The sequence below is a fragment of the Syngnathus scovelli genome, chromosome 18, assembly GCF_024217435.2.
Source record: "Syngnathus scovelli strain Florida chromosome 18, RoL_Ssco_1.2, whole genome shotgun sequence".
NCBI classification, from domain to species: domain Eukaryota; kingdom Metazoa; phylum Chordata; class Actinopteri; order Syngnathiformes; family Syngnathidae; genus Syngnathus; species Syngnathus scovelli.
In genome coordinates this window covers 1,049,572-1,121,660 of record NC_090864.1, presented here as the reverse complement: position 1 = coordinate 1,121,660, position 72,089 = coordinate 1,049,572, and the positions used below count along the sequence as shown (strand labels likewise).

Below are 72,089 nucleotides of genomic sequence, written 5' to 3'. Positions count from 1 at the left end.
GCGCTCCTCCAGGTCGCGTTCCAACATGTCCATAACGGCACTGAACTCTGGGCAGGCACGCATCCTGATGTTACGGCGGGGGTTGAGGCGCACGTACGCCTGAAACTGCTCCGTGGTCCGCACAGTGCCCGTCTCAGTATCCATATAATCCAGCATGGTCTCCAACGTAAAGAAGTAACTGTCGTACACTTTGAGATCCAACGGCCGCTGGAACACGCGGCCGTTGGAGTCCAGTTTGAGAAACAACTCGTTAAAGTCTCTGATGGTGAACCGGCGCAAGTAATCCTTGACCGAGATACCCGCTGGCACATCATAGCCCAGCGCCGTTAGCAGGGCATGAGCCGTGTGTGCCTTTTGCCCGTCGGCCAGCCACTCGGTGTGGACATCGTAGTCCCGTTCAGTCCAGTTAAAGAAGTCCGCAACGGTGACGTCGATGTCCGGCTCCCGCAGGGGCGACAGCAAGGGCGGTAGCGGCGTCAGATCGTCGATCGATGGCGAGTGGGCGACGTCTATGAGCCCGTCGATCGGCAGCGAGTAGTTGGGAGAATGGCCCGGGGTCATGGGCACCGTGGATATAGGAGGGGACATTGGCACAGGGGATAATGGCGAGGACTCGAGAGACATTGGTCTGGGAGAGCCGCGTGGCGTCAGGGGTGGGGGCACGGGGGATGCGGGCACACAGTCCTGATTTTGCCCCACACTGCCGTGGGCCAGTAGCACTCGCCAGTCTGCACCACAACGCTTATCGTAAGTGTACAGCACGTCGTTTATGTATTTCTTGTAGTGTTCGACATGCATGATGCAGGGCACCTGCACATCGTTCTGCGTGTATGGGGCGTAGTACCTATCAGAGAGCTTGAGCTTGGGTGTCACACTTCTGTAATAGTCCAGCTGCTCGGGGCTCATGGGCTCGTACACAGACAAGAGCTGTTCCTCTTGAGTCGTGGGGGGCCTGATCACATCGTGGACTGCGTCCAAGGCATACTGCTTAACACAGGCACACACGGGCACATAGGGTGTGTATGTCTTCTGAACGTTATCCTCGTTAACACACTGCAGGGGCATATCCTAGATGCTGGTGTAAGCGATGACATTGTCAAAGCCGCCCGGCAAGATGTCCACTGGTAGATTCAGCGGTCTCACCAGGGCCCCGTACAACGGGCGCGCTGTCGTATTCTCGGGCTGCGGGCGGATCTCCTGGCACAGCTCTGGGTACGGGATGGCGCAACTCACTACCGTGTTGTAAGGTCCCACTACGGGTGTGTTGTCACGTAGTGTAGAAAAGATGGGAGATGTGTTGATCATGGGCTGGGGCACTGGTCGTTCCCAAGGGGGAGTCGCGCAGGGCTCCCCCCGGCGCACAGAGTGTTCGTTGAAGCTATGGATGTTGCACCGGCTCCGCTGCTCGTCGCAAGAGTCGTATAGGGCGCGCCGCTCGGCGCTCTTTTGCTCGTACAGCACATCACGGGCAATCTCCTGGAGGGGCCGGGATCCACCATCATAGTTGTAGACGAGCGGCAGCTTGTAAACACGCGCCCGCATCTTAATGGTCACGGGGCTCTCGGAGGACATCAACCGTTCTATCTCATCCATGCTGGGCCAAAGCCACGCATCACCCTGGTGTTTAACGTACAAGTCGTTGAGCTTGTCGGCAGAACGATACTCCATGTTACAGTCCCGCAAGGAAATATGTGCGGCTGCGCGCATTCTCTTCAGGTCCTCCAGAGTCTCGGTGCCGTACAGGGGTTCCTCAAATGACCTCTGTGAGACGCGTAGCTCCTCGGCTACCTGTTCGAGCAGCTCGTCACGCAGTTGTGTGACGCTATGGCGCTGCCCCGTCCTGGGATCATTGACCGGCACACCGCCTTCCAAACAACGGTTCAGCAACTCGCGCTCCGACATGATGGCGACCATATCGGTCCACTCCCGGAGGCTGCGTAGAGGAACAGGCGTGTGCGTGGGTTCGAACCGCACACGCTTCGCCAGAGGTGAAGCTTCGTTATCAAGGGGTCGCTTGGTAGACACCGGACTAGTAACGATGGAACATGACGGACCGGTGCCTATGGAGTAGGGACTGCTAGACGGGCTGTTATCGTAGTCCACCAATGGCCTAACGGGCCTCGTTGGACTTTCAGTCAGGGGCCGCTGCACCGGAGAGCCCGCAACGGGGCTGTTAGACCGGGGCCGTGTACTGTAGCTGTAGTGCGCCAGCGGACTGTCAGATGTCATCAGAGTCTCGGTCAGGGGCCTCGTCGGGCTTTGCCTGGCTCGCACCAGAGGGCTGTCTGGGCCGTCGGGTATCATCAGAGTCCTGGTCGGGGATCTCGACGGGCTTTGCCTGGCTCGCACCATAGGACTGTCTGGGCTGACGGGCGTCATTGGACCTTCGGTCAGTGGCCGTCGCACCGGGGAGCTGTCGTCCGTGTTGGGGCTTGCCATTAGAGGGCTGTCTTCATCCAGTGGCCCTCTCGAGCTGCCGTCCATGCTGGGGCTCGCCACCGGAGGGCTGTCGTCATTTAGTGGTCTTCTCGGACTTTCACACAGGGGCTGTTGCACCGGGGCGCTGTTGTCCGTGTTGGATCGTCTTTGGATCTCCATCTCAGCGCTCTCCTCAATCGCCAAGAGACTTTCCTCCAAGGGCCGCTGAGGCGACGGGCTACGCTGTGTGGGACTATGTACAGCCCTCACCAACAGCTGACACAATCTGTTCTTGTTACGCTTCATGCCCGTGGTAGGCGACATGGGGGATATTTCCAATTCATCACACTTGTTGCGAATGTCCTCTATGGGGATCTTCATGCACTTTGTAACGGTTTCGGGTACCGTGATGGTGGGAGAACTGCCCGTTAGCTTCTTGCACAGCTCTGCGTGGGTGTACGGGCGCCCGGTATCTTCATTTCTCACATCGATGTTACGTTCTTTGCACATGGCGACCACTTGTCTCATAGACACTCACGCATACTTGGAATACTTTGGACGCTGCTGCTGCTGCTGCTGCTGCTGCTGCTGCTGCTGCTGCTGCTGCTGCTGCTGCTGCTGCTGCTGCTGCTGCTGCTGCTGCTGCTGCTGCTGCTGCTGCTGCTGCTGCTGCTGCTGCTGCTGCTGCTGCTGCTGCTGCTGCTGCTGCTGCTGGCCACCGCGGGCCGATGCGAGGCTGATGTAACGGTACTGGTCTGCGGTGAGCCCGACCCAACCGGTTTGACACCGGACTGTACAAATGCACAATCACACTGATGAACAACCAGACGTACTCAGCCCAGCTGGCTATCCGTATCATAGACAGGAACATTAAGTACATGCTCACTAACGAGTAACGTCTATGTGCACCTCAACAGTACCCAGCTTGTACGTTGCCACGAACTTGATTAGGTCACCTACGTACATTCGCACACCCTCTTTGCTGTCTGCAAATGCTGCCATCTTGGCCAATTTTAGGATGCGATCGGAGGATACCTCAGCGTGGTACTCGGGGCGCTTGTGGCCGTACCAAAGCGTCTTTGTCTTGAAGCCCTCAATACACATGGACATGCTAACCTGCTTCTCCAGCACAGCGTCAATAGTCATAGTGCCCGGCTTGAAACCCCGGCACATGGCGGAAAAGTCGGCAGTGGGTAGAATGAAGCAGCCGTGGTACCGAACGTCACGAGGGCGCTCAAACTCCGGGGCATACGTCTCCACGGCCGTGATAAAGGTGACACTGCTACCACCCTGCGCGCCCACCTGCACCTCAAATTGCATGGGCTCCGCTCCATGAAGCTTGAAACAAACGCGTGAACCCTTACGCACTGTCTTAAAGTCACGTGCTGTGTGCTGCCCCAGGCCCACGTAGAGCGCGTCAGTGGGCGCGTCGTACTTGTACGTATCGAAGCCCTCGGCGTGTAGATTGGCCGAGATGTCAAAGTCAAAGTCAAAGTCAGCTTTATTGTCAATTTCTCCACATGCCAAAGACACACAAAGAAACCGAAATTTCGTTCCCCCCTATCCCACGGTGACAAGACATGGCTCACAACAGACAAACAAGTAAACAAGTATAACAAAAGTGTGCTGAATAAATAATGAATAAATAACACAACAATAAATAAATAAATAAGAGGAGCAGAAAAAAAGGAGCAAGTGCGCGTACAGCAGACATTCCCGAAAATAGCGCAACAGTGCCGCATGCTACGCAGAAGGGGGTAGCGAGTGGGGGGGGAGTGGACTTCAGCGGGCAAGTGCTGTTCTGGGCGTCGAAGCGAGCAAAGAAGCGGTTCAGATCGTTCAGCAGACGGACGTCGCCCTCACAGCTCCTCGGCGCGGGCTTGTATTCCGTGATGGTCTGAATGCCCCGCCAAAGGCTACGTGTGTCCTTGCTGTCCTTGAAGTGGGTGGAGACCTTGCACGAGAACGCCTTCTTCGCTTCTTTGATGCCTCGGGACAGGTCGGCCCTCGCTGTCCTCAAGCCAGCCTCATCCCCCGCTCTGAAAGCCTTGTCCCTGGCCCTCAACAGTCTGAGGACAGCCCCCGTCAGCCACGGCTTCCAGTTCGCACGAGTGACGACGGATTTCGAGCAAGTCACATCATCGATGCAATTCGTGATGTAAGAGGTAACAGAGTCAGTATACTCCTCTATGTCCGTCCAATCGTTGTAGGTGGCTGCCTGCTTAAACAAGTCCCAGTCAGTGGTGTCGAAGCAGTCACGAAGTGCATCGGAGGCACCCTCTGGCCAGACTCGAACCTGCCTCCGAATCGGCCTGGATGCCTTTACCAATTGTCTGTATGCGGGCAAAAGCAAAACGGTGAGATATTCAGAAAGCCCCAGATGGGGAAGGGGGGTGGCTTTGAAAGCTCCCTTTTGCGCCGAGTAGACTAGGTCCAGGAAGCTGTCTCCACGTGTCGGAAAGGGAACATGCTGGTGAAGCCTCGGGAAAACAGACTTCAGGTTGGCATGATTGAAGTCTCCAGCGAAGATGGTGAAACCGTCAGGGTGCGCTGTTTGCTGTTCACTGACAGCCTGGTACAGTTCACCAAGCACCGCGATCCTGTCTCCTTCGATGTTGGAAGGCGGGATGTATACCGCGACTAGCAGAATCGCGGTAAATTCCCTCGGCAGATAAAAAGGACGGCACTTAATGATCACAAACTCCACAAGCGGCGAGCAGTGCTTACATACCACCACAGAGCCCCGGCACCATTCTTCTCGGATGTAGACGCATATTCCGCCTCCACGCGACTTTCCCCCTCGTACAATGGCATGGTCCGCCCGATAGCACGCTAGCCGCTCCAGATGCACTGCAGAGTCCGGAATGTTGTCACTCAACCAGGTCTCGGTGAACACGAGCACACAGCAGTTCCGCACCGTCCGGTTCGTAGACCTCAGCAGGCGAATGTAATCCATTTTGTTGTCCAGCGATCGAACATTCGCCAGAAGAATGGAGGGCACCGCCGGTCGCGCTGGGTTGGCCGCCAGCCTGGCCCGGACGTCGTTCATGACGTGCACAAACCGCATACCCGTTTCCGAGATACGAAAGTACACTGTCGGCGTTGGCGTACAACAGTTCGATCAGGGATTTGATTCTGTTGGGGTGAGTGCTCTCTGCATAAAACAGCATTTTTTAAAGGCATGGAGTTGTGCGTTATACCCAAGGCAAGGCACATGTGTGCCAAGTGCCGCAACGTACTCCAGCGGCCCATACAACTGGGGTGCGGACGTCGCGTGTGTGAAGAGTGCATGGACGAGGCCATGTGTCCTACGTGCGGTTGTGCAGTGGAGGAGCAGTTTCCCAACATAGCTATGGGCATGGAGGTCACAGCCATGCCGGCTAAATGCAAGCACAGCGGGTGTGACTGGGTCGGCACAGTGGACGACTACCACCGGGACCATGAGAACCGGTGCAATCACGAACTCATATCGTGCTCGCACTGCAACGCCGCCGCGGTCAAGAGAGCGCACTGGTGCGTTAACCGGGAGTCTATGGTGGAGGCTCAGAGGCTGACAGGCCTGTTGTTGCCCTTCCTGTCCGAAGAAGTGCAGAAGCTAAAGGGCCTGCTCGAAGACCAGATGGCCGTTAACAGATCCCTGGCCACACACCTGTGCGAACTTCAGGCCACTGTGTACTCAGGCACCATGGTGTGGATCGTGGAAGACCTTGACACGCGCAGGAGGCTGGGGCCTGAGCACATAACGTTGCACCCGTTCTACTCCAGTCGCATGGGCTACAAGATGTGCCTGCGCTTGTACCCGAACGGCGAAGGGCCTGGCAACGGCACGCACATATCCCTCTTTCTCGTCATGCTCCAGGGGCCCTATGACACGCTGCTGATATGGCCATGCCAATTGAGGGTCTGGTTTGAAGTACTGGGCAACGGAGGGGTGCTTCTCGGAGCGACCTCATTTACACCCAGCCCCAATTACCAGGCGGTCCAGAGGCCCACGGGCCACTCCAACACACCCATCGGATGCGCACGTATGTGCCCCCTTAATTCCCGGTACCTCGTCGGAGGCCGCCTGTACATCAGGGTGACCACCGAATAACGTTTGATTCCTAATAAAAGGCACCTGTTTGGTTGGTTATGTGTCATAAAACAATGTCTTTGAGTGTGTTTCTGGCTCCCGATAGACAGCAGTTTGGTGACTCCGGGGGCAGTACCCATGTACTCCTCACCGGTGGGGCATACATAATAGATGACCACAAGGTGTCGGAGCTGTGGCACTTTCTAGAGCGCACTAGCGAACCCATACACTGGGCAGAATGCAGGCCCCACGATGCAATGCTCACTATAGATGTGGACCTCAGAGCGTCCGAAACAGAAGAACACCTATACACGCTAGACTCCCATGTTATGCCTGTGCATAGAGAGGTTGTGCACTTGCTCGGGCAATGCGTGATGGGGGGCATCAGGTCCGAGGACTGCTCGTTTGTGCTGCTGGAGAAACTGGACCACGCCGGGGAGGTGGCCCGACCGATCCGGTGTGACTCACAGGGCAACGTGAAACAGGGGTTCCACATGCAGTACACAAAGATATTTGCCGACACACACGCTCTAACCGAATACATAATAAAGCCCCTGGCTACAAAGTTTCCTGACGTAGACACCCTCAGCTGTAGCAATGCTTGGTTGCTGTACGGTGCGTGCAAGCCCAACGGCACGGCGTACACCGTTACGGGCCAGTATGAGGCCAACGGGTGACCCGTCGAGGGAGGGCCATGGGATGGCTACCGCTTCCCGAGCTCGGGCAACCTGGCCGTCGGCCCTGACGAGGCGCCCGTTACGCTGTTGGGCAAGATGCTGTCGGTCGTGCCGTACGGTCGCTTCAGGTACAAGCATAGGCTCGTGTGCACCGTGTCCCAAGCCCCGCAGCAGCAACAGCGGCTCTTGCAGCAGCCCATGGAAATAGAGACGCCCGCCCCTCAGGACAGAACGAGGTTTACGGACATCGAGCGTTTGGTGAATATGCTGCCCGAGCGCGCGGCTGAAGACCGTAACGTGTGGCTCAAGGTAGGCTTCTGCCTCCACCAGCTCACTGAGGGCAGCCAGGACGGCCTGCGGCTGTGGATGTCCTTCAGCGCTAGATGTGCTCGAAAGTTTGATGCGGGTACGTGCCATGACATGTGGGAGCGTCAGATGAGGCCCAATATGTACACAATAGGCACACTGCGGTACCTGGCCAAGCAGTACAGTTCCCAGGAGTACGACGAGTGGACGCACCAGAGATGGATGGCCACCGACAGGCTCAAGCTGACACACGTGGGGCTGGCAAATATCATGTACAGTGCTCTGGCCACACACTATGTGTGTGCCAACATCAAAACCGAAGTGTGGTACAAGTTCCAGGGCTCTGTGTGGAACGAAAAGGGTATGAACGTGGTGCGTAGCCTAATATCGTCTGAGCCAGGCCCCATACACACGGTGCTTAACAAGTACCTGTCCATGGTGGCGGCCGAGTTGGTGCCGCAGCCCGACGAGGGGTACCTCAAAGCGCTTCACCGCACCACTGCACAGCTGGGTTCGTCACCGTTCAAGTCGAGCGTGATGCGCGAGTGCGCTGAACTGTTTTATGTCGAAGCGCCTCGACACAAATCCCAACATCTTAGCCTTCTGTAACGGCGTGTTTGACTTCAAGAACAGGGTGTTCAGGCAGGGTGAACCCGATGACATGCTGTTGCACACCCTGCCCGTGCCTTACACTCAAGTGGGATACGGTCGGTACGTGGACGAGATCCTGGCCGCGGCCACCCTGGACCCCACCACCAACACGTACAACGTGTGCGAGCTACTGGATGCTATAGTCGATGTGGCCAATACCATGACAGTTAATGTTAGGTTCAAAATCAGCAAAAGGATCAGCAGACAAAACCAGTGAGGCAGAATATTGAGTCTTTTCTCGCGGGGAGTGCATTCAGACTTACAGCAATCCGACTACACTAAAAATCTGTTTTACACTCCTCGCTCTTTTTATTTGGAATGCCCTACCCACAGTGTGAGACGATTAGCCCTTAAGGGGGGGCTTCGTCTCGTAAGAAAAGAAACAAAAAGTAACGCACAAATTGTTGCGTGCAGATATGGCTATATCAGCAAAACAGTTTAAGCGATATTCCGAGAGATAAAAAGAGAAAATAACGTTCTTTAAGGAAGATCAGAAGGTTCATGACGCATTGTTTGACGTGTTGTTTTCACGATCTGTTCTGGTGGACGCTGAGCTGTCAGCAGCATCTTGTTTGACACAACCGTCATCTCGCCCCTAACCCAGCCGTAATCCTTCTGTTCTGTTGTACAAGATAAGAATAAGCAAGGCAAAGCAGCAAGCATACTGAACAGTAATATTGTGAATAAGTACTCATTAGAGAACGCATGATAACATATATATATACAATTTTTCTAACAATTCCCCCCTGTTTATCATAAGTTCTCGGGGACTAACTTATCACCCATATGGCCACTTCAAAAGATTTTCAGCCAAGAGATCACATTTCGCAAGAACTAACTTACATTTGGGAGGAAATTGAGTCTTAATCGTCAAAGCCAGAGTCACGAAACAAATCGGACAGGTTTACCACAATGGATTCGCTGACAGAGTCGTCACTAGAGAAAGAACTCCCGTCGATCGAAAGGTCATCCCTTTGGAGTAACGGAAAAGTCTCAGCTGGTGGAGAGATAGCAGTTGTAATTAGCTTAATAATTAAGGATCGGAGACAAGGAATGCAGCAACATCCACACAGGGTCAAAATGGCAGAGAAAACGGCAATGGAGACCAGAACCGAGGAAACCAGGGTGCGGTACTTTCCGAACACATTCAACCAGTCGGTCCAAACCTCTGTGTTCACCCCACTGTGTTCCTTCATCCTCCCATTCAAGGTCCTCAGACCCTCAAAGGCCCGGGACAGGCTTCCGTCGGCTGCAGTATTATTTGGAATAAATGTGCAACATTGCTCACCAAACATGGCGCAGACACCGCCCTCTTTTGAGAGTAGCATGTCAAGGGCCGTTCGATTCTGGAAAGCCATGAGGGAAGTAGCGGCCAGTTGGGAGTGGACCGCCTTGAAACTCGCCTCGGTCCAGTTTCCAAGCCTCTGCACGTTGTAGTGGATGTAGTTAATCCTGTCAACATTTTTGTTAAGAGTACACCACCAACACAGGGCGGATTCAAAACCAGCTGCTATCTGATTCACCAGCTTATACTCATCCGGTACTCCTCTAGGAACACCAATGGCGTCTATGTAAATTGGATTAACTGCGCCCTGCCATTCGGCGTTTCGCTTCGTTCTCGGCCAGTATTCGGGCACTACGGACTTAGCAAAAGATGTTAGATCATAAGACATTGGTATCAAATGAACAGGAAACAATAGGCCTACCAAAGCGCAAATTCCAGAGCTGTTTAAAGGCAACCTATCATAAAGTTTTTTACTATTACACCAAAACCAAATATCACTACGAGCAATGGGCAAAAAGGGGCAGTGACATTGGTCATGGACCCACACCATGGAGTAGGTAGGGTGCCGAGCTTCTCACCGGTACCAGGTAATCTAATGCATGTAAAATTACCCTTATCTACATCGGACGAAAAAAGGGGTTTATATTTTGTCATAGAGGCAACAGGGTAAACCTTATCCCATTTAAAACAATCATGAGTGGGTGAAATGGATGAGTTTAACATTAAAACAACAGCACACTTAGGAACTATATTTGCAAGTATTTTCAAAAGAGGTCTTGGACCCATACATGCAATGCAACTGGTGTTAGCCATTTTTGCGGCTTGCTCAGCCATAAGAAGCCAGTTGTTGGTTTGACCGCTTATTCCTGTGGAAGCTACAAAATAGCCTTTTCATAGGTAAAATAATAGAAGAAGATGTATTAGGAGCCACAGTCAACATTAATGAGTTATTGTAAGTCCAAGACAAAAGCCATGGTGCGCAAGTTGGAACGCGGACGGTTTCTGGTGTACAAACAACATGATCAAAAGGGGATTTTGTGTTGCCCTTATGTCTAGCAATTTTTCCCCATGAGCCATATTGATTAGAATCAGCGTTGGTAGTTGCCCGAGAGAAGAATGTTCGAGGCTCATGGTACTCCATCCCTCCAAATAAAATAACCCCCGAAAAAAAATACAATGGTAACACAAACCAGCAAAAGCAACCAAAAACACATGGCAGACTTTGCACAGGCCACAGCCGGATTAAAGTACTCACCAAATGGCTCTCTAATGCTCATGTTTTTGTATCTCCTCAGAGTCAACACCCTGAGCTTCGGGTTGGTGTCTTGGAAATTGGCTTCTGCTAGCTTTCGTGTCAACCCTGGATCTTGGCACCAGGATCAGGCACTATTACCAGACTTTGCTCACCTTCCGTACTTAGGTTGGGTCTGCGGAGATCACCTTTTTACAATAAGATAAATGCAGAAAACAAATAAATGCAGAAAAAAAACAATATTTTTTCCCTTCACATTTATGTAATTGGATATAAACAATATGTATTGTCTGAAGCGGATACAATGGAGTCGGGAACTTTCCTCTCTGAGGTCTTAAATTGCCTCGTGAAAAAGCTGCAAAACCGTATGTCGTATAAATAGCTTCAACTTGTTTCACCATACCCCCCGTCGAGACATGGGTGACCCCATGACTCGAAATAGCAGCCCATTTGAACAAGTTACGAGGCAAGACAGGTTTGCCCAAAGGTCACACAAAAAGACCATCAGTGTTTTTAGTTGCACCCCGTTTTTTCCAAGAGAGTCGTTCCTGGGAGGGGCTCTGAGACTGCATGTCAAGCAACACATCAGGGGAGATGTGTGACATCGAATCATGATCAGTGAGAGACGAGAGGACATGGAGCAGGCCTTCTGCAGCGGCCTTAGCGGATTTGTCAGCAAAAGCATTACCAAGAGAAACAGGATCAGATCTTGCAGTGTGAGCAGCACATTTGCAAACCGCCACCTTTAAAGGTAGCTGGACAGCGTCCAAAAGTTGAGTTAGTAATGTGGAATGGGTGACGGGCTTCCCTGTAGAAGTTATCATGCCACGGTTGCTCCACTGCTGAGCAAAAACGTGCACTGTAGCAAAAGCATACTGACTATCAGTCCAGATAGTGACGGACTTGTTTGCAAACAATTTGCAGGCCCCAGTCAAAGCAATGAGCTCAGCGGCCTGTGCTGACATATAGGATGGCAGTTTAGCAGCCTCCAAGACTTCGTCGGCAGTAACAATGGCATACCCAGTAAGGGTCACACCAGATTCATTTTCTTAGAAGACCCATCAACAAAACCCACATGACCATCTGGCAGAGGCGTATCTTCCAAATCAGGCCGGGCCTTTGCAATCTGTTGGGCAGCATCGACACAATCATGGAATCCGCCGTCGTCAGGAAGGGGAATGAGAGTGGCAGGATTGAGAGCAGCTGAGACAGCAACGTAGCCATGCAAGAAAGATGACATGCAGGCGACAGAAAAGTCACTCACTCACTCACTCACTCACTCACTCACTCACTCACTCACTCACTCACTCACTCACTCACTCACTCACTCACTCACTCACTCACTCACTCACTCACTCACTCACTCACTCACTCAATCTGACAATCAATTAATCAATCAATCAATCACACAGGTGTTAACTAATTTGTAATTATATTGCAAGCAATTCCTAATCCTACTTTACCTTTGTATAAGGCACAGGTGTCAAATTGTGCTTCATATTCATGTCATTACTCGAATTGCAAATTATCTTCCCTCTTAATAATGTTGTAAGTTTAAATATTAGACCAGTTTGTATTTGTCTGATTTGAAAGCGAGTTACTCGTCAGCTTGTTTTGCAACTCCCACAATATGAGGCGCTCACACATCTACTCGGGTATGACAGTCATACCGGCCCTCCAAAAGAAGCCATGACTACACCGCGGCCCTTGAACAAATGAGTTTGACACCCCTGGCACAAGGGATAGCCTTCTCATTGATCAATCGCGTATCTTAAATCATGCTTTTCCTCCTTTGAAGCGACTATGTACTTCAAACCCAAACGGCACCATTTTATAGGGAAAAATTTGTCGAATTTATTCGTTGTCGACATAATACTGGTCACAAATTTTCATGTACTTCAAACCCAAACGGCACCATTTTATAGGGAAAAATTTGTCGAATTTATTCGTTGTCGACATAATACTGGTCGCAAATTTGCATGTAGAGCATTTTTCAGTTGTTGATCATAGACATCAGTTGAACACTCTTTCTGGTCTGTGTCTAAAGTCTTCAAACAACTTATCTTGTTTTTGTTTAGTTCGGCCAATGTCTGTGTAATTTGCTCTACGTTGGAATTTTATTTTTATCCTGCCCAATAGTTGGTCAATTTGTATTTGTAATGGCACCCTGTTATATTCCAATGGACGGCCCTGGAGATCAAAAGGACTCCAGGCGCCTTTAACGCTTGCCCAATGTTTGGTTAAGGATACCATGAAAACCTGTTGTACTTCATCACCTCTCAAATTATAGGAAGCAATGAGTTGTTTAATTTGGAGTACAAAGACGGAAAGGATGGTTCGCTTTGCCGTGCCACAACATCTGTCTTTGTAATTTGATCATTTTTCTCATCTTCATTTATCACATTCTTAGCTGCGATTCTTAAGCGAGCTCGCGCTGACACTGTGTCATCATCTTCCTGTCTGTGCAACAGCAAGTTCTTTTTTATCTTTTCTTCGTCTTCCTTATCTTTCAATTTTCCTCTCATCTGGGAAAATGAGAATGTAATTTTGCTTTTTAATTTTTAATTTTAAGTCTTGCAAAATTGCTATATCCTTACTGCACCGAGATAAACTGTTAAACATATCTTTAAACAAAAACAATCTACGCTCCTGCAGAGACTCTTCAAAATGGGACCCAAATGTCAGATTACAAATCAAACCTCCTCCTTCACTCTCACATTTTTTGATAGAACAGTCTACTTAGCTAGACACTGTCATATCGTACTAAATAATGGCCTGCAAATTAAATATAATGTTGTTGCTGTGGTCCCTCAAAACATGTGACTAGAATTTGGACAATTACTAACCCCCATCAATTGATAAATTATCTCTGTTAGGGTTTTCCAGGTTATCTTTATCGTAGGATTATGTTGGAATGTAGACTGTAATGATTAAATCAATCTTGTCTTGCCCTCACAATGCAATGATTAAATCAATCACGTCTTGCCCTCACAATGCAGAGTAAGATGAAGTGGTTGCTTCCTCTGCTTGATTGACCAGCTGCAGGGGAAGCAATCAAAGTTGTTCTGTTTCCCACAACAGTGTAAAACACCCCCTGCTCTGATCTTATCAGAGGCCGGGGGTTCACCAAACCTGTCCACTCCCACCCCCACTCTGTTCCTCCTAATAAATATGCCCTTGCAGGGAGGAGACTTTTAGACTTCATTCGATAATCGCTGTTCAGACAGCGACGAATGGACTCTCCACCTGCAGGTGTCTAAAAGAACTTGCTTGTCTCCTGTTTGGTTCTTGCAAAATAAGTTGGAGTGAGCAAATCTCTAACATTTTGGTGCCGAAACCCGGGACCCTCATACCCATCATCTGGCTGACGGAGGACGACGCGCTGTACACCGTCGACGGGCCAGCGTCCATTAGCCGGACCTGGTAAAGAAAGACCTGGGAAGGAAATTCTTCGCTGGGCCAGCATCTTAGGTCTGCCTTCGTCTGACAGAGGTGGATTGACGGGACCCGGCAGTGCAACGAACCAGGGGACAAGTAAGTTAAAGGCCTAAAGTTGTGTTGTGTTGTTAAACGCGTAACACGTAGAGGTGCACGGGAGCCGGCTTGGGTTCAAGTCCCAGTGGAAGAAACAGGCTAAGAAAGGCAGAGCTTCTTTTTCGTTCATCGAAGAAGTGTGTAGACTCTTCTTTGTCTGTTTTTCCGAGCTGAGGGATCTGGCTTGGGTTAAAGTCCCAGTGGAAGGAACGTGCTAAGAAACACGGAGCTTCTTTTTTGTTAATCAAAGAAGGGCGTAGATTTTTCTTTGTATGTTTTTCCGAGCCAAAGAATAGCTTGGGTTCAAGTCCCAGTGGAAGAAACGGGCTAAGAAAAACAGAGCTTCTTTTTCTTAATTGAAGAAGGGCGTAGATTTTTTCTTTTGTCCGTTTTTCCAAAGCTGTTTGGGAGGGTTTTACACCCATCCCTGGATAGGCCTAAAAAAGCGCTGGAGTTAGTGTGATTGAGTGTGTGACTGGTAGGATAAATTGAAAAAAAAAAGCAGTTCTAGCATTGATCCACGGCAATAATACAGGCTAGTAATTTGTTGAAAGGTCAATTTAAACCTGCATTGAGGATTCTCAAAGCAATAGTTAAATAAATAAATAAGTAATAATAGTAATAATAATAATAATAATATTTTTGAGACAAAGAGATTGTATAACCTAAAACTACTAGAATTAATATGGGAAATAAAAACGGTAAATCTCTTGCTCTGCTCTTCTTTAAAACGAGAAGTTCATGGCAAGTAGATTTCTTAATTGTATGCAATATATGCCGAAGTGGAAGAGAAAGTATGGAGTAGAAAGGAAGTTGAGAGTTCAAGTGGTAAAGAAATGCAACTTGCTTCTAGAAGATAAATAAATAAAATTAGAATGTGCTGTCCTCGTGTGCATGGGAGGGACCAGCTCATGATCGACCACAGGAAATGGCCAGCCTGTGACAAATCATTGGTGCTGGGAACTACCTTTTGCGTGCGAGAGCTGTGCATGTGTGTGCGTATATGTTAAAATGATGAACATTGGCTAAAGTTTTAGTATAAACATTTTTGCTAGACTGTGGTCTATCCAATTTGCACCGCAGAACAGAAATGATTTTGAAAGATAAAAATGAGAGGAAAAAGAGAGAAATCTGTTTGCAAGCAGAAACTAATCCACATTAGTGCATGTTAAGTGTCGAGCCCACATGAGAAATTCGAAGAAAAAAAAAAAAAATGACAGAACATGCTTTCAGGAATTGGAAGAAGCTAAATTGTGAATTTAAGATTTTGCAATGCTACATTTAATAGGAATAATTGATTGGTTGTGTTATAAGATTATGCAAAATTCTAATTGCAAGCTAAATCTGAGCGATTGAGTTCTTCAAATTTAAAAACAAAGAAAAATTCAGATTAATTTGCCAATTGTTTGTTTTAGTTGAGTTTTTTTTTTTTTTTTTGAAGTGGTGGATTGTTCTACCAGGAAACCTGAGTTGAAAGTGATATATGAGTGTTGTGTGGTGAGCTTGGATGAATTGGGACCGATGTGATAGGAAGACTCCTTTTTGGAGACTGTGTGAGATACATATGATGAGCATTGATGAATGATTGCCTGAATGAAAGGTTGAATGGTTGAAGTCGTTGGCGACTACTATGGAAAATTAGAGCGACTTTGATGAAAGAGTGATTTTGAGCAGGTTGAATGTTAGAAAGAAACACGTAGCTTTTGGATTGATAATTAACTAGAAAAAAAAATGGAGAACCAGTAACACATGTAGAAGATGTGTGAACTGAGAAATTAAGAAGCGTTTTGGAAAGAAAGTCAAACTAAATGATGATGAAATCATATGTAGTACTACAAAACTTTACTACATATGGATTCTCTAAATCATACAATTGAGTAAAATAAAACATACGTTTTGATTTGTATTCAAATTTCTAAGATTCTTGTGATAAACAATGAGAAAACGATTGAAAAGTAACTAAAGAAACTACAACAAAGTGAAAATGTCTAATCATTTGCTAGCTGAGTCGCTCCCCATTCGGGGAGGCCATCCATTTACTTGCTAAGCTAGTTGTCAAAACAGGGGCATGATTAGAGAATGGCATCTATAAATGACCTACCCTACCAAAGAACCTATGCAAATGGGCTGCAATATTGAGCCATGGTGCGCGTCACATGGCTCAAGAGGAGGGATAGTGGGGCAGGTCAGTCAGCTTTATACAACATATGGATTTGATTCATATTCAAAATATTTTCAAAACAAAACAAACATTTTTTTTTGTAGAGCTTGTTTAAAAAAAAAAAATAAAAAAATAAATACTCCTATTTGCCAGTTAAATGGGCACTACAATTGACTACGAGAGTTGCAAGCAACAGATGAAGAGCAGTCCTGGGCAGATTATCTAATCAGGACGCTCAAACTGAAAGATGTGTCCAATGCAAATTTACTGCCGCCTGATCTCTCCCCCTCACAGGTGGACAACCCTCAGGTTCACTGTGAGAGCTCACACACAGGAGGCGTGCTATGTGTGTTCGAAACTCCCCCCTTCCTCCACGCAAGTTCGCTTGGAGGCCAGAGCAATGAATGTCACTGAAGCGAAACACGGTGCCTATGATGAACACTTCTGGGCAAATCTCAATGTGACTGTTAAAGGACGAACAATACCACAAGTGGCCTACACAGAGAGACCAGCTGGAGTGAATTACACATGTTACATCCAAGGTAACAAGACCCACGTCTGCATTAACGACGACTGCTCTCCAGGAGGAAACTGGATGGGAGCTCTGGACATCACCGATGAGTGTCAAGATAAGAGAGCCATTTCAGGTGGTTTATCCGATGCTGCCCGCCAACTGGACAGGAGTGTGTGCACCAGTGTGGGTGACAGACCACACCTACAGGATATGACATCATCAAAGTCAAAGTCAAAGTCAAAGTCAGCTTTATTGTCAATTTCTCCACATGCCAAAGACACACAAAGAAACCGAAATTTCGTTCCCCCCTATCCCACGGTGACAAGACATGGCTCACAACAGACAACAAGTAAACAAGTATAACAAAAGCGTGCTGAATAAATAATGAATAAATAACACAACAACAACAATAATAAACAACAATAAATAAATAGGAGGAGCAGAGAAAAAAAAGGAGCAAGTGCACGTACAGCAGACATTCCCGAAAGTAGCGTAACAGTGCCGCACGCTACGCAGAAGGGGGTAGCGAGTTCAGGGCCCTAACAGCCTGGAGAAAGAAGCTGTTTGCGAGTCTGGTGGTGCGGGAGCGCAGGCTCCTGTACCTCTTCCCAGAGGGCAGAAGGTCAAACAAAGAGTGAGCCGGGTGACTCACATCTCTGGCAATCGAGGTTGCCTTGCGGGCGACATGGGAGGTGTAAATGTCCTTCAGGGAGGGTAGCGAAGCACCAATAATCTTACCAGCCGTATTCACAATGCGCTGCAGGGCCTTCAAGTTCTGTTCAGTGCAGTTACCACCCCAGACAGCGATGCAACTGGTGAGGACGCTCTCAATGGTGCCACGGTAAAATGTAGACAGGACTGCCTGAGGAGCACATGCACGCCTGAGCTTCCGCAGGAAGTACAAGCGGCGCTGAGCTTTCTTTGCCAGTGACGAGGTGTTTTCGGACCAGGAGAGGTCCTCACTGATGTGCACCCCCAGGAACTTGGTGCAGCTCACCCTCTCCACCACAGCACCGTCGATGGTCAGCGGCAGGTGTGTTGTGTGACCCTTCCGGAAGTCAACAATCATTTCCTTGGTCTTATCGACGTTCAGCAGGAGGTTGTTGTCCCTGCACCACGTGGTCAGAAGGTCAACTTCCGACCTGTACCGAGTCTCGTCGCCCTTCGTGATGAGACCCACCAGAGTCGTGTCGTCAGCTGACAGGAGCACACAACTCTTCTGGACTCGACGCAGAGCAGTTGCAACCTTTGACCCTCATGACCCTGTCTGGGGTGCGAACGTTCCAGATGACCATAAAGTATGGTCCGTCGGAGACAAAGTTGTCCTTGCGCTCTTCCCTCAGATGTACTGTTTCTGTGTTTTTCTTTTTGTTTTTATTGATAGCATTCTGGTCGCCTGTGGCAACGGGGCCGTGTAAGAATTTTCCTGCTAATGACATCTGGCCAGCAGGTTTTTCGCTTACACAATAAGTTTGATCTGGGGTATTGAGGTAATGCCTCATCTTCACTGGAAAGTGTTGCTATCATTGTTTGTTGTTTTTATTTTTACCATTCTACTTTCTTCATTATACGTATATATATATATATATATATATATATATATATATATATATATATATATATATATATATATATATATATATATATATATATATATATATATATATATATATATGTGTGTGTGTTTTTTTCCTTCTTGCTTGTCTTTGTTGTTTGGGGTGACATAATCATATGATAAAACAGGAGGGAGATGTTAGGGTTTTCCAGGTTATCTTTATCGTAGGATTATGTTGGAATGTAGACTGTAATGATTAAATCAATCTTGTCTTGCCCTCACAATGCAATGATTAAATCAATCACGTCTTGCCCTCACAATGCAGAGTAAGATGAAGTGGTTGCTTCCTCTGCTTGATTGACCAGCTGCAGGGGAAGCAATCAAAGTTGTTCTGTTTCCCACAACAGTGTAAAACACCCCCTGCTCTGATCTTATCAGAGGCCGGGGGTTCACCAAACCTGTCCACTCCCACCCCCACTCTGTTCCTCCTAATAAATATGCCCTTGCAGGGAGGAGACTTTTAGACTTCATTCGATAATCGCTGTTCAGACAGCGACGAATGGACTCTCCACCTGCAGGTGTCTAAAAGAACTTGCTTGTCTCCTGTTTGGTTCTTGCAAAATAAGTTGGAGTGAGCAAATCTCTAACAATCTCCTCACTAAAGTCCTAGCCTGTTAACCTATCTGCATCAAGAAGACATTTGCAATGTAGGGGATTAGAGAATAATAATAACACCATTGATTTCTAATCATTAATCTAATTTTATCCAGTTCTACAATGTATGTTTTCTCTTACTCTCACATTTTTATAAGGGTTGGGCACTCTCCTCGTCGGATGAGTTTCTGCCCACAACCGTCATATTATTCTATAATTTCTAATTTTTACATTTAACAATGCAAATCTGATAAACCATTGTCTAGCACACCGTTTTCGTGCACCAATTTAGCGCAATTCCAACCTTTATAACGAACTGATACACAAAGACAAACATACACAGAAACAAACACACGGGCCCACAACATAGACATGACAATCTTCCCAGCTGATAACAAGGGTGGGGGGAGCAACTGAAGTGCGGAGAGCCTCGCCACCGCCACGTCGCATAATGCAACCACCTCTGTCCAAAATATGCATTTGTCAAGATATTTTATATTTTCGGTGTCGACCCCTTGCATTTTAATTCATGTCGGGGTAGCGGCTTTTGTTTGCTCGTTGATTTTCCCATGGTTTATTTCTCTAAATTTCGGAGTTGGCAATTCGAATGGCACCTACAGTGTCCGAAAGCCAATTTAATTCACAGGACAGTGGTAAAATATTCAGTGGTAAGTCTCCTTTCCTCTGCCTCCACACAAAGCCACTGTCTACAATCCTGTTTTATATAAAGGAGAGCTCAAATGAGATCACTCTCAGTCAAACCATACACACACGCACACAATGCACACTCTTATCGTCTCACAGGCAAGCAGGGGAGTCCGCCCTCCCGTGGATTTTAACAAACTCTTTAACCTTCCTATTGTGTAATAAAAAACTTATTTTTGCCTTATTCTTAAAGTAGATATAAAACCTATCTGTCATGGATAAAGAAGCCAAACCAGCTAAACAAGAGTTAAGAAAAACACCACAGATGGCAGCAGAAAGCTAACACATTAGGAAGGTTAAGTTAGGAGGCCCCACGACACCTCAGCGGAATTTAACTGCTCCAAATTACCTGTACTTCTTTAGAAAACAGATGGGTCCGCTCTCCCATGGAATTTAACTGACTTATCAGTCAGGGGACTCCATCATCCCAGCGGAATTTACTGTTTCTAATTGCATTTGATAGGGTCTAGAATTGTCAAGGTTTTAAGTGACCTCTTGTCACTGCACTTTCATTACTTTCAACAGAATCAAGATTCGTACTCACAGTCTGCTGGGCCTTCTCCTCGGATGATCTCGTCAACCACTCCGGCATCCAGCTGACTGATCGAGTCAGCCCCGTGAAAAGGGTTTCCTCTATATGCCTTGGCCAAGGACTTGTCCTGGGTCGAAAAGTCAGCTGGAATCCCGAAATAGGTCTATTGAGACCCCGGAACGAGCCCCCAAAAATCTGTTAGGTTCAAAATCAGCAAAAGGATCAGCAGACAAAACCAGTGAGGCAGAATATTGAGTCTTTTCTCGCGAGGAGTGCATTCAGACTTACAGCAATCCGACTACACAAAAAATCTGTTTTACACTCCTCGCTCTTTTTATTTGGAATGCCCTACCCACAGTGTGAGACGATTAGCCCTTAAGGGGGGGGAAAGAGATTGTGGCTTCGTCTCGTAAGAAAAGAAACAAAAAGTAACGCACAAATTGTTGCGTGCAGATATGGCTATATCAGCAAAACAGTTTAAGCGATATTCCGAGAGATAAAAAGAGAAAGTGACGTTCTTTAAGGAAGATCAGAAGGTTCATGACGCATTGTTTGACGTGTTGTTTTCACGATCTGTTCTGGTGGACGCTGAGCTGTCAGCAGCATCTTGTTTAACACAACCGTCATCTCGCCCCTGACCCAGCCGTAATCCTTCTGTTCTGTTGTACAAGATAAGAATAAGCAAGGCAAAGCAGCAAGCATACTGAACAGTAATATTGTGAATAAGTACTCATTAGAGAACGCATGATAACATATATATACAATTTTTCTAACAGTTAAGCAGCCACTGTATGAGGTCATAAGGTTCTACAACACCACGTTCCCTGATATGAAGGTGCGTGAATATTTCCTCAGACAGGTGTGCCAAGTGTTTGTTGGTGGCAACCATGACAAAGTGTGCCTATTCTGGACGGGCAGCGGAAACAACGGCAAAACAGTCACGCAGACGCTATTCGAGAAAATGCTAGGAAGTTTTGCAGTCAAGTTGAGCACCACAGTGCTCACGGGCCGCAAGCCATGCGTCACGAGCACAAACCCTGAACTGGCGCGACTAAGGAGCGGTGTGCGTTGGGCCGTCATGGAGGAGCCCAACAATGACGAGACCATACACCCGGGCCCCCTCAAGAGCATGACAGGCAATGACACGTTTTTCGCCCGCGACCTGTGGTGCTCAGGCAAAGAGACGACCAAAATCGTGCCCATGTTCAAGCTGCACTGCATCTGCAACACACTGCCTGACATTAAGATGGCCGATATGGCCACATGGAACAGAGTGCGCGTGGTTCCATTTGAGGCCGTGTTTGTGAGTGGCGAACGGCTGGAAGAGGTGCGCCGCGAGGTGCCCATAGAGCAGCGTGACTATGTCCAGGTTATGGACAAGCATTTTGTGGACAAGATCCCCCTGCTAACTGCGCCCATGGCGTGGCTGCTGGTACAGATCTGGGGTGTGCTACAGGGCGAGCCTGCCGATGCGTATAAAACGCCCTGCAAGGTGTTGCAGGTGACCAAGGACTACGAGGAATCCAATAACTACGTACCCACGTTTGCCGACACCATGATAATCAGGGAGCCCGGGGCGTCCGTGACTGACTTAGACCTGTACCGAGAGTTTAAGACCTACATGACCACATACGGCATGGCCATGACTGCGGGCTACTCCATAGTTAAAGTCATCAAAGACATTACCTTGTACCTGAAGTGCCGGTACGATAAAAGGAGTGGTCGGCTCCTGGACGTGACCATATGAGACATGGCCAGAGGCTAAAGATTCGAATTACAATGTTTAACAACATGCCTTGTACAATCATGCGCATTATGGACAAGATCACCTTGCTGACTACACTGATGCTGCTTGTGCCCAGCTCGGTGTGTTACAACCACACAGAGGGGATGCCAATTGTCCACGGCCATGTCGTGTGCATGTGCGTCTACATTGAAATGTGCGGAGCGACTGTGTGGTGGCCTCTGGGCCACCACACATGCATGCAGTCCGGTATCGTTCACTCATATCAGGTGTACGCCATGTGGCCTGTGATGGTGAGCTGTGTTCTAGGAGTGACTGCCTGTGCGGCCGGGATCCTGGCGTACGTCTACTGCTGCCGTCCACCGTTACCGGGTGCGTTGCGTGATTACGAGTTTGATTATGAGTCTGACGAGTCTCTTGGTTAACATCCTTAATGAGAACAATATGTTGTGTTATCCTGTATGAATAAATATGTAAACCACATGTTTGACACTGTGACATCTTTTCCCACATGCTAGAACAAGGACACAACATAGTCACTGTAATATATTTATTGAACATTGCAACAATATTTGTTACGATTTTTGGGTGTGAGAACAATCTGGGGCATGCCACACAGGGACTCATCTATGGTGATGTCATGTTTATTCAGCCAGTCAAGCCAAGTGTACATGGCTGGGGTATCCATAAGTCTCACAGTAGAGTCGATGAGCTGTTGACGTTGATCAGGGTAATGCGTGTGATACCACACGATCAGTCCGAGGACCCGTCCAAGTGCGCCAATGTTTGGTTCTTCCTGTAGATGGTCCAGGAGGTGATCAGTTAGGTCCACCAGTATAAAGTTTGGATCACCCGGCACACCCGGGGCAGTCGCATTTACCACAGTCGTCACAAGTTGTCGCCACATGCTGTACGAAAATGGAAACGTCACAATGTCATGTGCAGGGGTTGGGTTCTTGTTGCAATACACCCCATGTTAACAGAGGCACGTAAGATGACATTCTGTCTACCCCTGAGGTATCCTCATAGCCGTGGTAGACACGAGATAAAATACAACACCCTCTTGGCAAGGCTACAGCCGCGGGGCTCGGTGCAATCGGGCAATGTTGTTGAGTACTATGAACATGGTAGCGCAGTACCAGCAGATCCGATTCCTCTCTAAGGGAATCATGTGCTGCAGCAGGTCGTTGGCGTGGCCCAGTGACACAAACAACCCAGGCATCTAATTAAAACAACAAGGCTATAGATAAAAAGTCATGTACCGCAACGAGTTGTTCTCATGTACGTACACACCTGTCACAATTAATACTGCGCAGATGCCCGACCACTCACCCACCAGCTACACCGCAGTCAACGCTAACAGGTTCGCAACGCCACACAGTGAGGACCAACGCCTCACAAGTGTTGGCCAGGAGATAATACTGGATGGTATGGATGATTTCCGCATTTATAATCCACTGGAAAAAGGTGACAACGTTCTGAACATGATCAAAGCTGTGATCAAGACCAATTCGGACGATATGAAAATCAAAATTCTGCTCAGGGACAACGACAGGGCCACTGAGGTAATTATAACAGAGTTTGGCACCACACGCATCAGCAACGACTATGTATTTGTCGATGGAACCAACCTGTGGAGGGTTGAGAGCGCCACTACCGACGGCGCCGTGTTCGATGTGATGCTGGTTGGTGGGAATGACACTACCCACACCTACCAGGTCCACTCCCTGGAGCATTCGTACATTGTATCCCGTAACATGATTGTATGATATGGGTAATATTTGAATGTGCACTATGTCGCCTACTCGACTCAATATTAAAAGGATGTCTGTCACAAAGTCTTTCTACACCCTCGGTCTGATGTCAGCTGATGGACACTTGGTGCCTTACCGAGATGGGGCTTTCGGACTACAGCATAGGGAGAGTTACAGTGTCGTTGTAACCAATGGACACCTAACAGTCCAAGCAAATGCAGACATATATATAGACGACAAGCACATAGGTTGCTTTCGGATCAAGGCAGCAAACATGATTACGGTTACACGTCCTGTGTATAAGCAACGCATGTTGACCTTCTACCAGACCGGCAGCGCCGAGGCGATGGCGGCTGGGCTCAGCACGACTCACGTGGGAAGGGTGAAGGTGGTGGTGCACCAGGAGCGCAAATACGGCACGTGCCTTGAGAGGGACGACTCTGAGAGCGACGGCCTTGTGAGCGATGGCTGTGGTGGTACGGGCCTGGGCGCCCACTCTAGCCAGAACTTCAGCCAGGTGGGGTCCATCACATGGGATGTGCAACCGCACGTTTTGGAGGCGCGCATGTGCCTCCGTGACGCCCCGGTTCACCGGGCAGTGGTGCCCTTGTAGATACAGGCCCAGCAACTGCCATGTTGGATTGCTGTATCTGCCCGGTTACAGTATTTGCTATTATGTAGTGCTGTGACCATACGGTCTGTATAGTGAGGTCCATCACATGTCGACGGCATATCGTAATAAAAGCATATTCCCTATACTCTTGTCTGTCATTTATTATACCTGGTGCCCCCATGACGTATATGTGAAAAAAAATGCCATTGGTTCGACAAACGATTAACGTGCCCTTGAGCGTATTGTCCCGGCGGTATGGTGACGACCACGTGTCCAGGTCTCTGATTACCAAGCACATAATGGTCACGCAGTACAACAAATACTGCGAGGGTGTGCCTCATAGCATAGTGTCAACCATCCGGGCCATTAACATAGTCAGCGTCACGGGCTGCGCTATAAATGGCCGGGGTGTCCAGGTGCCGGTCGAGTACACCGTGGACGTCCAGGTGCCCCATGGAGGATGGCACGGCTGTCAGTTTATTTTTCCGGTTTTCTGTCTCGTCGGTGTCGTAACTTTACTTCCTGTTTTATTTTGTCATCCCTTCCGTTTCAGTTCGTGTTTCCTTCCTCGGTGTTTGGTTGTCTTGTCTTCCCCGATCCCGATTGTGGCACCGGCGTGATTGGCGCTAATTGTCAGCACCTGCCTCCCAGCCCTTTTGTGTGTATTTAGTCCGCGTCTTCCCCTTGTCTTGTGCCAGTGTGTCTTGCCTCGTCCCGACCACCAGCGATTCTTTGACGTCCGAGCTCTCAGTAAGATTCCTCCTTTTTGTCTCGCCACAGAGCGACGTTTTTTGTTAGTGCCTTGATCCCCATAGCCTTTTTGTCTCGCCACAGAGCGACGCCTTTTGTTAGTGCCTTGATCCCCATATTCTTTTTGTCTCGCCCCAGTGCGACGCTTTTGTTTGAACTTTTTGCCACGTGTTTCCCTCGCAAGAGGCGTTTTGAGTTGTACTTTTGATCAGTGTGTGTGCTGGAATAAGTCAGAGAAAGAAACGACTCTGCATCCGAGTCCTCCGCCTTGTTCCCTGCATGACAACGGCCACGGTGGCCTACATCTTTGACACGGGCGTGTACGCCGTGTCCCAGCTCAAGCATATCCTGGTGGTGCACGAGGCGACCGAGGACGGCAAGCTCGGGTGCTGCGGAATCCCGTGCCGTGTCGGCCAGCCCATAGACTACAGTCCGATACACTGGAAACTGGGCCGCGACAACCAGGATTTCGTTTTCCTCATAGTGTCCAAACACAGGTGTATTTAAAAGATGTTACCTCAGGTTGGTTCCTCTTACGCTGACCCAGCTATCGCCGGCCAACCGGCCTATGCCCAGATTGGCCTGAGCTCAAAGGGCATCAACCCTGTGATAGGTGCACAGTTCCATGGAAGGGCCCCCCAGCTTGCACTCACGTACAAGATGGAGTATGTAGACACAGAGAATCAATTGAGTCGCTCCACTGACCTGTTTGGCTCTCGTAGTGACAATGCCACTTCAATGCTCACACTCAACACAAACTACTGTAGCGTGGCCACACGCACCGCTGATGGTACCATCACATCTAAGATAACTCGTCCCGGTTCAAACTGGTGCAGCAAATGGTACAACAACCTACACCCGCCCAACAATGATGCCTTCATCCAGGGCTACTGCGTGCACAACCCGACCTCGGCGGACTGCAAGTGCGCCATGCGGACACGCGATCCCGCCTACGCAAAAGTCAAAGCCATGAAGGTGTTTAACGACGGTTGTTGGTATGCCCCATGCGCAGACTCCGTCAACCAGCTGCTGCCGAGTGCGGTGCGCAAGCCCACGTGCCCGGCAAATGTATGTGAAGTTGCCCATCAGATGGTGGATACTGGTGCTGTAACCATCGAAGACGTAAAGAACATTATCAACTGCAACTTTGACGGCCACGGGCCCAAGCCGCTGCCCCCACCTCCACCAACACCCCCGTCCCCACCCCCACCTCCACCTCCGGCGCCAGCGCCAGCACCAGTGCCGGCGCCTGTGCCTGCGCCTGCGCCTCCACTTCAGCCCATGTCCATGCTGATACCCTTGATAATTGGGACCGTGACTATTGTGCTGGTACTGGTAGCCTTCTCGTGAGATAGCGATCACATAGGTACTGAGCAAAAGAGAGCAAGGTGTCTGACGCGGGACCCATGTGTATCCACACGGCCATAATGGCGCCAAAGATATCACAGCGGCAGCCCTCGCTCGCGAGAACATACTCCTCGTAGACTGTGAGCGGCCTGGGGCCCACCACCCTGACTAATCACGCGTTGTGTGAGATGTTGTTTCACCCGGCCGAACGCACGCTCCAAGAGACAGTTCAGCCTAATGAAAACGGCTGCACCATGAGTCACCCACTCCACGATGAGGCTGTGGATCGCGTCCTGGTAAAATACAACACTACTCAACTCCAGTTTATGTGCAGCGATCCGGATATTGTGATCATGGACAGGGGCAGAGCCGTTGACAAAGCGGCCATAGTGGCCAGACTCTCGGGCTCACCGCAGACCAGTACCGTTACATCAGCCTCGCATCGGCCCGCGGTGGCCAGCAGCAGCAGCAGCAGCAGCAGCAGCAGCAGCAGCAGCAGCAGCAGCAGCAGCAGCAGCAGCAGCAGCAGCAGCAGCAGCAGCAGCAGCAGCAGCAGCGTCCAACGTATTCCAAGTATGCGTGAGTGCATGAGAACGATGTCTATCAGACAAGTGGTCGCCATGTGCAAAGAACGTAACATCGATGTGAGAAATGAAGATACCGGGCGCCCGTACACCCACGCAGAGCTGTGCAAAAAGCTAACGGGCAGTTCTCCCACCATCACGGTACCCGAAACGGGACTGGTGGTGGACCCGGCGCCCGCAAACAGTCTAGTGTACATTAAGATGCCCCACACTATGCTGCATAACACAGTTCGCGCAGCCCACGGTGTCACGTACAGCTTTGTGGCCGTGCAAGACTCTGTTCCGGGCACTTACAAGCCTGTGGATCCGGAGCACTATGTCGTCTGTCACACCCCTCCGAAGGACATTGCAGTGCAGCTGTCGCCCATCGACGGTTGGGGCCCGGACATCAAGTGGACACTGTTTGTGTCGCTGTCCGCGTACAGCACCACAAACACACCGGTGTTTTGCTCATGACGAGAGACTGTATTCGAATCTCCCCGATCGACAGTGCGCATACGAGATGTACAAAGGCCTCGGGGCATCGCCTGTACAAGTTGAGTCTCCCCAATCGACAGTGCGCATATGCGATGTACAAAGGCCTCGGGGCATCGCCTGTACAAGTTGAATCTCCCCAATCGACAGTGCGCATGTGTGATGTACAAAGGCCTCGCTACATCGTATAGGCACTACCATGGCAACACCCAAGAGGAACCGATCCAACCTCTATAAGACATACACCACGTGCATGCGGAATACGCGGCACGACATAGCGGAGTAAAAGGATTGGAGACCACTATTAACGGTCGGGATATGACAAAGTCCGAGATGTGCGCCATGCTGTTTACGGATCGGGTACCGCAACAACGGGTGAGCATAGACAATGCCGTTAGGACTCACAGTCTGGGGCAATTGCAGAACATCCATCCATCCATCCATCCATCTTCTTCCGCTTATCCGGGGTCGGGTCGCGGGGGCAGCAGCTTTAGGAGGGACTCCCAGACTTCCCTCTCCCCAGCCATTTCATCCAGCTCATCCCGGGGGATCCCAAGGCGTTCCCAGGCCAGCTGAGACACATAGTCTCTCCAGCGCGTCCTGGGGTCTCCTACCGGTGGGACATGCCCGAAACACCTCCCCAGGGAGGCGTCCAGGAGGCATCCTGATAAGATGACCGAGCCACCTCATCTGGCTCCTCTCAACGTGGAGGAGTAGCGACTCGTCCCGAGTCGAGGTCAGCAGCACGCCATCCCCACTGTAAACAGTGTTGACGTTGCACTGCTTGCCCTCCTGAGTCGCCGGATGGTGGACCAGAATTTCCTCGAAGCCGTCCGAAAGTCATTCTCCATGGCCTCACCGAACTCCTCCCACGCCCGGGTTTTTGCCTCAGCAACCGCCGAAGCCGCGTTCCGCTTGGCCATCCGGTACCTGTCAGCTGCCTCCGGAGTCCCGCAGGCCAAAACGGCCCGATAGGACTCCTTCTTCAGCTTGACGGCATCCCTTACCGCCGGTGTCCACCAGCGGGTTCGGGTCGCCGGATGGTGGACCAGAATTTCCTCGAACCCGTCCGAAAGTCATTCTCGATGGCGTCACCGAACTCCTCCCACGCCCGGGTTTTTGCCTCAGCAACCGCCGAAGCCGCGTTCCGCTTGGCCATCCGGTACCTGTCAGCTGCCTCCGGAGTCCCGCAGGCCAAAACGGCCCGATAGGACTCCTTCTTCAGCTTGACGGCATCCCTTACCGCCGGTGTCCACCAGCGGGATCGGGGATTGCCGCCACGACAGGCACCAACGACCTTACGGCCACAGCTCCGGACGGCCGCCTCAACAATGGAGGCGCGGAACATGGTCCACTCAGACTCAATGTCCCCCGCCTCCCCTGGGACGTAGGAAAAGCTCTGCCGGAGGTGGGAGTTGAAGCTCTTCCTGACAGGAGATTCTGCCAGACGTTCCCAGCAGACCCTCACAGAGCATTTGGGTCTGCCAGGTCGGACCGGCATCTTTCCCCACCATCGGAGCCAACCCACCACCAGGTGGTGATCAGTTGACAGCTCCGCCCCTCTCTTCACCCGAGTGTCCAAAACATGCGGCCGCAAATCCGATGACACGACTACAAAATCGATCATCGAACTGCGGCCTAGGGTGTCCTGGTGCCAAGTGCACACATGGACACCCTTATGTTTGAACATGGTGTTCATTATTGAAAATCCGTGTCGAGCACAGAAGTCCAACAATAGAACACCGCTCGGGTTCAGATCAGGGGGGCCGTTCCTCCCAATCACGCCCTTCCAGGTCTCACTGTCATTGCCCACGTGAGCATTGAAGTCACCCAGTAGAACGATAGAGTCCCCAGAAGGAGCGCTCTCCAGCACTTCCTCCAGGGACCCCAAGAAGGGTGGGTACTCTGAGCTGCCGTTTGGTGCATAGACACAAACAACAGTCAGGACCCGTCCCCCCACCCAAAGGCGGAGGGAGGCTACCCTCTCGTTCACCGGGGTGAACCCCAATGTGCAGGCGCCCAGCCGGGGAGCAATAAGTATACCCACACCTGCTCGACGCCTCTCACCGTGAGCAACTCCAGAGTGGAAGAGAGTCCAGCCCCTCTCGAGAGGGATTGTACCGGAACCCAAACTGTGCGTGGAGGCTAGTCCGACTATATCTAGTCGGAATCTTTCTGCCTCGCACACCAGCTCGGGCTCCTTTCCAGTCAGAGGGGTGACATTCCATGTCCCAAGAGCCAGCTTCTGCAGCCGGGGATCAGACCGCCAAGGTCCCTGCCTTTGGCTGCCGCCCAGCTCACATTGCACCCGACCCCTTCGGCCCCTCCCACAGGTGGTGAGCCCATGGGAAGGGGGACCCACGTTTCCATTTCGGGCTATGCCCGGCCGGGCCCCATGGGCGAAGGCCCGGCCACCAGACGCTCGCCTTCGAGCCCCGCCTCCAGGCCTGGCTCCAGAGGGAGGCCCCGGTGACCCGCGTCCGGGCGAGGGAAAACAAAGTCCATTTATGTTTTTCATCATAAGGGGCTTGGGTGAGCCGTGCTTAGTCTGACCCCTCACCTAGGACCCGTTTGCCATGGGTGACCCTACCAGGGGCATGAAGCCCCCGACAACATGGCTCCTAGGATCATAGGAGCACGCAAACCCCTCCACCACGATAAGGTGACGACTCGCGGAGGGGAACATGTTGCAGAACATGTGCACGGAAAAGGGCATCCCTTACCTGAATGAGCGAGGCATGCCCCTGACTAAGCATGCGTTGTGTGAGATGTTGTTTCACCCGGCCGAACGCACGCTCCAAGAGACAGTTCAGCCTAATGAAAACGGCTGCACCATGAGTCACCCACTCCACGATGAGGCTGTGGATCGCGTCCTGGTAAAATACAACACTACTCAACTCCAGTTTATGTGCAGCGATCCGGATATTGTGATCATGGACAGGGGCAGAGCCGTTGACAAAGCGGCCATAGTGGCCAGACTCTCGGGCTCACCGCAGACCAGTACCGTTACATCAGCCTCGCATCGGCCCGCGGTGGCCAGCACCAGCAGCAGCAGCAGCACCAGCACCAGCAGCAGCAGCAGCAGCAGCAGCAGCAGCAGCAGCAGCAGCAGCAGCAGCAGCAGCAGCAGCAGCAGCAGCAGCGTCCAACGTATTCCAAGTATGCGTGAGTGCATGAGAACGATGTCTATGAGACAAGTGGTCGCCATGTGCAAAGAACGTAACATCGATGTGAGAAATGAAGATACCGGGCGCCCGTACACCCACGCAGAGCTGTGCAAGAAGCTAACGGGCAGTTCTCCCACCATCACGGTACACGAAACGGGACTGGTGGTGGACCCGGCGCCCGCAAACAGTCTAGTGTACATTAAGATGCCCCACACTATGCTGCATAACACAGTTCGCGCAGCCCACGGTGTCACGTACAGCTTTGTGGCACATGCTCTGCAATTGCCCCAGACTGTGAGTCCTAACGGCATTGTCTATGCTCACCCGTTGTTGCGGTACCCGATCCGTAAACAGGATGGCACACATCTCGGACTTTGTCATATCCCGACCGTTAATAGTGGTCTCCAATCCTTTTCTTCGGGCATACTCCGCTATGTCGTGCCGCGTATTCCGCATGCACGTGGTGTATGTCGTATAGAGGTTGGATCGGTTCCTCTTGGGTGTTGCCATGGTAGTGCCTATACGATGTACCGAGGCCTTTGTACATCACACATGCGCACTGTCGATTGGGGAGATTCAACTTGTACAGGCGATGCCCCGAGGCCTTTGTACATCGCATATGCGCACTGTCGATTGGGGAGACTCAACTTTTACAGGCGATGCCCCGAGGCCTTTGTACATCTCGTATGCGCACTGTCGATCGGGGAGATTCGAATACAGTCTCTCGTCATGAGCAAAACACCGGTGTGTTTGTGGTGCTGTACGCGGACAGCGACACAAACAGTGTCCACTTGATGTCCGGGCCCCAACCGTCGATGGGCGACAGCTGCACTGCAATGTCCATCGGAGGGGTGTGACAGACGACATAGTGCTCCGGATCCACAGGCTTGTAAGTGCCCGGAACAGAGTCTTGCACGGCCACAAAGCTGTACGTGACACCGTGGGCTGCACGAACTGTGTTATGCAGCATAGTGTGGGGCATCTTAATGTACACTAGACTGTTTGCGGGCGCCGGGTCCACCACCAGTCCCGTTTCGGGTACCGTGATGGTGGGAGAACTGCCCGTTAGCTTCTTGCACAGCTCTGCGTGGGTGTACGGGCGCCCGGTATCTTCATTTCTCACATCGATGTTACGTTCTTTGCACATGGCGACCACTTGTCTCATAGACATCGTTCTCATGCACTCACGCATACTTGGAATACGTTGGACGCTGCTGCTGCTGCTGCTGCTGCTGCTGCTGCTGCTGCTGCTGCTGCTGCTGCTGCTGCTGCTGCTGCTGGCCACCGCGGGCAGATGCGAGGCTGATGTAACGGTACTGGTCTGCGGTGAGCCCGAGAGTCTGGCCACTATGGCCGCTGTTAGAGATTTGCTCACTCCAACTTATTTTGCAAGAACCACACGGGAGACAAGGCAAGTTCTTTTAGACACCTGCAGGTGGAGAGATCACTCGCTACAGGAATGAAATCTGGAGCCTCTCCCAACTGCAAAGGCATATTTATTAAGAGAAAGAGTGGGGGTAAGAGTAGACTGAATGGGAAGCCCTTGTGCTCTAGTCAAAACATATCAGGGGATGTTTTACGACCTTGTGTAGGATGAGACAAGGTAGGTTATTTATTACCGGTTGCATTCCAACATAATCATACGATGAGGATAATTTGAAAAACCCTAACATCTCCCTCTGTTTTATCATATGATTATGCCACCGCAAACAACAAAGACAAGTAAAAAAAAAAACACACATATATATGTATAATGAAGAAAGAAGAATAGTAAAAATAAAAAAACAACAAACAATGATAGCAACACTTTCCAGTCAAGATGAGGCATTACCTCAATACCCCAGATCAAACTTATTGTGTAAGCGAAAAACCTGCTGGCCAGATGTTATTAGCAGGAAAATTCTTACACGGCCCCGTTGCCACAGGCGACCAGAATGCTATCAATAAAAAACAAAAACACAGAAACAGTACATCATTGTATCCATCACTTGCGAAGCATTTTCGATGGTCAAATCATCAAGTTTCTGTAAAACATGCTCAATAGAACAGCATCTACGCAATCCACGCTTCATTATCGTCATCACATCCGTCATCTCTAAGAAGTTGTATATGAACTTGGGCTACAGTAGAGGACACAAACTTCGACACAGCAGACTTCAAACATGGGATAACGCAGGACGTAAACAAGCACAACACCACCAGCACAACAAGCACAGGAGACAGCAATTTCAAAAGCAGTCGCCACCAGTTGCCAGAGAATAGCCACGAAAAGAAATCAAACTGATGTGGGACCTTGTCATTAGACATGGCCTGCTGTAAGTTCTTTAGTGAATTCATGGCGTCGTTGATGTGGGTGTCATTTTCTCCTGGTATGTATGTGCAACAGGAAGTCCCAATGATGTGGCACACGCCACCTTGTGCTGCCGTCAACAAGTCCAGAACCATCCTGTTTTGCAAGACCATCAGTCTAATAGCCTGAATCTCTCTATTTTGTCCATCATTGACTTGCAGTGAGAGATTCACAAAGGATTGAAAACGATAGTTCAGTGTCTCGATGAAGAGCGATAGTTTCCCAACCCCAATCTGAGGGAAGATCGCAAGGACAACTTTGTCTCCGACGGACCATACTTTATGGTCCTCTGGAACGTTCGCACCCCAGACAGGGTCATGAGGGTCAAAGGTTGCAACTGCTCTGCGTCGACGTCCAGAAGAGTTGTGTGCTCCTGTCAGCTGATGATGTCGTATCCTGTAGGTGTGGTCCGTCACCCACACTGGTGCACACACTCCTGTCCAGTTGGCGGGCAGCATCGGATAAACCTTGTGACCACAAAGCCACCAGCCATTCTGTATGAAGTATGTTCCGTTCGATGGTGTAGCCATGTTCGTTGGAGAGCCCTCACCACCTGAAATGGCTCTCTTATCTTGACACTCATCGGTGATGTCCAAAGCTCCCATCCAGTTTCCTCCTGGAGAGCAGTCGTCGTTAATGCAGACGTGGGTCTTGTTACCTTGGATGTAACATGTGTAATTCACTCCAGCTGGTCTCTCTGTGTAGGCCACTTGTGGTATTGTTCGTCCTCTAACAGTCACATTGAGATTTGTCCAGAATAGCTGATCACAGGCACCGTCAGCAAGTCCAGGGCGGTGCCATACATTTTGCTTCAGTGACATTCATTGCTCTGGCCTCCAAGCGAACTTGCGTGGAGGAAGGGGGGAGTTTCGAAGACACATAGCACGCCTCCCGTGTGTGAGCTCTCACAGTGAACTTGACATACCGGTACCAAGTGTTGGTTTCGTATGGGTTTCTGGGGTCCCATGACCAGTCCTCAAAGTTCTCATCATGCGACCATCGTTTTCCACGGGCAACATTGTCATTTGGTCTTTTCAGATGAGTCAATAGACCATAGCACGCTCCAACCACAACGCACCAGAGGATCCATCTGGCATATGGAGCCCCGTTGCTACTAGGATGGCAGAGACACCGGGACATCCCCTCGCCTAGCGGAGTGGGGATCGATGAATTCTTCACCAACAGTGAGACGTCTCACCCTAAACAATGGGACTCCTTTGTAGTTAGCCTTCCCCACCACTCCGAATTAGGGGTCCAGCACTCTCTGCAACTTGCAGTGGCTGAGGTGAATCCAACTGGGTCGTTGAGAAATCTTAACCGCCGTGGGAGTAGCAAGCAAAACTTGAAACGGTCCCTCCCACCGCGGGCTGGCCCAGTTCTTTCTTTTGATGACCTTGATGTAGACCCAGTCTCCTGGATTGATGGGGTTGTCCACCTGTGAGGGGGAGAGATCAGGCGGCAGTAAATTTGCATTGGACACATCTTTCAGTTTCAGCGTCCTGATTAGATAATCTGCCAAGGTCTGTTCTTCGTCTGCTTTTTGCAAATCTGCAGGGAACACTGGTAGTCTGTATGTTCTCCCATGTATGACTTCAAAAGGTGTTAGTCCTTCGGAAGTGGGAGTAATTCTCATATAGAGCTTCACTAAGTCGAGGCACTCTGGCCAAGGTCTGCCTGTTGTTTCCATGCATTTTTTCAACCTGCTTTTGATAGTAAAGTTTGCCCGTTCAACCAGGCCTGCGCTCGAAGGATGCCAAGCACAGTGTTTTTTTAACGTTATTCCAAGGTGTACAGCCATGTTCTGCACAACTTGGTTCACAAAGTGTGGACCATTGTCACTGTAAATGGTTTGGGGGATGCCATGAGTTGGTATGATGGTTTTGCAGATAGCTTTTGCCACTGTTAAGGCATCTGCACGTTTAGATGGAACTACTTCCACCCATTTTGAAAATGCATCAATCATCACTAGGCAGTATTTGTGAGGTCCACTTTGTGTGAGTTCAATAAAATCCATATGCATGATTTGAAATGGATAAGAGGGTTTTGGAAATGAGAGTCTCTTAGGTCTCATGTTTCCTTGTGGATTATGTTTCACACAAACAGGACATGCTTTACAAAAAAAATTTAAGTAAGCATCTAAACCAAAGGTAGTGAATTGTTGATCTATGATGGACTTCATCCCTCCTGTCGACACATGGCAAGGCCCATGTGTCGCAAGCGCTGCTGCCTTAAAAAGTGATTTTGGTAAAACAGGTTTGTCATTGATGCGGTGGATATTATCTGTATCCACTATTGCACCTTTTGTCGTCCACATTCGTTTTTCCACCATTGGGGCATTGCCCTGCATATCTGTCAGTACAGTCTTATCTATGAGTTGTGTGTCCTCTGAACCCATTAAAAAAAAAATCATGGCCATGTATCCCTGCAGCTGCTTCTTTTGCAATTTTGTCTGCTAATCTGTTTCCATTTGAGACTTCATCTCTGCCAGTGGTGTGAGCAGCACATTTACACACAGCTAGTTTAGCAGGTAAAAGAATGGCCTGCAACAATTCTTTTAACAAGGAGGCATGGGTAACCGGCTTACCGGTTGATGTTGTCATCCCTCTGCGCTCCCATTGGTTCGCAAAATATAACAGAGTAGAAAACGCATACTGACTGTCTGTGTATACAGTGACTTCCTTATCTTCCGCTAATTTACAAGCTCTTGTTAGAGCAATCAGCTCAGCAGCCTGTGCTGACCTGGTGTATGGAAGCTTCTCTGCTTCAACAATCTGGTTTGGCAATTTCACAATTGCATAACCACTTTGATTGTTTCCTTTAGGATCCTTTGAACATGATCCATCCACAAACCACTTTTCCCCCTTGTCAAGTGGCGTGTCACTTAAATCTTCTCTGGGCAGCTGTAGATGTTCTGTAGCATCCAAACAGTTATGTGGTGTTCCATCCCCTGGCAACGGGATCAACGTTGCTGGGTTAAGGATTGTGCACCTCTTTATCACGATGTGTGGTTGTGACAGAAGTATAGCAGAGTAAGACAGATGTCTGGCTGGCGACAAAAAGTTCATTTTGCTTTGCAGCAGCAACACATCTACAGCATGTGGAACCAGCAGCTCCATTTTGTGAAAGAGCACCACATCTGCAGATTGTCTCACTGCAAGCGCCGCCGCGCATACTGCTTGGACACAGTCCGGCAAAGACAGAGCCACTGGATCCAATTTTTTTGAATAAAATGCAATTGGTCTTAGTTTGCTGCTATGACTCTGCAGCAACACTGAGGTCATAAAACCATTCCTGCAGTCTGCTGTTTGCACAAAGGTTTTATTGTAGTCTGGCAAGATAAGAGTTGTGGTTTCTATCAGAGCCTGTTTCAGCACTACAAAAGCATCATCCGCTACTGGTGTCCACATGATTTTTTCTGTCATTGTCATGGGAACTCCATGCACAATATCCAGCAGCGGTTGTGTTTTTTCCGCATAATGTGGGATCCATGCTCTGCAGTAATTGCAGAGCCCCAAAAATGACATCATTTGTTTTTTTGTTTCAGGTTTCGGTGTATCTGAAATAATCTGCTTTCTGGTTCTTTGTATCTGTCTTCCAGAAGCCGACAAAGTGTGACCTAAATAGTTCACTTCCTGTCTGACCCATTGTAACTTATTTCTGCTCACTTCATTCCCTATAGTGTAACAGTAACAATGCTAAGGAGTCTACCTTGCAAGCAGCTTCAGTTTCAGAGGCTACCAGGAGATCATCTACATAAACTAGAAGTTGGCTTTTGTTTGACATCTGAAAATCAGCCAAACAGGCCATGATAGCTTGAACGAAAATAGTTGGACTATCAGCAAATCCTTGCGGCAATCTGGTGTATGTATAGCTCTGTCCTTTAAAGGTAAAAGCGAACCAAAACTGTGAGTCTGGGTGAATTGGCACTGAGAAAAATGCATGGCTGAGATCAATTACTGTGAAAAACTTCTGATTAGGTTTCAAAGTGTTCAGAAGTGTGTGTGGGTCAGGCACATTGGGTGCTCTTGTTTGCACTGCATCATTCACTGCTCGTAAATCTTGTATCATTCGCCAATTAATTTTGTCGGCCTTTTGGACTGGAAAAATGGGAGTGTTGCAAGGAGAATCCGAACACTCCCTAATGATTCCTCCTGTCAAAAGATCATTTATAACAGGGGCAATCCCGTTCATTGCCTCCTGTTTTAAAGGATATTGTTTAACTCTTGGACGCCACTCTGATCTTGGTTTGATCTGTACTGGGGAAATGGATTTTAAAAGTCCTACATCAGATGGGCCCTTGGTCCACAGTTTTTCAGGAAGCCCAGCCAATTCCCCCTCCTCCTTTTCATTCAAATAAATGTCAACTAGTCAGGGAAGTGCACAAGCGCCTGCTCTGCCTACAGCTACTTCACACACTGTTTGCTTCCCCACGTCACAACTGGTACTGTAGCTCCACCCATCACCTTTGTCCTCATAATCAGTCACAGATCCAGCAAGTTTAATTCGGGAACCCACATCTGCCCACGTTATGCTGTGAGGTTTAAACAATGAGATGTGGGGTACAGCCGACAATTTGTATCTGTCTTTCTGAGGAGCGGGCAAGAGCACAGCGGCAGCTGCAAATGACCTGTGGTCAGTGTACAGAGCAGTGATTGTTAAAGTTACTTCTGTGTCGCTGAGAAAACTTCCAATATAGTCATCTTGTGGATCAGTGAGAATATTCATGGTGACATGTAATTCAGTACAAGTCATTTCTGATTCAGGTTGGGACATTTGTTTTCGAGCTTCACTCAGCAATCTGCTTGGGAGTTTAGGATTTCGTTCAGGAGGGATGGCATAGGAGCAGCAAATCTGTTCACCTGCTTGTGCAGCATATGAGTCCACATCTCTCACTCTACATGCTCGCATGCCATCCTTTACTGGAATTATTGCAATTCCCAACCGAGTCATCAGATCTCGTCCCAACAGGTTTATGGGACATTTTGGGGATAGGACAATCGAAACTGAAGCCATGCTTCCAGTTTCCTTATCTCTCACTTCAACTGGATTAGAGATACTTTCCTTGTGTACCTGCCCATCAGCAGAGTTCACCCAAATAGTATTTTGGGAGGCCTTTAGATTTGGGACTTTAGTTTTTATCACGGTTTTACAAGCCCCGGTATCACACAAAAACTCGGCATCACTGCCTCCAATGTTTAGAGTAACATATGGTTTTTCTTTTAATGCACTCAGAATGTCCCATGCTGTATGGACATCTACTATTTCTTCCTCTATAGGAGCATCAGAGGTCAAAGGGGGGAATCTAGTCATGCTAAAAATTTGGCCTTTCCTCTGCCCCTTCCTGCACCCTTTGATTGATATTGTTTTGCAGAACGACACACTCTTGCAAAGTGTCCTCGTTTCCCACAGTTCCAACAGTTGTCAGAATCTCGTGGGGGTTTTGAATTATATGGCGGCCTGCGACCTTGTTGGCCTCTACCTCCTCCTCTGCCTTGCTGGGACCCTTGGAAGAAGACTGTTGTATCTTCATCTAGTTCATCATCATCATTATCTAGATGAAATACATCAGAACTTTTGCCTTTTTTTTGTCACACTTGCAACATCCACTTCCACCAAATGTTTCCTCACCCAGTTGCCTATTTCAGGGCGGAAATTAGTGAGGAGCGCATTTTTAAGCTGTTGTTGATAAGCACTCTCAGCTGTATCATTGAATGGGATGCCACTATGCACCCTGAATTCTTTTTCAAATCTCAAACGAAAATCATCAGTATCTTCACCAGGCTTCTGTTTTATTCCTGCCAAATGACCATAATTCGCTCGTCTTTGAAATATAGTTCGCACTCTTTGCACAAGACCATTCCATTGTGCTGCATACTCCCCTCCCAATTGATTTCCCTCAATGGGATAGGGAAAAGGCCCTTGATTATTTCTACCTGTATAATTTCCTCTAACCTTTGCCCATTCTTTTCCCAAGGAGGACATTGCAGCCTCTCCTGCCTCATGTCCATTCAGTCTATAGGAATGTATAATTCCAGCCATGTCCTCTGCCCATATATCTGGGTCTTCAGCAACAGGGGTAACCCCTTCAACTGCTTTTCTTGCCTCTTCCAGAGTCCATGGCCGGAAAACATGTATGTGGGGGTTGGCCTTCGCCTACAATAGGGTTGGGCACCTGTATCATTGGGCACACATCAACATTGTCTACATTTTGAGAAAATTTAGCAGCAGTGGTCAAACTTCTTGTTTGTACAGGACTTCTAATAATGTGACCCTGACTTCTTTTGCTGTTATATGGGGGGGGGGGGGGGCTGCAGGTTTGTTAAGCTTGGATACAAGTTTTGCGTACGAGCGGAAGGCCCCTCTTGCTCCTCTGCTTGAGCTGCACCTTCAGTTTCGGCTGGAGTCATGGCCGCGGCAGTGCGCCTGCGCACTGCAGCCTCATTGTCTTCCGGCCTGACAAACATAGTCTCAGCCTCATCACCTTTCATCTTTCTATCTTTTGTCTTTTGGATTTGTTCTTTTCTCTCTTGTGAAGCTTTCAACCACATTTTAGCACAATCCAATTCTCTCTCTTTTCTTTTCTTTTTCAGTCTATTTTTCTTTTTATCCACACTCTCTTCTAAAACATCAACTACTATCTTCCACACTTCAACTCTCAACTTCCCTTCTACTCCATACTTTTTCTTCCACTTCGGCATATATTGCATACAATTAAGAAATCTACTCGCCATGTACTTCTCATCTCCGTCAAGAGGTAGAGATTTACCGTTTTTATTTCCCATCTTAATTCTAGTAATTTTAGGTTATACAATTTCTTTTTCTCAATATTATTATTATTATTATTATTATTATTATTATTATTATTATTATTATTATTATTATTATTATTATTATTACTTATTTATTTCTTTGACTCTTTGAGGATCCTCAATGCAGGTTTAAATCGACCTTTCAACAAATTACTAGCCTGTATTATTGCCGTGGATCAATGCTAGAACTGCTATTTAGTCAATTTATCCTACCAGTTACACACTCAATCAACTCCAGCGCTTTTTTTTTTCCAGGCCTATCCAGGGATGGGTGTAAAACCCTCCCAAACAGCTTTGGAAAAACGGACAAAAGAAAAAATCTACGCCCTTCTTCAATTAAGAAAAAGAAGCTCTGTTTTTCTTAGCCCGTTTCTTCCACTGGGACTTGAACCCAAGCTGTTCTTTGGCTTGGAAAAACATACAAAGAAAAATCTACGCCCTTCTTTGATTAACAAAAAAGAAGCTCCGTGTTTCTTAGCACGTTCCTTCCACTGGGACTCTAACCCAAGCCAGATCCCTCAGCTCGGAAAAACAGACAAAGAAGAGTCTACACACTTCTTCGATGAACGAAAAATAAGCTCTGCCTTTCTTAGCCTGTTTCTTCCACTGGGACTTGAACCCAAGCTGGCTCTCGTGCACCTCTACGTGTTACGCGTTTAACAACACAACACAACTTCAGGCCTTTAACTTACTTGTCCCCTGGTTCGTTGCACTGCCGGGTCCCGTCAATCCACCTAAGATGCTGGCCCAGCGAAGAATTTCCTTCCCAGGTCTTTCTTTACCAGGTCCGGCTAGTGGACGCTAGCCCGTCGACGGTGTACAGCGTGTCGTCCTCCGTCAGCCAGATGATGGGTATGAGAGGTCCCGGGTTTCGGCACCAAAATGTTAGAGATTTGCTCACTCCAACTTATTTTGCAAGAACCACACGAGAGACAAGGCAAGTTCTTTTAGACACCTGCAGGTGGAGAGATCACTCGCTACAGGAATGAAATCTGGAGCCTCTCCCAACTGCAAAGGCATATTTATTAAGAGAAAGAGTGGGGGTAAGAGTAGACTGAATAGGAAGCCCTTGTGCTCTAGTCAAAACATATCAGGGGATGTTTTACGACCTTGTGTAGGATGAGACAAGGTAGGTTATTTATTACCGGTTGCATTCCAACATAATCATACGATAAGGATAATTTGAAAAACCCTAACATCCGCTTTGTCAACGGCTCTGCCCCTGTCCATGATCACAATATCCGGATCGCTGCACATAAACTGGAGTTGAGTAGTGTTGTATTTTACCAGGACGCGATCCACAGCCTCATCGTGGAGTGGGTGACTCATGGTGCAGTCGTTTTCATTAGGCTGAACTGTCTCTTGGAGCGTGCGTTCGGCCGGGTGAAACAACATCTCACACAACGCGCGCTTAGTCAGGGGCATGCCTCGCTCATTCAGGTAAGGGATGCCCTTTTCCGTGCACATGTTCTGCAATTGCCCCAGACTGTGAGTCCTAACGGCATTGTCTATGCTCACCCGTTGTTGCGGTACCCGATCCGTAAACAGCATGGCACACATCTCGGACTTTGTCATATCCCGACCGTTAATAGTGGTCTCCAATCCTTTTCTTCGGGCATACTCCGCTATGTCGTGCCGCGTATTCCGCATGCACGTGGTGTATGTCGTATAGAGGTTGGATCGGTTCCTCTTGGGTGTTGCCATGGTAGTGCCTATACGATGTACCGAGGCCTTTGTACATCACACATGTGCACTGTCGATTGGGGAGATTCAACTTGTACAGGCGATGCTCCGAGGCAATTGTACATCGCATATGCGCACTGTCGATTGGGGAGACTCAACTTGTACAGGCGATGCCCCGAGGCCTTTGTACATCTCGTATGCGCACTGTCGATCGGGGAGATTCGAATACAGTCTCTCGTCATGAGCAAAACACCGGTGTGTTTGTGGTGCTGTACGCGGACAGCGACACAAACAGTGTCCACTTGCTGTCCGGGCCCCAACCGTCGATGGGCGACAGCTGCACTGCAATGTCCTTCGGAGGGGTGTGACAGACGACATAGTGCTCCGGATCCACAGGCTTGTAAGTGCCCGGAACAGAGTCTTGCACGGCCACAAAGCTGTACGTGACACCGTGGGCTGCACGAACTGTGTTATGCAGCATAGTGTGGGGCATCTTAATGTACACTAGACTGTTTGCGGGCGCCGGGTCCACCACCAGTCCCGTTTCGGGTACCGTGATGGTGGGAGAACTGCCCGTTAGCTTCTTGCACAGCTCTGCGTGGGTGTACGGGCGCCCGGTATCTTCATTTCTCACATCGATGTTACGTTCTTTGCACATGGCGACCACTTGTCTCATAGACATCGTTCTCATGCACTCACGCATACTTGGAATACGTTGGACGCTGCTGCTGCTGCTGCTGCTGGCCACCGCGGGCCGATGCGAGGCTGATGTAACGGTACTGGTCTGCGGTGAGCCCGAGAGTCTGGCCACTATGGCCGCTTTGTCAACGGCTCTGCCCCTGTCCATGATCACAATATCCGGATCGCTGCACATAAACTGGAGTTGAGTAGTGTTGTATTTTACCAGGACGCGATCCACAGCCTCATCGTGGAGTGGGTGACTCATGGTGCAGTCGTTTTCATTAGGCTGAACTGTCTCTTGGAGCGTGCGTTCGGCCGGGTGAAACAACATCTCACACAACGCGTGCTTAGTCAGGGGCATGCCTCGCTCATTCAGGTAAGGGATGCCCTTTTCCGTGCACATGTTCTGCAATTGCCCCAGACTGTGAGTCCTAACGGCATTGTCTATGCTCACCCGTTGTTGCGGTACCCGATCCGTAAACAGCATGGCGCACATCTCGGACTTTGTCATATCCCGACCGTTAATAGTGGTCTCCAATCCTTTTCTTCGGGCATACTCCGCTATGTCGTGCCGCGTATTCCGCATGCACGTGGTGTATGTCGTATAGAGGTTGGATCGGTTCCTCTTGGGTGTTGCCATGGTAGTGCCTATACGATGTACCGAGGCCTTTGTACATCACACATGCGCACTGTCGATTGGGGAGATTCAACTTGTACAGGCGATGCCCCGAGGCCTTTGTACATCGCATATGCGCACTGTCGATTGGGGAGATTCAACTTGTACAGGCGATGCCCCGAGGCCTTTGTACATCTCGTATGCGCACTGTCGATCGGGGAGATTCGAATACAGTCTCTCGTCATGAGCAAAACACCGGTGTGTTTGTGGTGCTGTACGCGGACAGCGACACAAACAGTGTCCACTTGATGTCCGGGCCCCAACCGTCGATGGGCGACAGCTGCACTGCAATGTCCTTCGGAGGGGTGTAACAGACGACATAGTGCTCCGGATCCACAGGCTTTTAAGTGCCCGGAACAGAGTCTTGCACGGCCACAAAGCTGTACGTGACACCGTGGGCTGCGTGAACTGTGTTATGCAGCATAGTGTGGGGCATCTTAATGTACACTAGACTGTTTGCGGGCGCCGGGTCCACCACCAGTCCCTTGAACACAATTGCGATGCAGCTGTGCCCCTGCATCATTTGTGGTAGGTGCATGGTTGCTCTGTCTGATGTGCCGGCCAAAGCTAACAGCATGTTGTTTTCTTACTCACACCCTCTGCTTGAAAGAGTGTCCACAGTCAAAATTGGTCTCCATGAGGTTGTTAGCTATCATCCACCGTTTGATGACCGCACACAGTTGCTCTCTGGACATGTCTAGGAAGTGCAGGAACCGTATGGCGTCTTCGCGGGTGGTTGTGACAAAGTTAGCCATGGGGTTCAAAGGGCGCATGCTGCTGACCCACTTGGCGCACTGCCTCATCAGGCTCTCCGTAGTACGTGTGGAATCCGGCACGTGTGGCTTGAGCCGAGTCACCAGCAACTTGATGAGCACCCACTCTTCCATATCCACGCAACGCTGGCCCACCTTGAGCCTCCTCAAGTCCCCGGCCGGGCCCAAACTCACATCCCTGAGACAGAGGTCACCGCGCGCCGGGTTATACATGCCGTAGTAGCCCACCGGCGACGCCATAAACCGCCGCTTACGCTCGGCCCCGCGGTCGGCCGGATCACTGCCCCACTGCAGCATGTGTGTGGCGTTGCTGCGCTGTAGAATCAGGTTGGCGTCGTACAGCCACACCTGGTACGTGTCACGGTCCCAGAAGCCCTCATAAAGGTCCAGCACCCCAGCCTGGTGATCGCTCAAGGTAGCACCCTCGGCATACATCTGGATAAGACGCTTCAATACCTTCAGCTGCACAGGACGCGGCATGCGCACCATCTCCGTGGCTTCCCGGTGACCCGACAGGATGTCATTCAGTAGCGCTGGCGCGGCCCTAGTATCTCGCCGGGTGCATATGGCGGCCACGCTCAGGTAATGTTCTTTGGCACACACCAAGTTGTTAGAGTAATACTCGTCGTCCACCAGCTTGCCCGTGGCGTGGGGATCCGTGGTTACCAGCATGCTGTTCCCGATATCCGAGGGGACCACGTAGGCAACGTGGTCCGAAAAATTGCGCACGGGCACTCGGTGCGCCCACATGTACCAGAGCTCGGGTACCACGTCGACGCCCCACCCCACCAGGTTGGAGCCCATAAGCGCTTTGGCCTTCACCTTGGCCGACGGTGCTACGTACTGGCGGCGCTGTACCACCGGCCACTCGCCCCTGCACGTGTACTCACAGTCGGTATACTGGCACTTGCGGGAGCCGTCCACCTGGCGGCGATTGCGGGCCTTCATAAATACACAGTCCACCGCGGCCACCTTGAGCAGGCACTCCACATGTTAGATCTCCACGTCTTTGTCCATGGCCGTGCGCAGCATGTCCAGGTCCAGAGACTCATCGTCTGTGCGGCCCACGGCCACCACCATGTGCACGTGGACCACAAGCCGTGCCTCACCCAGTATCAGGTGTGTGTAGTCATGGGACCGGGCGCGCACGGCCCGGTAGATGGCCTGGAAGGTTTCGGTAAAGTTCCAGTGGGGTGTGAGTATGAACAGGTCCGTGACATCGCGCATGGTGAAGCCCTCGGCCACGGCCCGGCTGCCCAGCACCAGCGCTACGTCAGAGCCGTCCACGTTACGCTCGTGGTTGAACCGATCTAGCATCTTCTGGGCGCGCGCCGAGTCGGCGCCCGTTAGCACCATGAAGCGCGTGGGCCGTTTGACCCCACCGTACGTGGCGCCTGTCACCATAGTCCAACCGCCGTTCCGCAGCAACTGAGAAAACAGCGCCACGCCCGTGCCGCGCACCACGTCACAGTACACAAAGCTCTTCCTAGCAACCCCCAGTTGCGACATCACATAGTCGAACTTGACGCTGTAGTTGGCCAGGTTGCCCTGGGTGGGCAGGGCCGCCAGTGACGCTTTGCGCGTGCTGGTGAAGATGGTGTTGGTGCGCTGGTCTTCGGCCACCGCGCTCAGGTATACGCCCCGCTGGTACGCCGACATCTTCAGCTTGACCACCTTGAAGGGCAGACCGTCTATACGTCGGCCGCGGTAGCGCACCCTGACGCCGCTGCTCTTGCCTAGCACATATGACACACGCCCCTTGGCCGTCCTCATAAAGTCCTTCTCTGCACCCCGGACAAAGTTGCCCGCGCCCGTAAAGAATCGCGGCTTGTCCACGGGCTCTGGCAAAATCAGGTTCATGACATCCACGATCTCGTCGGCGCGGTCCGCCATGGGCGTGCCCGACAGAGGCACCTTCTTGGCCCCACGCACCGACCTCATGAACATCAGCAGCGAGCGGTACGCCGCATTGTCCTCCCTCAGGTTGTGCACCTCCTCCACGATGATGAGGTACCGCTCGTACGTGGTGGCCAGTAGGCCCCGCGACACGCGGTTACACCACGCGGCGAAGTGGTCGTATGTGGTGAAGCGGAAGAACTGCTCCACAGACCGCCGCTCCCGACGCCACGAGCTGTTGCACTTATCGAGCAGCTCGGACCGGAAGTTGCGCATTAGGCCCTCGCCGCGCGTGATCACCAGCACCCCTCTGAGGTACTTGGCGGCGCACTGGGCTATGGCCACGGCTGTGCACGTCTTACCGGTGCCCATTTCGTGAAAGAGCAGCAGCTCGTTATAGGGCGTCTCGGGACTCAGGAAGCGCGCCAGGTACTCCTGCTGCACAAAGTCATCCTCGGGGTCCAGGCCGCCCTCTAGCCTAATGTCCCCATGGACCCCAAAGCGCCGCTCCTCGATATCCGGGTACAGCGACAGGAAAACCTCCATTTTGTTTTGATCATTCGCAGATGAGATCCCTGAACCGGCCAAAGTCCACCGGCTCCCGAATGCTGTCGTATTTGCGCAGTGCCGTGAAGTACGTGTTAGTTTGGGTCTTGTCGGAACGCACACGCAGCACACGCCACGCGCCGTCCGCAAAGGCGCACTCGACCACGCAGCCGGCCATGCCCGGGTCCCACGCCAACACCTGAGCAAAAGGCTCCGTGGCTGCGTGCAGGTACAGCCCCGCGCACTGGGCGTCGATGGGCACCAGCTTGAAGTCCACTGTGTTCTTTTCGGGAGGCTTGTACTTTACCACGGACACGTCACGCCCACCGTAGTAGGGCTCCTCGTTGGACTGGAACAGAAAGCCGTCGCAGTCGGACCGGTCGGCATACGCCTTGTAGAGTGCTTCAAACTCCGACAATGGCACAAACACTTTAACCGTGACACGCAGGGGCCCGTGGTGACAACGCGCCACCACACGTGCAGCCTCAAGCCCGCTGTCCAAAGTGTAGTCAGCCACGTGGGTACCGCACACATACACCGCATCAAAGATGTACAGGTCCTGGCCGCAGTGCTCACAATCTACCGGGGTGTCCGTCAGGTGCAGGCCGCAGGGCCTCTCAAACCGGTCCTCGGTCAGTTGCCATATGGTCGCGCAACGGTCCATGACGTACACGTGGTCACGCCCATCTATGTACAGCATATACCGGGTGCCGTCAGCCTTCCATGTGGCGCGCCCGTCAGCGCCCAGCCTCACCACCTCGGAATAATTATGTCTGCTCATCGATACGGGCATGCAGCCGGGAAACTGGTCACGGTAGCGATAGCCCACGGCTCCTGTGATGACGCGTGTTATCTCAGCGCACAGCTCCACGTCGTGCACGGCCCCTAGGCCCAGCTTGTGTGTGGACGTCTCACAGTGGGCCGGTACGCATGTCACAGGCAGCTCAGGCAGCCATGCCGGCAAGTCGGCCGCCACTAACAGTGTGCGGGCGTTGTACTTGATGCACAGGGTCTTAACATGTCTGGCCTCTGCAAAGAGGCGGATGGCGTCATGCACCGACATCTTGCGGCACTCCACCAGGTAGCAGCACACCAGGTAACCAGTGCGATTGAAGCCGTATGTGCAGTGCACATACACCGGGCCTTGAGCGGCCTGACACAGGCCCAAGAAAGTGCGCTCCGCTCTGGGGCTGGGGCACTGGTTGTGTCCCTTGCAGCGTATCTTGTGATAGCACGAGCCCAGGGCTTTGCCATTGTAATAGCGTGTGGTGTTGGTTAGGTCTATCACGGCCCCATATGTGTAAGGCCTTGTAGTGGTTCGCGAGGGGAATGTGCTTGTCGTAGCGACTGTCAAGAAATGTTTTACCTGGGGTTATGAACCCGCAGATTGTGAAACCTTGGGCTGGACACTTGGCCCAGCCATGTGGAGGCAACATACCAGACATTGTTCATACCCTAGTAGTTACCACTTTTGTCTTGCACCTCTAAACACAACCCTTCAGACATCCAGTGTTGCATTTCGCTTAATCAAAATATGTGCCCAGACTCAAAGAGGGTGCACATCAGAAGTATCTTTATTTATTGTTCAAATCAGTAGCAAATATTTCAGCAGTCATTCAAAGTATCGCGAAACAAGGACACATTCCTTTTCATGCGGCAGTCTTTCTCCATTATGTTGGTCATCCGGGCCCGCACATCGGACAAGTCAGCGAAAAAGTGGGTATCGGTCAGATTGTCGCAGAAAGCCGCGGCAGACGTTTTCAGGAGATTGTGTTTTGCCTGTAGCTCGGCAAGCTGGGCCTGGACCCGGCGAAGTTTGGTGGAGCTGTTGTCCGCCGTCCGATGCCGCTTCAGCTTGATACGAAGGCTCTCTTTGGTCAAATGCTCGTATGTCAACTCAACCTGAAGCTCGTCCCGCTGCTTGATGGCTGTTTCGGCCTCACCGCAAGCCAGGGCATGTCGCCGCTCAAGAACCAGTTTCTCCGCACATACCTTGGCCATCTGGTTACCGGTGCCGTGCAACTGCAACATTAGCTGCTGTTTCCCCTTGTAGTGTTCGGCCTGCAGCCGTTGCTCCAGGTTACACAGGTCCCGACTGTGACGCAGCGCGCATCGCTCCTCGGTTTCACAGATGGCATCGGCTACCCGTCGCTCAGACTCGGCGAGGCACTCCTTCACCATGCGATCCAGATCATACACCTTCTGTACGTCCCCGCGGTACATTGTGGTCTGGCACACCGGACAACGGTAGTCGGTGTTGCAGATAGCAACGTCGGTTTCAATGCACTGCTGGCAAAATAGATGGCTGCACGGAGTAACAATAATAGATGTCATGGTCTCCAAACAAATGCTGCAGGGAAAAGGCGTAGACTCCATGGTGAAAGGAATGTTTCCCCTACCCATGTATTCACTCCACAACCAGCCGATTGGCAATATTCAAATATTGTTACCCCACAATTGGATGTTGATCAACATTCAATTGTTGTTGTGTTATTGTTTACCCTAACGCTCCAGACATTATTTACACCCCGAGTTAATATGTAGTGTTAATCGACATTTGTACTCGCACTCAAAGCAGACGTACATCAGAATCATTTTCCATGTTTATTGTTTAAAGCAGCAGCAGCAAATGTTTCAGTAGTTATTCAAAGTATTGTGAAACAAGGCATGTGCCTGTGCCGGCAGTAGGCTAACACCGCCATGATTAAGAGGAACACCTCGGCCGCTATCATGTAAGGGATCAGGTACTGTAGGGACCTACTTTCCGGGGGGTCCTTACATGTGATGACAGAACGATCCACCTCTTCCTCTTGGTTACGCTGCCCCACGGGTGTAGTGCGACTGACTGGAGGGTCCTTACATGGGATGACAAAAAGGTCCACCTCTTCATCTTGGCCACGATGCCCCACAGGTGCAGTGCGACTGCATGTGTAAGTCCCGTTGTCAGAGCATGTTATGGGATCCCGGAAAAGCAGGCTGTCATCCTCACGTAGTGCAGTAGTGTTGGCCCATCTACCGTAGCAATTCACTCTGCCGGAGCCGCGACGCTTCAGAATAACGGCGGCCCCGCTATGCAGCCCTCTGTACCAGGTTAAGAACAAGTACTTGACATTAGCCACCTTGTCCGCCATGCATGGTATCATCACATTATGTGTGCCCTGCAGGACATGGACCGCGGGGAGAGCACTTGTTCCTGAGAGGATAGTCAGAAATAACACAACCACCTTCATTGTAGCTAGGGTGTTTTATTCCCAAAACAGTCAGTACATTCATGTTATTCAAATAATCAGAGAGAGTATATAGCTGCCCACGCCACACACCAATCCCACGACAAACATACGGGATATTGCGGTCACAGATATAACCGGTCTGCAACTAACGAGAGAGAGTATACAGACACCGCCCACACCAGACACCAATCCCGCGACAAAGACTCGGGCTACCGTGGTCATAGACATGGGTGGTCTACGACCACGCTCCAACTGTGTCCAGTCCAGGTCCGCTGGTAGCTTGTCCACAAGCATGGTTATTATATCAGGGCAACATTCAGGTTGCGCAGACAGACACTGCACATATATCTCCACACTGGCGTAAACCAAAGCCACCACACGTCCTATGTTGGGATCATCGGCCAGCACAAAGTCGATGATGCTGGCTACGACACTGACGTTGCCTGTGTTCAACACATCACTCACTACCCCAGAGAACATGTGTGTCCCGTTGAGCATTTTGGCCACCTCTTCACAGCTGTGTATCAGAGCGGCCTTAAGTGTAGGGCTGACTAGCGACGGTCTGTAGTCCTCCCGAGTCACCCCGTGGATAAGAGGCGCCAGGCCACGGGTCCTGAGCACATGATCCGCATAGCCATACACTACATCCTTTGTGACAGACATTTTACCTGTAGTCCTACGGTACACCGGTAGTATATATTCATATTTTATTTCAAGCAACATTATGTGGGATAGCTTTCTTGTATCGGTGTATGGCCACCCCACTGTATATCGCCAATACAATAACGGTAGACGTTTCAATAGATACAATATATGGCAGTGGCCCAGGACATGGTCCTGATGTGTGCACACCATATGGTGTGCACACAGACTATGCGTAGTGTTCATCACGCCCATACCATATAATAACAGTGTTATGGCCACACCATGGGCAGAATGTCGTCTCTGTGACCGCATATCGGGCATGGGTATCATGTTGTGACTAAGCCTGACAATATAGGTGTAATGACTGTCCTGCTAGTCACACCATGGGCATATTGTATACATCGGTCGCATTATGGATGGGCATACTAGTCGTTCAATAGCTGGGTGTACTCAGGATGTTTGACCACGTGCTCCTGCAGCTCTCTTAGATACTGCCTCATGACAATTTGCTTCAAACTGTTTTCAAAGATCTCGGCTAGCAGTGACTCGGACCGCACCACAGAAAAGTACTCAGGACCCGGTCTGACGCCCAGCCCGGCCATAACGTGCAGACACTTCTTGATCTCGTGCTGTGTCTCTGACACGTATGAGAGATAGAGCGAATAGTCCCACGGTAAGGTCCTGACCTCGTGCACGACGTTGGGCAGGTGGGGAGCCCGGGCGTAAAGGGTGGCCAAGATGTCAGACAATCCCTCAAAGTCGTTAGCCCTAAAGTGCGCCTCTAGGTCCTGATCCCGGGCAGGCATGGGCACCCTGAGCGTGTTCACCCTGTACGACAAGTACGTGAGCAGGTACGCCAGATCCACAGCCAGCGATCCTGGTGGCTTATAGTCCGCTGCCATGATTACGTACCACAGGCAGCTTACGCAATTATAGGTGGTGTACAAGCCATCCGTTACGTTGAACCGGGCCACTAGGTTAGCCATGGCCGTAACCATGGATTCCGTGTTCCAGTAGGTCTGCGGGATGTACACCTGGAGCACCTCTAAGGGTACCCAACCAGTGTTTACAAAGTCAGCCATGGACATACTGTCGTAGCTCAAGACAGTGTTCAGTGTCTCCAGACTGTAGTTACCGAGCACGGCGTGGTAGTCCGGTGACCACGACATGATAATGTAATGTAGCAGGTACTGGTTGTCCACTTGGGTGGTTGTCACGTCGTAGTGTCTCGCGAACGCCACTACGGCCAGGCTCATGCCAGCGTGAATCAGAAACATCATGTCCTCTGCGCTGATAAGAGGCATTTCGTGGGATGCCACGTGCACCAGGGCGTGTTCAGGCCACGTGTTAACCATGTGCCGCGACAGGGTGCTGGCGCCCACTTGTGCACCTGTGTCCATGTGCATTAGGAAAAAGTTTACCACCTCAGGATCGTAGCCCCTGGGCGCCAGGGTGAGGTTGGCCAGGGTCATGCCGTTTCCCGTTACCATGTACCAGTCGAACGGCGCCATGTGCGTGAGGGCCTCTAACATGTTGGCTTGTGCTGTGGCCTGCACCACGTTGAATCCGTGAGGGTCAAACGTGGTACTGAGCGATGACGTATCGAGTATGCCGTGCTGCACGCAGTATTGGAACGTGTCGGGTTTAGTCCTCAACAGGGTAAATACGTCCCCGGGCACAGCGCCCATTTCGATGGCCCTAACGGCTGCCATGTCGTCTGGCAGAAGAGGCAGCAGTAGTTGCAGACACTCAACGGTGCTCATACCGTGCTGTGCGCACAGCTGCGGCACCAGGTCCTCGGCCAGGCCGGACATCAGGCTGTCGTAGACCTCCTCTATGTCTATCATCACTTTTAAGAACCACAAAGGTATTTGAATTCCCCCACAGCGAACCTAGATGTGTGAACACACTGAACATGGGGGTGGAAAAGAGCTAGACGTGGTTGTAGAATTATCCGGGTACATGGGTACCAATAGGAAAAGTGTAACAATGAATAGCGGAACTATATTGCAGTGTGTTGTTTTGTGGTCAGTGGCCTGTGGAGTGCAGCCATCGGAGGGAGCCAATATGGGACAAACAAAGGTGGATTATGGCATGGACGCTTTCTGCAAGTGCGAGCTGGACGAGAATGCGGCGATGTCGAATGTGGTGCAGGTGTCATGGCAAAAGCGTATGTGGAAGGAATCATATGTTAATATAGGGTCATACAGCCGGGACCATGGACAGCACATCAACGAGCCTTACCAAGGCAAGGCAATCCTCAGCGACACGTCCCTCAACTCAACATCTCTAACCCTACGAAACGTCACATGGACAGATGCAGGTTGTTATACCTGCATCTTTAACATGTTTCCGATGGCCTCCAAACGCAAAGAGACCTGCTGCATCAATGTGGAAGGTAAGACTAACGCTCTAATGACCTGTGCAGTTTGTTAATGGCTGTTGCATCCCGTAGGAATCTCTGACGTGGACGCAATGACATATCAACCAGCCAGCGGGCCCAATGAAACCACAACGGTTGTGTTCAGCTGCTCCGCCACCGGGAAACCGGCACCCGCCATCACCATGTTATTATACAAGGCCACTTTGCTAAACAGGAGTATGTCCACCACAGTATATAACAAGGACAGCACTGTCAGCATAGCTAAGAATGTCACCATACTGGTGGAGAGGGGAAAACACAACTATGTAGGGTGTGCGGCACGAAGCAGCAATCAAAGGAGGACAGTGAGGGTCCCCATCCCCTGGGATGTCAGCAACCAAGAGGAGGAAGACACAGGTATGTACACATTACAGTCACGACGTTTCATTGAAATGGTAATTAAACATTCCACTTTCTTAGTACAGGCATGTCTGCCCATTACACTAAAGTCAAGATATAAGTATGGGTTAAACCAACCCTCTAAATACAGGTTGCCCGGAACAAGAGCAATTTCTATTATAATCATAGCGTGACTGAGCCTTGACGGTATGGTTGTGGTTACTGTCAGCCTAGTCACACTATGGGCATATTATGAACATCAACACAATGTGTTAGGGTTTTCCAGGTTATCTTTATCATAGGATTATGTTGGAATGCAACAGGTAATAAATACCTTACCTTGTCCTCCTTATCACAAGATCGTAAAACATCCCCTGAGATGTTTAGACTAGAGGACAAGGGCTTTCTATTCAGCCCACTCATACCCCCACTCTGTTCCTCCTAATAAATATGCCCTTGCAGGAAGGAGACCTTTCAGACTTCATTCCTTCAACGAGTGAACTCTCCACCTGCAGGTGTCTAAAAGAACTTGCTTGTTTACCGTGTGGTTCTTGCAAAATAAGTTGGAGTGAGCAAATCTCTAACATTTTGGTGCCGAAACCCGGGATCCTCATACCCACCATCTGACCGGCGAAGGAGGACGTGCTGCATTGTCGACAAGCCAGCGTCCATTAGGAGGACCTGGAAAAGAAAGTCCTGGGAAGAGAATTCTTCGCTGGGCCAGCATCTTAGGTCTGCCTTCGTCTGACAGAGGTGGATTGACGGGATCCGGCGGTGCAACGAACCAGGGGACAAGTAAGTTAAAGCGCTAAAGATACGGCTTTGGTTTGTCCGGGCTATGAGATTCGGCTTTGGTTTGTCCGAGCTATGAGATTCGGCTTTGGTTTGTCCGAGCTATGAGATTCGGCTTTGGTTTGTCCGAGCTATGAGATTCGGCTTTGGTTTGTCCGAGCTATGAGATTCGGCTTTGGTTTGTCCGAGCTATGAGATTCGGCTTTGGTTTGTCCGAGCTATGAGATTCGGCTTTGGTTTGTCCGAGCTATGAGATTCGGCTTTGGTTTGTCCGAGCTATGAGATTCGGCTTTGGTTTATCCGAGCTATGAGATACGGCTTTGGTTTGTCCGAGCCATGAGGCCTAAAAAAGCGCTGGAGTTAGTGTGATTGAGTGTGTGACTGGTAGGATAAATTGACTAAAAAGCAGTTCTAGCGTTGATCCATGGCAATAAAACAGGCTAGTAATTTGTTGAAAGGTCAATTTAAACCTGCATTGAGGATCCTCAAAGAAAAAAAAATTGAAAAAAAATTGTAAAACCTTAAGCGACTAAATTAAGATGGGAAATAAGAACGGTAAATCTCTTGCTCTGCTCTTCTTTAAAACGAGAAGTTCATGGCAAGTAGATTTCTTAATTGTATGCAATGCATGCTGAAGTGGAAGAAAATGTATGGAGTACAAGGAAATTTGACAAAGAATTCAGGGTGCATAGTGGCATCCCATTCAATGATACAGCTGAGAGTGCTTATCAACAACAGCTTAAAAATGCGCTCCTCACTAATTTCCGCCCTGAAATGGGCAGTTGGGTGAGGAAACACTTGGTGGAAGCGGACACTGCTTGGTTTACAAAAAACATGCAGTGGCCCGGAGACGCTGATAAAGGGATTGAGAAAGGCAAAAGTTCTGATGTATTTCATCTAGATGATGATAATGATCTAAATGAAGATACAACGATCTTCTTCCAAAGTTCCCAAAGGGGCAGAGGAAGAGTTAGATACCAACAAGGTCGCAGGCCGCCATATAATTCAAAACCCCCACGAGATTCTGACAACTGTTGGAACTGTGGGAGACGAGGACACTTCGCACGAGAGTGTCGTTTTGCAAAACAATATCAATCAAAGGGTGGAGGAAGGAGCAGAGAAAAAGCCACATTTTTAGCATGACAAGCTTCCTCCTCTTTGACCGCTTATGCTCATACAGAGAAAGAAAGAATAGATGCCCATATGACAGCAAAACATGTCATTGTCAGATTATTAGAATTTTTTTTAGATTATTAGAAATCCTGTCCATCCAAGAAGTATGACAATGCTGTTTGTATGCCTAAATTACAAATGACTAGAGCTCAAATTGTGTTACACTGAAGTTAAAATATGCAAATCAAGTGGTAAAGGAATGCAACTTGCTTCTAGAAGATAAATAAATAAAATTAGAATGTGCTGTCCTCGTGTGCATGGGAGGGACCAGCTCATGATCGACCACAGGAAATGGCCAGCCTGTGACGAATCATTGTTGCTGGGAACTACCTTTTGCATGCGAGAGCTGTGCATGTGTGTGCGTATATGTTAAAATGATGAACATTGGCTAAAGTTTTAGTATAAAAAATTTTTGCTAGACTGTGGTCTATCCAATTTGCACCGCAGAACAGAAATGATTTTGAAAGATAAAAATGAGAGGAAAGAGAGAAATCTGTTTGCGAGCAGAAACTAATCCACACTAGTGCATGTTAAGTGTCGAGCCCACATGAGAAATTCGAAAAAAAAAAATGACAGAACATGCTTTCAGGAATTGGAAGAAGCTAAATTGTGAATTTAAGATTTTGCAATGCTACATTTAATAGGAATAATTGATTGGTTGTGTTATAAGATTATACAAAATTCTAAATGCAAGCTAAATCTGAGAGACTGAGTTCTTCAAATTTAAAAACAAAGAAAAAATTCTGATTAATTTGCCAGTTGTTTGTTTTAGTTAAGTTTTTTTTGAATTGGTGGATTGTTCTACCAGGAAACCTGAGTTGGAAATGATCTATGAATGTTGTGTGGTGAGCTTGGATGAATTGGGACCAATGTGATGGAAAGACTCCTTTTTGGAGACTGCGTGTGAGATGCAAATGAACATTGATGAATGATAGCCTGAATGAAAAGAAATTACAGGTTGAATGGTTGAGGTTGTTGGCGACTGCTGTGGAAAATTAGTAGAGCGACTTTGATGAAGGAATGATTTTGAGCGGGTTGAATGTTAGAGAGAAACACGTAGCTTTTGGATTGATAATTAACTAGAAAAAAAAAAAAAAAGAAAAAAAACTGGAGAACCAGTGGCACATGTAGAAGATGTGTGAACTGAGAAATTGAGAAGCGTTTTGGAAAGAAAGTCAAATTAAATGATGATGGAATCGTATGTAGTAAGGAACGCATTCTCCCAAGAAGTTTGTCGAGGTGTGGGGCATGGGCGTTGCCAGGCCTCAAAAGGGGGGGAGTGAGTGGGACAGATAGTGGAAGATAGTGATAGTACAACACTTTATGACAATGAATTTTCGAATACATTTGGTGTTATATTGTGGTAAATTTTTTGTTCTGGTGTAGATAGTTTAGCAACACGAGAGATTTAGAGGTTCAAAAGAAAGACAGTTAAAAGAAAACATTTTTGATTTGGACAATTGCAGGCTAACAGGAACATGAGAAAGATAAGAACTACGAGGTGGGATCCAATTTCATTGGGGAGATTGAGAATTCACAGCACCATACTCTAAGTCACATTTTTGAGCAAGCATGACAATAACATGTGAGAGGTCAAGACATACAGATCAGGGCTTGATGTGGAAAGCAGACCTCGATGAGTTGATTTTCAATAATGATACTGAAGACAACATACTGTCCGATTAAATTGGAACTATAGATAAAATGTAGCTCAAAAATAGGATGAGTTGCAGGATTTACGATATAAAAACGAGACCGCTGTTATTAGGAGAATTTGAAGTTTGGTAAATAAATGTTACCAGCAAATTGATGGAAGCAGCTACATTTGGAAATAGTCTTACAAGTGTTCAAACCAGCCTGTCATTCTCAGTGTCAGGGCCCCTGAAACCCAATCCAAGACTTCGCCTGCAGCCGTGAACAACCACAAAATGGTGCCTGGCTCTGAAGCACCTTTGACCTTTGGCGAAGGACAAGAAAAGACTGCTGTTGTGCTTGGAGGAGGACAAGTACACTCCGGAGGAAATACAACATCCTCGGGGACGAGAAAAGACAGTGAAAAGCGGAGGAACTCACAATGATGAAAATTGACTCATTTGAACAATAGACTCATTCAAGAGTGATGGATGAGGTCACTCTGAAGCAACAACAAAAGAACACCAACTTGATAGGGTGAAGTGCGGCAAAAAGATATGGACTTGGAGTGTCTGACAACCAAATCGCACTCCTTGCTACGGCGTTCCCAAATTTGGTGGAGCTTGGTTCAAAGTGGAAGGGAGGTTCATTGTGCACTGAGTTTGACAGAACTGAGGAGATTTGATAAATAAATAATTAAAAATTTGAAAAATACGTAGGGGTACAGATTATAATCAGAGATTGAACGGATTTGGATAAAACAAATAGGCTAAAACGGTAGGAAACAAGAGCAAGATCTTATATTTTGGCTCATCAAGCTTAAGACGTAGAGGTCGAGTTCTATAAATTTTAGAACAGGACATTTGGCAGTCAGGAGGAAGCTAGGTTGCTCAATGTACCTACTCAATACAATAGTAAGTTTTTTGCACCACAGTGGAGGTTGGATGGTCAGAAAGTTAGGTACGTTCAATTTTTGACATTCACACAATCATGCATAGGAGTCACAAGGCAACAGTTAACAAGACAATGACTGCAATAGGGGCCACCTACGACTGCACCGACATGGAAAAGTAGAAGTGAGAGAGCAGAGTATGGGATTATATGCTAAAACGTCTGCTATACAGTTACCGATAGGAGATTCTATCAAGAGAAGCTACATGAGAGATGGATTAGAATCTCTTTGTCTGCGTGGGTGCGTGTGCGTGTGTGTGTGTGTGTGTGTGTTCACACCCTGTGTGGATGCGAGCGTGTGAGGAGAAAGAAGGCATGGGTAAGACAATCTCTTTTAAACCAGGAGGCAATAAATGGGAACGCCCCTGTCATAAATAGTTTTTGGTTAAAGGGAATCATTAGGAAGTGTTCAAACTCTTCCCGCAAACATTCCTATTTGCCAGTTAAATGGGCACTACAATTGACTACGAGAGTTGCAAACAACAGATGAAGAGCAGTCCTTGGCAGATTATATGATCAGGACGCTCAAACTGTGTCAAAGACAAATTTACTGCCGCTTGATCTTTCCTCCTCACAGGTCGACAACCCCATCAATCCAGGAGACTGGGTCTACATCGAGGTCATTAAAGGAAGGAACTGGGCCAGCCACGACGGGAGGGACCATTCCAAGTCTTGCTGACTACACATGTTGCACCCAAGGTTGCAGGACCCACAAATGCATTAACGATGACTGCTCTCCAGGAGGAAACTGGATGGGAGCTTTGGACATCACCGCTGTGTGCCAGGATGAGAGAGCCGTTTTCAAGGTGTAAGGGCTCTACTACCAACATGGCTGCACCATCGGACGGGACCTACTTCATTCAGAAGTTCAGAGGCACTGCCTCACCTGCATCCTATGAGTGCACGTGCCTGTTCAGTACGGATCATGGTTTTGTGGTCACGAGAGTTGTCCGATGCTGCCTGCCAACTGGACACGAATCTGTGCGCCGGTGTGTGTGACAGACCTCACCTACAGACTAGAACATCATCAGCTGACGAAAACACGGGCACATATACAACTTCTTAGACGTGACAGATGTGATAATGATAATGAGACGTGGATTGCGTAGATGCTGTTCTGTTGAGCATGTTTTACAGAAACTTGATGATTTGACCACCGAAAATGCTTCACAAGTGATGGATACAATGATGTACTGTTTCTGTGTTTTTGTTTTTTATTGATAGCATTCTGGTCGTCTTAGGCAAAGGGACCGTGTAAGAATTTTCCTGCTAATAACATCTGGCCAGCAGGTTTTTCGCTTACACAATAAGTTTGAGGTAATGCCTCATCTTCACTGGAAGGTGTTGCTATCATTGTTTGTTGTTTTTATTTTTGCTGTTCTTCTTTCTTCATTATACATATATATGTGTTTTTTTTCTTACTTGTCTTTGTTGTTTGGGGTAGCATAATCATATGATAAAACAGGAGGGAGATGTTAGGGTTTTCCAGGTTATCTTTATCATAGGATTATGTTGGAATGCAACAGGTAATAAATACCTTACCTTGTCCTCCTTATCACAAGATCGTAAAACATCCCCTGAGATGTTTAGACTAGAGGACAAGGGCTTTCTATTCAGCCCACTCATACCCCCACTCTGTTCCTCCTAATAAATATGCCCTTGCAGGAAGGAGACCTTTCAGACTTCATTCCTTCAACGAGTGAACTCTCCACCTGCAGGTGTCTAAAAGAACTTGCTTGTCTACCGTGTGGTTCTTGCAAAATAAGTTGGAGTGAGCAAATCTCTAACACAATGGGCATAATGTTATGGCTCACACTGACTTATGAATGCCTGAGTCTGGGTTGTTATGTTTAATTGTAAACATATTACATCTCATGTGTCGATTTGAAGTAGCCTGTGCTGTGTTTGGTAGATGCTTTTCTTTTTTTCCAGGGTAAGGACCGCCCAATACAGGAGTCATTCCTATTGTGATCATTGTGTGACTAGACCATAATAGTATGGTTGTAGTAGCTATTCTGCCTAGTCACACCATGGGCATAGTACGGGCATCCGACTTAGTATAGGCTTCATATCACATCTCATGTTTGAATTTATAGTACACAATGCAGTGTTTGGTAGATGAGTAAACGTTATTGTTCTTCTTCTTCAAAGCAGGAGGAACACCACCCAGAACAGGAAACATTCCTATTGCGATCGTCGTGCTTGGTGTAATGGTCTTTATAGTCTAGGGGTCTGCATACCTATGTCTGAATGTGTTTCTGGCATCGGTGTGAGGCAACAGGTGGTTCAAGAGAGGGGCCCACATCGTGCCCACTATCAACAGCCAGTTATTACTAAGGGCACAGCTGATGAATGGTGATTTAATGTACATGTGTGACAATAACAATAAAGATCTTTATTGTCTTGGGACATAGCCATTGTATCTATCGAAACACCATACTACGGGTATTGCATACATTGGGACATGACAGCCGTCTGTTATATCCATATCCGTGGTGTATGTGGAGACCCGTTTTAGGCCACCAGTTGCATCACGCCAGTGGGCTTAGTTCTGTCATGTATCCTTGACACGTATAGGGTTATGTTCCCGCCGAGCATGGTCACGGTGCCATCCCCGTTGGACGTGAGGACAAATTGTATGTTGTAGCTGGCAGGTAGGTCCTGGTTCACTCTGAGGATGTGGAAGCCGTTAAATATCCACACGGGCCCCAAGGTGACGACCGGGGAGAGCAACGTGTTTCTCGACAGGCCATTCTCCAGAGCCATGATAACCAGCTTGTGTTCATTAGCCACATCAGACGTCTTCACAACGAGCATGTACGACACCAAGACCTGGTCCGTGGTGTCATGGGGCCCATCGCAACTGTGCTATGCTCGCCCTCAAGCAGCACCGTGGTAAACATGTTATTGTCTATGGATAGTGTGTCATTGGTGAACGCGGGTGCAAACGTGTGCATGTGCCACTGACTGATCATGATGTTTTATATACCCCAAAGTCAATATGCCGTTTGCCCACCGATGTGGCCACTTCAGGCCTAAGGGCTCCCACAGCTAGGTTGAGTAGTGTGAGCATGTGCTGATACGCCTGCCCCATGCGCCCCTTGTACATGATGGACGGGGTTACATCCGACATCTGTGACACGCCCTGCCGCGGAGTGAAGTGGTAGATAAAGTTTACGACAAAGTCCTCGTTCACATCTGACAAGGTCGACACCAGCCAGTCCAGGGGAGAGCGCCCGTTCACGGGGCTCACCATGTTCAAGTTGTACTTGCGGACCACTGCCTTGAGGAGCTCCATGTCCTGCAGACTCATGAGGGCCATAACCACGGCGCCACGCACACCCCCGGTCAATTCGACATCGCGTACCATAGTCAGGTAGCGTACCGCCGCTCTGTTACCCACGTCGGCCGCTAGCCAGATCAGGTCGACATCAATATCCATGCCATGCTCCTCCACCAAGGCCGTCAGCATGACCGCGTCGTCGGTTGTGACGGCTACACGGGCCAGCCTGTTGACATCATAGTCCATCAGCCTGATGAGATGTGAGGCCAGGGGCAACAGGTTCAGCGCCACCGCCAAGGCCACCGCGTCCAGACCTGTGGTCGGAGAAAAGCCCAGGTCGACTCTGTCCAGGGTCGACACCACATGCACCGCGACAGGGTGCCCCACATGCTCCTTAGCCATGAGGGCCTGGAAGGCCTGGCTGGTCATGGACAGACTGTGCTCGGTGGCCGCCTGAAAGATGGGCATGGCCACAAATTCCTTGTCCTCGGCCGTTAGCACACTGTCAAACACATCTACCATAAATGTGTGGTCCGCGCGGTCGACGTGATTGACGTCCGAGCCGGCCCGCAGCAAGACCCGTGCCATCTCCACATCACGCACGGCCGAGAACAGTGGCGTTCTGCCGGTGCGGTCTTCAGCCGTCACGTCAGCGCCGGCGGCCAATAGGGCGTGCACGGCCTGAACATCACGCGCGCAGTGCAGAGCCGTTTCACCGCTGGTGTTGATGGCATTCACTCTGATGTCTGCGGTCCTGAGAAGATGTTCCAACACGTCCCAGGACCCTTCGGCAGCCGAGAGCAGGGGCAGGTGATGCCCGTGCACATGTCCAGTGTTGGGATCAGCACCCATGTCTAACAGAGCTGCCACTGCTGCGGTATTGCCCGTGTCCACAGCCACCTGCAGGGGCGTTACACCATCGGGCCCAAACTCGTTCACCAGGTCAGTGTACGAACTGTCAGGCACACCACCCTCTTCAATGAGGTCAAGCAGTGAGTCCATCCTTTTTCTAACATTTATCAGGCTTTCTATGTACTGTTTCTCATCGCGGTCTCAGTACAACAGGGCGCTATAATCCATTATACAGCCAACATAAAATGCTGGCCATAGATTTGGTGTGGAACGGCACACCACAGCAGGCCCACTTGCACGCTATGCAGACGTACGATGAGTTTGTCCTAGAGACGGCGCGGCGGAACAACACCCACCCCCGTTTTATGGTTATGGAGGGGGTCCGCAACAGGCAGGAGCTGCTGGTCAACAGGGGGTCGATAACAGTATATGACGCCCTGCCGTATGCGTGGCGGGTTAACGGCTTCGAACCGCTGCCGGACTTTACGCGCATACAGGCCGAGGATACGCGTCTCCTGCTGAAGGAACTACTCATTGTAACTAACCAAATGTGGTTAGGCATGCCCAACAGGTTCTATGCCATCACGGTGCCCCAGGGCCTGGTGACTAACGTTGATGACGTGTTAAGGAGGACGGCAGAGATCACGGGCAGGCTCCAGCGGTTGCTGGACATAGCGCCGTGGGTGCCCGTGCCCGAGGCCGTTACCACGGTGCGCTACGGGGACACGGAAGAGCTGCACGTGCAGATGGGTGTGGAGCTAGTAACCCAGCTCCAGGACAAGCGCGTAACCAGACTGTTGGACCTGGCCACAGTGAGCCAACACACCCCTCACCTGCAGTGTAAAGACTTTTTCAAATCTATGCCGGGCTTTAGGCCCAGTGAACAATGGATCACCACGGCGGCCGACAAGTATCCCCCCGACATGCTGGTCAACAAGTACAACCCGGAGCGTGAGGGCCTACGCGGGCTGGCCAACCCGTACAACAGCTATTACGAGGCGGCCATACAGTACGATGGCACCAGTAACTTGTGTCTAGCATAGACATACCTAAAGAGAGTCAGAGGCACGTGGACAAGGATGAGTGCATATGGAGGGCGTACGGCTGTCTGAGCGCTTACATGTCGGTTGACATGGCCAGCCCTACTGACCTGATTGCGGGCATCCCGGTGGAGCTCGGACGGCCAGCAGAGGTTAGCACGTTTGTGGACTTTGTGCTCAACGACCGTGTAACCAGGGCTACTTTTGCCGTGGACGAGTCCAACGTGCCTCACAGGGCTAGGCCTATCATCTATATGCACCTAGTGGGCTCGAGTCGGGTCATGAGCCTGTCTCTTATCTCGGGCGACCGGGCCGTGCTCAAGTTCAGGGTGTGGGACAATGCGATCATGATGTTCCTCAGGGACTGTTTTGACATCATGTGGCAGCGCTATGAGAGTTACCGGCACGAGTGCCTGGCCTTCTACACGCTGTATGGGGACGGTACAGTGCAGTGGGGAGCCTTGTCCCAGGCCGCGACGACCGCGGCGCCTAGGCGCGCTACCGGCCGCATCGGATCACTGAGGAGTGCCGAGCCCGAAGTCTTTGTCAACACGTACAGCAGACACTGCGTGAACCTACCGCGTATCGTGGACAACCAGGAAGCCCAGAATATAGTCCAGGACAACACGCCCGCGCATGTTATGGAATGGCCCCTGTACGGCGAGACGACAAAGCGTAAGTACGCGTGCACGCACAATGCCAGGAACCCATTCCCGGGCGTTCACGAGAATAAGATCGAAGCCAACAAGGCCAGGTTCCCGTTCGTACCATGTTGCTACGCTGTAGACCAGATGAATAAGACGGGTGGTGGCTGGAAGCGGTACGCCCGGTCCCGCCCTGAGCCGGCAGCGGTGGCCGGGCCGCCCTTCACCACGGATGTGCCCGACAACGTCAAGAGGCTGCTGGGTGACGACGTCAAACTGGGTGAACACAGGGCCCCGCTGTTCCAGCTACTTAGCCTACCCCTGTCTGATGTGCGGCGGGTGCTGCTGGATGACAGACTGCGCGCTATGTGCTACCAGGAGTTCAGCGCCATATGCCCGGACGATTCGTACATGGAGGAGCCGGCACAATTCCTGCAGAGAACCATCGGCTACGAGGGTGTGTTTAAGGCCGAGGTGTTTTAGAGGGTCGTCGAGTACCTCAAGAACACGTTGGTGTACGTGTTAGACAAAGGTGGGTTTGTCGTGCCGCCCAACAAACGTGGGCATCTCAAGTACATGCCCGAAAACGACCGCATCACGCTATTGTTTGCCCACGACAATGACACATACAGTTTGCTAGAGCGCACTTCAGAGATGGCAGCGTCCATCCATGCCATGTTCATGGACACGTGTAACGTGTTTGCAAACGGCAAGCGTGCCGCGCCTATGAAACGGCTTACGGGGGTGATAGGCCAAATTGTGGACCGGTACGGCAAGTGCAGGCACGTGAGGCTGGCGCAGGGGCGCGAACAGTATGTTAAGCCGTGTCCGCCATACGCCGTGTACATCGACGCCACTATGGCCACGGAGCACCGGGTGCGTACCTTTGATAACGAGCACCGTGAGGCCCGCAAGCACCTCAACATCCTTAGGCACATGTACGCTAAAGCAGGTGCGCCGGCCGACCTGAACACATTCATGTCACAGTATACGCGGCGTGGCCCAGAAACCATGATTAGGAACGGTAGGTTCTACAGCCCGCACCTGGACACCTTTATAGCAAAACTCAGGGTGGAGGTGACAAACGGCACGTTTCGGGATCCCGGGCCCGAGCCGCACGTGTACGAACAGCCCAATGATTTTGTCGAGTCCACTGTGTTCTCCACACACACCTTCAAAGGGTCAGATTACGACCACAGCAAACTAGAAATACATAACAGCCTGGACAACACCACCCGGGACACCCCCCCCCCTTCATGTTCATGTTGAGCGACGACACCATGTGCCTGGTGCAGAACTGTGGCACCAACATGGCCACGTGCGCCCGTGTGTGTGCAGAGTGGCGGGCAACACACCGCAACGTGGCCGCAACCGACAACCCCGCGGACACCGTGGCCATGCAGGCCCAGCCGGATTACATGTGGAGTAACAGACAGCTGCTGCAGATGGACACGCGCGGCGTGTTCCAGGGTACCTTCTCTACCGGGGTGGCTGTAGTCTCAGATATAGCGGGAAACCAATATCTGGCTCTCCTGGAGGTGTGATATGCCCCCTCCCCCAGTGAGATGTCGCGGAAGCCGCACTCGAGGGCACGGTACCGCACCAACACGATCGTATAGGCTATCACGGTCATTGGAACCTTTATCTCGCCGGGCGACCGGGGCCTTATAGCTACGGTTAGTCAGCGCCGAGGCCGTGTATTTACAACATTGCTAGGAAAAAAATGGAGAAGGCCTTAGCAGACATAGTGGCGGGCCGCTTCGTACCGCAGCCCTGGATGGAGTCGCACGCCAATGAGCTCCTCAACGCTATAGTGGTGTCACCCTACGGTGAGGAGCAGCTACAGGACTGGTGCGTACGTTTCAACACCACACCGGACCTGGCGCTTGCCGAGATTGATGTGCCCCTGGATGTACCTGATCACTTAGTGGTGCAGGCCGTGCGCCTGGGCTGTCGTGCATCTAACCTGTTTGACATGATTAGGGAGCGTCCGGGCGCTTTCGACACGTGTATTTGCGAGAATAGCATAGACAGCGTTCAATGGTACTGTAGACGAGCAGGGATATAACATCCTGTGGCACCTGGCCACCAGGCAGATGCTGGCTACTCTTGAGACGGTGCATGGGATAGACTGGTACGCTCTGGACCCAGACGACCTCACCCTTATGGATGCCACTCTGCTGGCCGACGGACGCCCTTCCACTGTTGAGCCTTTTTTCCTCAGGTATGTAGACATGTATGCGGTGGTGCCCGGCCTGGGCATCACCACGGTGGAGCAGGCGGCGCGCCGCTGGCCGGACCAAGCCCTGGTATACCTGGCGAGCACAGCCGTCGCCATGTCCGTAGATATGTTTGGCCACATGCTGGAGAGGAAAGACGTGCCGTTGGCCGTGGTTACATGGGTGGGACGGTTCAACCTTCTCAGAGATGTGTACAAGGATCTCTCACTGATGCACGTAATGGCCACACACTGGGACCCTACTTACACGACAATCTTTGATGCGGTCGACCTGCATACGCTCAACACGGTCAATAGCGGCCGGGGTACATACATGGTTAATGTGGTAGCCTCGGGCCAGGTGCCCGTCTTTGTGTTTAAGCGCTATGTGCCAAAGACGTACTGGGAGGTTGTGGATGCGCATGGCCAAAGTCTACTAGTGACACTCATGTACAACCTGATTCAGGCCAGCAGCCTCTATGAAATAGACACCATGACCAACCTGGTCAACGTACTGAATGTCATTTGCCGAGAAGCCTTCGACCTGGTGGAGCAAGAGGCCAGTGGGGTGTACGTGGTGGATGCCGTCACAGGCCTGTTGACGTTTTTGTCCTTCAGAGTCAACACACCCGCCGTACCCATGCCTCCTGTGCACCCGGATCCCAACGAAGACGCTGTCGCGTTGGCCGCCCACTTTGAAGAGGTAGACATGCCCGGGGTGTCCACAATCCTGAGCAACTTGGAACAACAGCTTATTGGCAGAGTGGACCAGATCCCTCTTACCTTGCGCAGCCAGCACAGGCTAACCTACCATGCCTTCCTGTCTTCAGTAGCACGATTGCAAAATGCAATGGTAGAATGCCTCAACACACTGGGTGCAGCTGGTGTCGCTATGGACTTTAAGTACCTACATAATGTGAGCCCCATACTGGCAGATACCTTCAGGGACACACTGGCAAAAGAGGTCACTCGGCAGCACAGGGCCCGGGTGTCTCGGTTTGCCATCAGATACCCCGAGTATAGGAGTAGACTGATGTTACGCAGTTGTCAGGCAGGGAACAAGGCGGAGGACTCGGATGCAGAGTCGTTTCTTTCTCTGATTTATTCCAGCACACACACTGATCAAAAGTACAACTCAAAACGCCTCTTGCGAGGGGAACACGTGGCAAAAAGTTCAAACAAAAGCGTCGCACTGGGGCGAGACAAAAAGGCTATGGGGATCAAGGCACTAACAAAAAGCGTCGCTCTGTGGCGAGACAAAAAGGCTATGGGGATCAAGGCACTAACAAAAAGCGTCGCTCTGTGGCGAGACAAAAAGGAGGAATCTTACTGAGAGCTCGGACGTCAAAGAATCGCTGGTGGTCGGGACGAGGCAAGACACACTGGCACAAGACAAGGGGAAGACGCGGACTAAATACACACAAAAGGGCTGGGAGGCAGGTGCTGACAATTAGCGCCAATCACGCCGGTGCCACAATCGGGATCGGGGAAGACAAGACAACCAAACACCGAGGAAGGAAACACGAACTGAAACGGAAGGGATGACAAAATAAAACAGGAAGTAAAGTCACGACACCGACGAGACAGAAAACCGGAAAAATAAACGCAACCGCATGACAGCAGTGTCCTTAAAAAGGTTTAGACATAATGTGTTACAGCAACGTCATGTCACAATATATACCCAAATGCATGCAATGCCCAACTGATATCAACATATGGATGGATGCCGATGGGTGTTGAATAAATCTTTATTGTCATAGCCACATGTACATTACATTGCCATTAATCGGTTTATATGCAACAGGTGGCTGTCCTCCGGGACACGGTCCTGAGTTGCAAACGCCGTACAGTGTGCTCATCGTGAGACAGCTAAGAGTCTGAGAACAGGTCCTCTGTGTCCGTCTCGTACACCACTCCGCGTGGCATTGGCCCCCGTCTCCGGCGTCTCGAGGGCCGTCGGGCTTCCAGCCAGTCATCGCAGCACTGTGAACACGTGCACTCTTTTAAGGGCTTCCCGGTGTAATGGCACATGAGCGGGATGATAGCCACTGGCCCGGTGGGTCTCCTGACCCAGTAATCACTTGCTGTAGCCATGGCTACATATGCTGTCTCGCAGCCATACGCTTAGATTCAGATTTTTTTGCACACTTCAAAAACATGTACTCTCAGTTCGACATCACCGTTCTAACACCCCGGGTTGCAACCAAGGATGTGATAGAGGTTGGTGAAGACATCCATCTGAAGTATAGAGGATACAAAGACTGTAGCAAGATCGAGCTGGGCCGGTGTACAGCTGTCGACGCATATATGTTGGACTTTTCAATCTTTCTGCCCGAGGTAAAGCTGGCCGACAAGAGCAAGATCGGGCTGGTAGTCACGGCTACCCACCCAACGCCCCCGGCCGATGTAACGGTGCACAGGCCCGTTTACATCAATGGCAACAAGGTGTGGTTCAAGGGCACCCAGCCTATACGGCCAGGCAACTGCGACAGCACAAACATGCAGCTCGCCTACAGGATCGACGAGGCCGTCAACGCCGGGCTCACCCTGGCTCCCTCCGCCTCCAGCTACGTAACCGTGATACACAGCAAACGGTACGACATGGACCACTATCTGCAGACCCACAGGCCTGTGGTAGTAGCGCCCTAAGCGTCGCCAGTCTACTTTGCCTCTATGATGGTGCGCAGCTGGTCCGCCGACACATGCGGTGTGCCGGCCACTAGATTCACATCAGAAACTGAGTCCGGATACAGTTTGAGGGGTGTGGCCCGCACAAACCTCCACCCCTCGGTGCACAGGGCGCACAGCGCCACGCCGCGCAGACCGGGCGTTACGCCCAGCAGGGGCCCTATTGTCCTAGTGCTGCCTGTGGCATACAGAGTGCCATTGGCACACAGCAGGTGCAGCAGGGGCTTGGGCTCCCACAGCATGACCGGTGCGGTGGTTCGTGAGGGTATGAACACCACGCCACTGCATGTGTTCTGCTCGTTCGACCACATGCCGTGAAAGCTGGCCACCGTGTATATGGGTACGGCAGCGACCGATAGTTGGCATGCGCCGTTAAAGCACAGGGTCTGCAGCTTGAGCTGCAGCACCTTAGTGCGATCAAAATGAGACGTACGTCCATTGAGCCACATGTAGCTGTCGACTATGACACAGTCCGACACTTCGAATCTGTTGTCGTCTAGTAGTTCTCCAAACAGCACCGTGGTGCCCTCAGCGCCGTTGGTAAGGCCAGTCACCACAAACGCACAGCCCACGTTGGTGTTGTGAATGTGCGCCACCTCTTTGCTGATAACCAGCGTGCAGGTGGCACCCCAACGCTTCATGGCTACATTGTAGGTGTTGTCGAGTGTGCCGACATTGTGGAGGCTCAAGCGCATGAGGGGTGCCTGAGCCATGAGTACCGGTGCGTTCCACGCGCATGTGTCCGACGGTAGCCAACCTGCGCCGAGCACCTTGGGTTGGACCGTAGGCCTGTGGCCAAAAGCAGCAAACACAGTCTCAACAGACTTTGTGTCAGTTATTCCAGGCGGATGCTGCAGACGAGCCATGGTTAGGGCACGCCACGGACACAGGTTGACGTTGCCCTTGAGGGCGTACCAGCACATGACAAAGCACAGTAGGTTCACATCACTGCAATACAATTTGACTTTGGTTTTGGGTATCATAGAGACGATAGCGCTTACAAACTCGGGTGTCACCTTGGTCTCTAGGACCAGGTCGGCCGTATTGCGGTCAGTCACTACGGTAAACTTTCCGAACCTGGTGTCTGACGGGGCTTCGGTTCTTCGGACGCGGGCCGTTCAAATCTTTCTTTTGCAGAGTGCGAAAAAATGACCGACCATGATTACCGTTCCGAGTTCGACATCTATGCACGTACCGCCGTTTTCCACGAGCAGCCCAGGACGGGCGCCGAGTCAGTAGCACAGATGGCAGCCTTCCACGCAGCCTTCGATGAAATGGTGCTGGCGCTGCCCGATGAGAGTCTTATCAACAAAAACGAGGCCATCCGGGCCATAGACGCAGCCTTCACGCATGTCAGGTACAAGAATATGCTGTGCGCATTATGGGGCTATTACGTCACCAAGGGAGGGCGGTTCGACGCGGCCGCCCTCGGTGACATAGAGCTCCCGCCTGGCTACACAAAGCTGGATGTGCTTCGTTACGCTAGGATTTAGACTGATGTCCAACCAGCCCATGATCTTCTCCAGGCTACGGCTGCGCATCACCACCTTAAGGGAAGCGGCCGTCACCAGCTTAAAGTGGCACTCACTTGTAAAGACAATCTTGTGCTGCGTGCCTGCGGCGCTCATCGTGGTCATCAGATATCCTCGGGTGTTGTAGTCGGACCGGTCCCAAAACACCACGCGTCCGGACGAGGGCCGCGTGGAGCTCCAGTAAACACCCAGGTGCGCTATCGTGTCTTGCACGGCCTCGAGCATGTTGCTGACGCGGTTCCTGGCGTACCTGCCATGACGCGCGCCACGGCGCAAGCGACGCTGTACGAGCCGGCGTCCGGCCGTGAGCTCGGTTACGGCCTGCACGGGATCATGAAAGACTGTGCCGCCTCTGAAGCAATAGCGGTTTCCCACCACATGAATGTGCATACTGTACAGGGCGTCCCCATCGAGGGTGTGCACGCTAAATACACCCCCATCCATGTGGCCGCAATACTCTCCCACGAGCGCACTCTTTATGGGTCGCGACCTCAAGATGCCTAGGATCCTTTCCCGGTCGGCCAGTCCCCACCAGCGACGGCCCATCCTGTTCACAAGCATGTGCCACGTATCCATTAGAATGCAGTGATCGCCCACTGTGAGGACAGCCACCATGGGATAGATCAGTGATTTGCCAGTCATGGCGACCAGGTACATAATGAGGGTGTGCAGGTTGGTGTGTTGAAAGTTGCCATCGGCCGTAGTAAAGGCCTGGGATGTGTACAGCACCCTGTACAGCACACCGCTATCCGATGCCACGTCTAGTATGTAGCCGTGATCCTGGCACATGAGGTCGTGCACCATGATACAGCCCTGGCCAACCCCACCAAAGACGGCCGGGGGATCCTTAGTGGGCACAGTAACATCAAGAAGCCCCTTATGTGTGACAACTAGGGACATGGGGGAAAAGGCGTAGCCTGGCCCCGGTGGGCACGGTAGACACACGGACGACACGTCACACACCCCCAGGATGTCCTGCACGCTGTCCAGGGGTGTCCTGTGCATGTCTTTGTCGTTGCAGTAGTGGCCACCGGTGTATAGCACGGGGTGCTCCATCCAGTTACCGGAACTGTCGCCCACTGATACAGAGAACACAATGCCCCGGCCGGTGCAATGGGTGGATGGGGGGGACACCACCGCTCGGCCCACTTGGGAGTGCAGGCCGTATGGCCACTGGCCCCACCAATATCGCTCCATGCATTCTACAAACTGGCACCATGTGGCATTCAAACCCATCCAAGACATAACTGCTATGATGATCATGAAACTAGGGCAGAGTGGGCCATTCAAAAAGACAAATTTGTTTTTCCTGAAGGGACTTTACAGCATCCAAACACACAGCAACCATGGATAGCTGCGATTGCAAACAATGTAAGAAATACTCCGGGGTGTTGAACTGTGTGTGTACCACCTCAGAAGAGCACACCCGTTGTGCCACCCACAAGATCATGTGGAGCGAGGATTATGTAACCAAGCGCCTCATGGACCCATCTTCTAAACAACAGCCGACGGCTTGCGAAGAGCCTGTAGCGGAGCCACACAGGATGCGTCCCAGAAACCCACGAGAGCGGGTTAAACACAATTACAATGAGAGAGCGCGTCGCGACCGCATCAAGAGGTCTGTGACCGAGCTGGCCATGCTCGTGAAAAGATACGGCTATCACGTGCACAGGACGGACACAGAGACTGTCTTGAGTATGGCTATACAATGTATCGGTGAGATATTGAATGGGCGCAGTCAATAAAATATGTACACCGTTGTCTCTTACTGAAATACATTGTTTATCACGTGAGCCTATGGGGCCTGCACAGGATGGACACTGTTATGATATGGGTGAGGCTGGATGTGGTTACGATGTTTACACTGTGTGACATGGTGTATTGCTATTAAAATGGATGTCTTTAGCTGGCTAGAGTTGGCCAAATGCATGTACAATACACTATTGCACAAGGAGGTTGTCGGCTGTAGTTCCCGCGGGGAGGAGGAGTGCCATCGGGCTATAGAAGCCATCACAGGCAAAAGATTTGCAAAAAGCAGATGCATTAAAAACCCGGTAACGGGTCACTACTTGGAACTCGACTGCTACAACGGGGCGCTTAAACTGGCCGTAGAGTACAACGGCCGACAGCACTACAGCCACGTGCGCCACTTCCACGGACCCGACAAGCACAAGTTTGTAGAGCAGAGGTACAGAGACGAGCTCAAGACGCGACTGTGTAAGGAGCAGGGCATAAAACTAATTGTAGTGCCCTACACGGTAGCAGTGGGTGACATAGAGAGCTACCTCAGGAGACATGTTTAAGGATTTCGTTGTAGACTTTATACTGGTGCACTGTTGCCAGATGGACAAGAGCTTTGCCCTGTCCATGTACAAATCCAATGCCCGGACATTCAAAAGCGCCTTCACCCACTCCAAGGTGGACCCGGTCTACAACTACGAGTGGTACGAGAAACTGGGCGACACCATCATCGCCAGCGTCATGT

At 50.4% G+C, this 72,089-nt stretch overlaps 1 long non-coding RNA gene across 1 annotated transcript; it reads left to right on the top strand.

The window, feature by feature from the left end:
• The first annotated feature begins 53,066 nt into the window (after positions 1-53,066).
• Positions 53,067-59,078, top strand: LOC125985996 (uncharacterized). Its single transcript, XR_007487508.2, has 2 exons — positions 53,067-53,314; positions 53,436-59,078. It is a non-coding gene; the product is annotated as an uncharacterized lncRNA (long non-coding RNA).
• The last annotated feature ends 13,011 nt before the right edge of the window (positions 59,079-72,089 follow it).